This window comes from Siphateles boraxobius, unplaced genomic scaffold, assembly GCF_051911475.1.
Source record: "Siphateles boraxobius isolate OS27281-9 unplaced genomic scaffold, OSU_SipBor_1 43, whole genome shotgun sequence".
Lineage (NCBI taxonomy): Eukaryota > Metazoa > Chordata > Actinopteri > Cypriniformes > Leuciscidae > Siphateles > Siphateles boraxobius.
This window is the reverse complement of record NW_027509064.1, coordinates 4,199,687-4,271,775: the sequence shown is the minus strand read 5'-3', so window position 1 is coordinate 4,271,775 and position 72,089 is coordinate 4,199,687.

Here is a 72,089-nt window from a genome sequence, read left to right as displayed (position 1 = left end):
CCGTTTTGTTATTTCTCCCGTGACACTCCCGTAATTTGTATGGCCCAAACCTCGTTATATGCAGGGATGCAAAAGGCGCTCTTTATTTTAATGCAAATGTGGCGAGCGGGGGCTAAGGAGCAAGGAGAGACAGAGGTGCTAACTAAGATAAGCAACCTGGGAGTTAACATTAATAAAACTCTAATAAGATTTACAATGTAGCCAACTACGCCACCTCCGGATTTTCACCATAGACTTTAAAAAAATATGGACGTAGTGTCCGTGACGTCACCCGTAGGTTTCTGAAGAGTGCTTTTGAAGCCTAAAGTAGGCGGGGCCAACCGTCGCCATCTTGGCATCGCGTCAGCTCTCGTCACTCCCGGATAAAAGAAAATGGGCAAAGAGGCGGAGCGTGGGTGGAGCTGAGGTACTAATGCTATGCTACTGGCCTCGTGCTAAAGTGACAGCTGAATGTAGAAGTAAAGCCAATAGTTAAAGTTCATGTTTTTGCCCTTCAAAATACTATAATAATTAAAAGACGTAACTAAAAGTGAGACTATGTGTATCGGGATGCATTATTATTCTGCTAGTTAAAAATGTATTATCATGCAGTAACTTACAATATTGCTCTGAGCTTGTGCGTGTGACAGTGATTCATGCGCATACATGTCAGTCAGTGCGGCATCGCACGTCAAGTTCATCAAGAGCTTTATTCAGTTCAGTTGATTTTAAAATCTGATTTTGGCCGCTTCTCAATTTCTCAAATGGGTTAAACCAAAAATATTACCTCAGAAGTTCAAGTAAATGCACTAGAAATCCGCGCTCATTCAAGGGTGTGTATCTATTGCATGGACGGAGAGAAAGCACTGACACCTGCAGGATTTTCTCACGGTACTTTTTATTTAACACTTAAAAGTTTGAGAGCAACGGTACCGCATAACAAGTGTAGCCTGTACAGTATACTCCAAAAAGCAACGAAATTGTCAGACATCCATTAGTGCATGCGAGGAAAACAACTGGAAATACAACGCTGGTTGTTCTCTCCATACTCGACACCGACGGAATCCAACGGCGTGGGCAAAGGTATAATGCGTGTATTAAATTGTATGAAATAATCCCGAAAAAAGCACAAACACTGCAGAGATGGCAAGTACAGCAGCTGAGGGTGACGTTAACAGAGACAAACGTCGGCTAGCAGTTATAGCAGCCTCAATCCACCAGTCACGCAAGTGGCCACGCCCTTAATTATGCAGAACTTTAAGGCTTAATATAATTTAAACGGATGAGGTGTAAAAAAATTCACCCCCCTCACAGTTGTCATGAAGGGCAAAATTAGCTATATAGACCAAAACCACTTTTTGCTCCAGGCTGTAAACATATTTTTTTCTGCTGTAAAGTTGGGGATTTTAACATGGGAGAGATACAGATTTGACTCACTTTTGCAGCCTGCCTCAAGCGGTCAGTCGATGAATTGCAGTTTAATTCACTTCCGTGTTGGTTTCAAGAGAGAGACGGGGAGGTTGCCGCTTGATTTTCACCCAAGGATATTTAATACTCAAACACAGGTTCGTTCTTCCCAAGGAGGACTGAGATAGTTCTGACAATTAAAAGAAATTTATTACATAAAATCTTTTCACATTGAGAAACACCACAGTCACTAATAAATACCTTTCAGACATTTACCTATTAATTACCCACAGATGTAATACAGAAAAGGTATTTTAAATAAATAAAACAAAGAAAAAAAAAACAAGAAAATAAATACTGGGGCTTAATCAAAGACACGAACAGGAAAAGGAATCCCTGACCCACCCTGTAAGTAACCACTTATTAGTCTGCAACCACACGCTGGTGACACTCACTACAAATGCAATGAAGCAAATCCACACTCAAGTGTGTTGAACACCACATCCCAAATAAATTGGGTGGGCCAAATAGCCTTTCACCAATGTCTCAGAGAACCCACAGTACTTAAATTACAGGTTCCCTAATAGAATAGTCACGACACACAGCATATTTATACAGAAGACAAAAGCAGCAATACATTTACAATGAAGACAAAACAGCAGCGTAGTCTGGGTCCGTGCGTCCTGCTGATTACACAGCTCCGAGCTGGAAGCATGGCGTTAGACACGACCCCCAACCTACACACACTTACCGCAGTCAGATTTAAGCAACTTTCAGAGCACAAGAAAATTCCCGAAAAGAGATCATACTCACTGCATTAGAACAACGTATATAAAACCACTGCTTGCTGCCACATGCTTGCTGCATTGCAACAACTGTAAATAAGGGCTTTAGGTTACACACCAATATTACACCTTCACGTACTGTTTTCGCCTACTATATAGTAGGAAAGTAGGCACATTCGAACGCACTTAAGTCCAAATCTCGCGATAATTGGTACGTCACCCAGGTAATTCTCGCCTACTCTTTTGGATTAATACATACTTTTTCGCTCGCCTACTCTTTTCCCATACTAAATAGTAGGGAAGTATGCGGTTTGGAACGCAGAACTAGACATGGCTAAATACAAGTTCAGCTTCTTCTTCTTCTTCTTTCAGAGTTTTATGGCGGTTGGCAAACCAGCTAAATGGTGCATTTACTGCCATCAACTGGACAGGAGTGTGAAGCTTTAACCAAAGTGAAGCAAATTATCTTAAAAAAAAATCATATTAATCTATATTCTGTTAACCAATCCTGTTTCCCTTAGATACCTCATTAAAGCACTATAAACCATTTTCTCTTTCTGTGCGTTTTGAAATATGTTTTTTACTGACAATATATTAATACCTACGTAGCTTAATGATTCTGTAAAATCGATTCTTTCTCTGTTGTATTCTGTGCAATGAATCAACACGTGTTCAACTGTTTCTGACAAGCCACATTTATCACAATTCACAGATTCTCTTTTCCCTATGATAAAAAGTGAGTAATTAAGGCATGTATGCCCTATTCGAAGCCTAGATATTATGGTCTCTTTCTGCTTCCGTATTTATTTCTCTCAACCATAACTTTATTTTGAATTTTATACAAATGTCTACATTTTGTCTCCTTGTCCCATTTTTGTTGCCACATCTTGTTTAGAGCCGATTTTATTATTGCTTTAACTTCAGTTTTACTCAGTGATACATTAATGTCTATTACATTGCGTTTTAAAGATCTCTTTGCCAACTGATCAACCTCCTCATTACCCTCTACCCCCACATGTGCTGGAACCCATAAAATGAAATGTTTACTCCTATTCTGTATATTCTGTACAGATTTTGTAGTACTTCATATAAGATATCCTGCCTGGACGCTGACTTTCCACTATTTATACTCATTAAAGCTGAAAAGGAGTCTGAACAAATCACTACATCCATAGGACGAACATCTTCCAACCATTGAAGTGCCATTAAAATTCCAATCATTTCTGCTGTATATACTGAAACATGATCCGTAATTCTCTTTTCAATTCTATATTTAAAATGGGGAATGAAAACTGCTGCTGCTATACGTCCAGTGTCTGGATTCTTAGATCCATCTGTAAATATTTGAATACTGCTGTTATATTCTTGACTTAGGTGCTGCTTCACAACTATATCCTTTGTTATGATCATTTCCTTTGTTTCCATCTTGTCTTGCAATGTTAGATCTACATCAGGTTTAGGGAAAAGCCATGGAGGTATTGATGGTATTACCACTGTAGGACTAATATTTATATTATTTATTTCTATGTTCGGGACTTCTTTTTCTACATTCCATCCAAAACTATTTATTTCTCCTTTTCCATACTCCCAGCACTTTTCTAGGATCCTTTTCACTGGGTGATTCTCATTGTGTCCCTTTAGTGTACTCCAATATGACATTTTTAATTGTAACCTCCTAACATCCAGAGGCATTTCTGCCATTTCTACCTGAATTGCTGGAATAGGGGATATTCTGAATGCCCCACAACTTATCCGTAATGCTTGCGACTGAATAACATTTATTTTCTTTAACTTAGATGCTGATGCTGAGCTATATACTATGCATCTGTAATCTATTACAGGTCTGATCATTGCACAATATATTCTTTTTAATGATTGCCAACTTGCACCCCAATCTACCCCTGCCAGACATCTTAAAACATTTATTCCTTTTTTACATTTATCTATTATTTTCTTTATATGACTGTCAAATTTAAGTTTTGAATCCATCCACAACCCCAAATATCGAATTTCCGATACTTGTTCTAAGGTTTGTTCATATAGTTTTAATTTTATTTGTGGGCTACTCTTCTTTTTTGAGAAACAGATAACGTCTCGGTTACATATGTAACCCTCGTTCCCTGAGTACAGGGAACGGAGACGTGTCGTCGGGGGAGTTCCCTGACGAATTGGGATCACGCTAGGGAGACCAATTGCCTTCGAGTGAATTAAAACGAGCCAATGAAAATTGGCATGCAAGATTTGCATTCCGCGACCTGCCTACCAGCGCGGGTATAAAAGGCGGAAGTAAACATTGCGCAATGCTTTTCGCTGAGGAGCCGAACGGTGTCCAGTCCTCCGCGAAGGTACAGCAACATGGCGAAGGGACGACACGTCTCCGTTCCCTGTACTCAGGAAACGAGGGTTACATACGTAACCGAGACGTTCCCTTTCGTCCTGGGAACTCCGACGTGTCGTCGGGGGAGTTCCCTGACGAATTGGGATCCCTAATAAAACGCCATGGTGCTGGCCCCTTCCAGTGCCTGGCAAAGCTACCCTGCAGCATTTTCTTGAAATAAGTTGTGGGAGCTAGCACGGGAAACACACTGCTGTTCCGCAAGACCCGCACAGTGGATATTTTGAATAACACTGGGAAACTGCGGAAGCCCCAGCCTGACTTAGGAAGGCCAGGAATACACATATGTTCTAGCCCGAAGGAATAGTGAAACATATGGCAGTCCCTGAGGTAGTCCCAATCCAAGGGAAGTGGGAGCGTACTTAACAGGGACGACGAACGAGTCCGTCAAGGGGAAGACACGGCTGAACTGCACGTGGCATCATGGGTCACAATAGAAACCACTGGAGCACCCAGTCTACTAGCAACTCCTTACTAGAGGTAGCAGACCTGGTGCCGGGCGGTCCGCCACGCCCATCACCGGAGGGGTGAAGGAGGAACTCACGAGGCTCACCAACGTAGGGCGCCATACGGAGCAAAGAACGCACGTATCCGCTGTTTGAGGCGGAGTGGCGCAGCAAGCCGACACAACCTATTCCCTCGACCCACTGGCCGTAGCCAGAACTCGGGAGGAAACAGGTTCCACACGAAGGCTATAGAACCTAGCGAACGTGTTAGGTGTCGCCCAGCCCGCAGCTCTACAGATGTCTGTCAGCGAGGCGCCTTGAGCCAAAGCCCAGGAAGCGGCAACACCTCTAGTGGAGTGAGCGCGCAACCTGGGAGGACAAGGCTCACCCAGAGACTCATATGCTCGGGTTATAGCATCCACTAACCAGTGGGCTAACCTCTGCTTGGAGACGGCCTTCCCCTTCTGCTGGCCTCCGTAACAGACAAAGAGCTGATCTGAGGTTCTGAAGCTTTGCGTTCTGTCAATATAAACCCGCAGGGCACGGACGGGACAGAGAAAAGCCAGGGCTGGGTCTGCCTCCTCCTGGGGCAGCGCTTGCAGGTTCACTACCTGGTCCACGAAGGGAGGGGTAGGAACCTTGGGCACATATCCGAGCCGGGGTCTCAACACAATGCGAGAAAGGCCCGGCCCAAACTCTAGGCACGATTCGTCGACCGAAAAAGCCTGCAGATCCCCGACCCTCTTGAAAGAGGCCAATGCCAACAGGAGCACTGTCTTAATGGACAGGATATTATCTCTACCGTCAGCAAAGGCTCAAAGGGAGGACTTTGAAGAGCTCTAAGTACCAGAGCAAGGTCCCAAGAGGGTACAGAGTGCGAATCACGAGGTGGATTTAACCTCCTGGCACCCTTAAGAAATCTGATTACCAGGTCGTGCTTCCCTAGGGACTTACCTTCCACTGCATCATGATGCGCGGCTATTGCTGCGACATACACTTTGAGGGTGGAGGGGGACAGCCTCCGCTCCAACCCATCCTGCAGGAAAGAAAGCATGACACCGATCGGACAAGTCCGGGGGTCCTCCTGACGGGAGGAACACCAATCGACGAACAGGTTCCACTTCAACGCATAAAGGCGCCACGTAGAGGGGGCTCTAGTGGAAGTGATGGTGTCTACCACTGCCTGTGGCAGACCACCTAGAACCTCCGCGTCCCATCCAGGGACCAGACATGGAGTTTCCAGAGGTCTGGACGCGGGTGCCATAGAGTGCCCCGTCTCTGAGAAAGAAGGTCCTTCCTCAAAGGAATCGGACAGGGAGGGGCTGTCGCGAGGAGCATGAGTTCGGTGAACCAAGTCCTGGTGTGCCAATACGGCGCCACAAGAAGGACCTGCTCCTCGTCCTCCCAGACCTTGCACAGAGTCTGTGCAAGAAGGCTCACTGGGGGAAACGCATACTTGCGCAGGTCCCGGGCCAGCTGTGAGCCAGGGCGTCCGTGCCGAGGGTCCCCTCGGACAGGGAGTAAAACCACTGGCAATGGGTCGTGTCCGGAGAGGCAAACAGGTCTATCTGTGCGACTCCGAAGACACTCCAAATCAGCTGGACCGACTGGGGATGGAGTCGCCACTCTCCTGGCAGGGGAGGCAGCCGTGAGAGCTGGTCTGCCACATGGTTGAGCTCCCCTGGAATGTGAATGGCACGAAGCGACCTCAGATGCTTCTGACTCCATAGGAGGAGGTGGGAGGCGAGTCGGGACATACGACGGGAGCGTAGACCACCTTGATGGTTGATGTACGCGACGGTCGCAGTGCTGTCCGTACGGACCAGTACGTGCTTGTGTCTGAGAACCCCTTTTAGGCGACGCAAGGCTAAGCATACTGCTTGCAACTCTAGGCTGTTGATATGCCAATGCAGTTGAGGCCCCGTCCACATACCTGAAACTGCATGCCCGTTGTACGTGGCCCCCCACCCGGTGGCAGAGGCATCTGTGAAAACCACAGCATGCCTGGAAACCTGGACTAAGGGCACTCCAGCCCGTAGAAACACAGGATCCGACCACGGGGAGAAGGTTTGGCGGCAGTGCGGGGTCACTTTGACCCGGAACGTGCCGGTGTGCCACGCCCACCTCGGGACTCGATCGTGAAGCCAGCGCTGAAGCGGTCTCATATGTAACAGGCCGAGCGGCGTTACTGCGGCTGTCATATGCCCCAAGAGCCTCTGAAATTGTTTCAGTGGAACCGCTGTCCTGCCTTGAAAAGACCTGAGGCAGGTGAGCACTGACTGGATGCGTTCCTCTGTGAGATGCGCAGTCCGGGCGACCGAGTCCAGCTCCATAACAAAATAAGAGATCCTCTCCACGGGGCAAAGTTTGCTCTTGTCCCAGTTGACCTGAAGCCCCAACCGGCTGAGGTGCCGAAGCACCATGTCCCTGTGATCGCACAATACATCTCGCGAGTGAGCTCAAATGAGCCAGTCGTCGAGGTAGTTGAGGATGCGAACGCCTTGTTCTCTCATGGGAACAATGGCCGCCTCCGCGACTTTCGTGAAGACGCGGGGTGACAGGGCCAGCCCGAATGGTAGGACCTTGTACTGATACGCTCGACCGTCGAAAGCAAACCGAAGAAAAGGTCTGTGTCGAGGGAGAATCGAGACGTGAAAGTACGCGTTCTTCAGGTCGATCGCTGCAAACCAATCCTGGGACGGATGCACTCGAAAATGCGCTTCTGCGTAAGCTTTTTGAATGGGAGTTTGTGCAGGGCCCGATTCAAAATACGCAGGTCCAGGATTGGCCGTAACCCACCGCCTTTCTTGGGTACAATGAAGTAGGGGCTGTAAAACCCAGACCTCATCTCAGCAGGAGGGACCGACTCGATCGCGTCCTTCGCCAGCAGGACATCGATCTCTTTCCTCAAAACAGGGGCGTCCACCGACCGCACACGGGTGAAGTGGACGCCCCTGAACCTGGGAGGCTGGCGTGCAAACTGAATTGCATAGCCGAACCGGACGGTGCGGATGAGCCATCGGGACGGACCCGGAAGCGCTAGCCAGGCTTCCAGATAGCGTCCCAATGAACCACCGGCGTACCCGCGGAGGGGCAGTGAGGTGGAAGACAGGGACTGACACCAACCTGCTTCCACCGAGGGGCAGACGGCAGAGAAGGCTTGTGGGCGTTCTGCTGCGGACTGCCCGGTGGCGAGGGGAGGGGGAGAGACGAGGAACGAGGCCCTGACTCCTCGTATGCTAGTCTCTGTGCCTCTGGGCCCAGCTGCAGACCGGAGCGACGCACCCGAGGCTGCATCACTGCTATCTGCAAGCTGGGGAGAGGGGAACGGGAGTGGTGCAGCGCGGGGGCGGCACGCACTGCCATTCTGACCCTCTCGGACGGAGGAAACTGGTCTTATTATACTGCCAGTCTCGACCGTGAGGGGAACGAGGGACGAGGCCCGGGGTCATCGAGTCCTGTTTTCCCCTCACCCAGCGAGAGACGAGAGTGACAAGGCCGTAGCCCTCACTGCCATCTGAGCGCTGGGGCCCGTGAACGACTCAGAGGAAGTGGACTGCTCAAACTTTGGGTACCGCTGATACAGCGGCGGAACAGAAAAGAAAAATTCTCCACCCGGCCCTCCCCCGGGGGAAGGAGTGGTGATGACAACAGATCGTCACACACTCTGGGTCGCTCCTCTCAGGGTTGCTTCCCTTCGCTGGGGGAAACAAACTCTGAGCGGGCTGGTTTTGAGGCACTTCTGGACCACCAGTGTGGACATCGTCTAACCGAGGGCCAGCGCTGTGACTAATCACGGTCAGTCACTAAGCACAGCTCAACCCCGAGTTAGAACTACGCACGTGCAGTAGGTAGTGAGAGAGGAAAAACTTCTGCAGATTTAGGCATGTATGGCTTGCCATATTGGCACCAAAATGCTTGCATACTGCCAAAATTCTTCACACACATCCAGGGACTTTTAGAACAGCCCAGGAAAGTGTGGCTGTTAAGTCTGAATCTTCAGCATGAGAACACACCATTATAGTAGGAACTCAGCATCATTTCAGAGTATAACAGCCCTCTCTCCGATGTAGCGATCGACATCTGTCCTCCCTGGGGCCCCGAATGAAATGCTTGGTCCCTCATGAGAAGGACCAGAATCCCATCCGAAAGCCTCGACGGCACACGGCACGCTGAGCGGCTCAAACCTTTACGAGAAAGAGGAGACGAACAACGTGCCGACGTGGTCATGCACTCCTGAGAGAACATGAACCACCCACGAACGCCGTCTCAACACACTGATTAGGCATGTGAAACAGTGATCGTGGCCGTCAACCAGGTATGCAAGATAGTGAACGTGGCCATCGCTTCGATGACACACGGCACGCTGGGCGCTCAAGCCTTCAGGCAGGGCGAACAACGTGCCGACGTGGTCATGCTCTCATAAGAAAGCATAAACCACCCACGAACACAGTCTCAGCATGTTTGCGATGCGCTAGAGGAGTGAGTGGTTCGTGCTCACTGAAACCCTCAGATCACCAATGTTATTCACCAAAGTAGCCCTCCTCTGGTGCACCAGAAGAGAAACTAGATCGGGAAATAAGCAAAGGGACTTACCTCATAGAGGCACGCGAGTCTTGATCTTGACCGCGCATCTTGAGCGGCGAATGATGCGCGCTGGGTTGCCGTGACAACCCGGCTGTCAGCCGGCGCTCGACGGCACACGGCACGCTGAGCGGCTCAAACCTTTACGAGAAAGGGGAGACGAACAACGTGCCGACGTGGTCATGCACTCCAGAGAACATGAACCACCCATGAACGTAGTCTCACACACTGATTAGGCATGTGAAACAATGAACGTGGCCATCAAATAAGGACAGGAAACGATCGCATCCAGAAACACACGAGTGAAACGTCATCCTGAAAAGGACGTGATCTTCACTCGTGTTGCTCTTTCAGGAAGAAAGTACTCTCTCTATCGTGCTGAAGCACACAGGGACCCAACGCGGCAACACAGCGGGGAAACTGCAAGCCCGCTGTGCGCACTCAACCGTTTACCAGCTGTGAAAACAGCTTTTGAATTAACAGCATATAGACGCAGCCGGCAGACAGGAAACCGCGCGGTCGCTGAAACGCCATCTCACCAACACAGAGGGATCTCCTCCCGAAACAGCAGACTCGTAGCCGTAAGAAAGATACAATCTTAAAGCTCACTCACTCAGTGAGGACACAATCGGTCGGCTCCGAAGCTAAAAGCATTGCGCAATGTTTACTTCCGCCTTTTATACCCGCGCTGGTAGGCGGGTCGCGGAATGCAAATCTTGCATGCCAATTTTCATTGGCTCATTTTAATTCACTCGAAGGCAATTGGTCTCCCTAGCGTGATCCCAATTCGTCAGGGAACTCCCCCGACGACACGTCGGAGTTCCCAGGACGAAAGGGAACTTGCGTTTTTTCTACTGACAATTTTAAACCCCAGTTGTTTACCCATTTTTCCACTTCCTCTACTGCTCACTGCAAGCTTTTTTTCAACAAATTTAACATTCCATCCTCTTTTCCACATGGCCCCATCATCTGCATATAGGGATTTTCCTACTCCTTGTCCTACCTGAGAAAATATGTCATTGATCATTATAATAAACAAAATTGGGCTACAAACACTACCTTGAGGAGTACCGTTATCTATTGTGTATATTTTTGAATAGCTTGAACCGATCTTGACCTGTATCGTACGCTTGAAAAGGAAATCCATTATCCAATTATACAACCTTCCTTTAATACCTATTTTATCCAACTTAATTAATAGTCCCTCCTTCCACAACATATCGTATGCTTTTTTTCACGTCAAAAAACACTCCAACTAATACTTCTTTATTTATAAATGCTTTTCTGATTTCTGATTCTAGATATATGATAGAATCAATTGTGCTGCGACCCTTTCTAAATCCACTTTGATGTGGGCATAAAAGATTTTCCTTTTCTATTGTGTAATTTAGTCTAGCTATTACCATTCTTTCCATTATTTTACACAAGTTCGATGTTAGTGCAATTGGTCTATGGTTAGCTGCTCTGGAATGGTCTTTTCCAGGTTTAGCTATTGGAACAACTACCCCATGTTTCCAGGAAGAAGGTAGTTTTCCTGCCTCCCATACTTTATTGAACAGATGTAATATGATATTCAATGATATATCTGATAATCTCTTTATCATTTCATTACATATATCATCCTTTCCTGGAGATGTATTTCTTAAACCTATTAATACCTGTTTGAGTTCATACAAATTAAAATCTTCATCCAAAGTGCTTTCAGAGAGCCTTCTTTGAACCATAATATTAGGATTATCTCTTATTGCTTGCTCTCTTTGTCTTCTCATATCCTCTGATATGTTACAATTACTGTGAATCTTTACAAATGCTTTTGCTAATACCACTGCTTTTTCGCTTTCAATTATTATACATTTGTCCTCATCTGTTATTACAGGTATATTTCTATACAATTTATTCCCTCCCATTTTCCTAATCATGCCCCATAATTCACTTATACTGTATTTACTCTCTCACCAATTTCATTGCAGAATTGCCTCCAGTAGTTTCTTTTAGCAGATCTAATTACTTTTCTAACCACTGCCTGTGATCTTTTGTATATTATTACATCCTGAAAGGAATAGGTTTTCTCTACCTTTTTAAACGCTTTATTTCTAACTGAGATTACCTCACTGCATTTCTCTGTCCACCACGGTACACTTTTCCCTTTTCTTTCTCCTAAACTTTTCCCAATTACCTCCTCAGCGGCACTACAAATTATCTCATTAATGGTATTATTTAATTCCTCAGGTTCCTGTTTATCAATTACTATTCCTAACAATTTAGCCTCACTAACTTCCTTAAACTTTTTCCAATCTGCCGTTTTAAATTTCCACCTGGGGATTTTCTGTTTTATATTTTGTTCCACTTCTGTACCTACTACACATCTGATGGGGTAATGATCACTACCTATTGTATTTTGATCATGAACTTCCCACTTACATTGTCTTGCCAGACTTTGAGACACTATAGTTAAGTCTATTGCTGATTGATGACCTCTTGCAACATCTATCCTTGTAGTTCTTCCATCATTTAAACACACTAGATCACTATCATCTAATATACTTTCCACAATATTTCCATTATGATCATTAACTTCACTACCCCACATCGTACTATGTGCGTTAAAGTCCCCACACCACACTAATTTGAAACTTCCCTCACCACCAACTTTTTGTCTTAGATCTTCTTTGAGCCTATCACAAGGATTATAAAAGTTAATTATTCTTATTTTCTGATTTCTTGTACATACCTCTACCACTATAGATTCAACTTCCCCATTCACATCTATCTCTCGAAATTCTATTCCTTGTTTAATTAAAGTTACTACACCACCACCATTTTTTATTTTCCTATCATTACGTAATACTACATATTGAGGAACATCAAAGTTTAAATGAGGTTTTAGCCAAGATTCCTGTATGCAAGTAATATGCGGTTTTCCTTCATATTCATCAATATATTTTTTAAATTCTTGCCCATTTGCTATTATGCTTCTTGCATTCCACTGCAGTATTATCAGTACCATTATAAACCTCCACATGAAGCCTGCGAGTTTGTTATTTGCATCTTTAATTTCTCATTTACCTGTTCGACTGTTAATCAGTGTGCCGGCAAGTATTTTTCTGCTGCTATAATTATTATTATTATTCTTTCTGTTCGGCTTTTTGTTTGTGCTGAGCAATTTATTTCTTCCGCCATAAAGGTGGTAAACGCCAGTTTGTCTACATTGATTGTGGTATTAGTACTTATTGTCTCTCGGGTCTGCCTCAGCATTCTTTGTTCAGCTTGACTCTGCATTTCTCTGTTCTGTTCCTTTCACTCTTTTTATGACCTCAGCGTAACTTATTTCTTCCGTTATTTTTACATTTTGTATCTTGACAGCATTCTTTCTCACCTGACAACCTCCATATGCCACACTATGCTCCTCTCCACAGTTAAAGCACTTTGGTTTCACTCCTTCTTGACATTTTCCGTACTCATGGTTACCACTACATCTTGCGCACCGTTGCTTCCCTTTACACACCGATGCCACGTGTCCATATTTTTGACACTTGTAACATCTCAATGGAGGGGGGATATATATAGTCTTACTGAATAACTCATGAATCCAAGAAACACTCTTTCTGGCATTTTATCCTCGTCAAAATTCAGCATCACCGACAAGCTGTCCATTCTCTCCTTATTATTGGCGTACTTTAATCGTTTAGCTTCAATCACTGAGGCGCCTGTTATGTTTTTCTTGATTACCTCTTCGGACACATTAGTGGGGATTCCTGTGATCACCCCTCTCACCCATTTTTTCTCTCCCACTACGGAGCAAATTACTTTTTGTCCATCAAAGATTTTAGCCCTAGAGCTTTCTTTTGTTGATTGCTATCCTTACAGAACAGCAACAGTTTACTTTCCTGTTACATCCTAGCATTTTCTATATCTCCAATCGTTCTCCAATCTTAATGCTTTTGACAGTTTTAAAGGATTCAAAGAGCTTCTAACTTCTGTCATGAATTTTATTATCACCTTATATTCTTCTTTCCTCCTTCTAGTCAGATGGTTTTCTCTCTCACTATCCGTACCCGAAACTTGGCTAACACTCTTTTTCCTTTTCCGATTTTCTACTAAGTTCCAGTTATTTTGATTACAACCTACAATCCCACCGCCTGTATCTTCTTCCATCTCCGGATCACTTCCGGAACTACCGTTAGGGATGTGTCCTCCCGTATCGAGGCTTCGAAGCGTGTGTCGAGTAATCCGGGATGATTTCTGTGAAGCGCGTTTCGAGGCTTGTGTCAGTGACGTATGTGGTGACGTTTGAAACCTCGCGAGCCGCCTGTACCACGTGACTGCTTCAGGAAGTGGTTCGCGGTTGGTTTGGCGGTCTATTTGAAATATAAGGGCCAGCAAAATGCAATGGATTCCCCCTCACATTTTGTTGACTTGGGACTTTGCGAGTTTGTTAGCGATCTATTCAAGCTTCTTTTTTTGCGATGGAATATGCGATGTCATTATAATCACACTGCACCTTTTACATTTACTGTCCACTTGATGGCACAATAGAGCAAATGAAGCACCATGAAGCTTCAGCACATGAGTGAACCAATTGGATGGAACGCTTCAATGCTTTATGAAGCTTCATCTCGCCATCACTAACTACCGTCACTTCCTTCCATCAACGCTCCAGTCACTGCCCAGTGTTGCCAACCAACCGTGTCGAGTTGCTCCGCGCAGAAAAACAATATCCACAAGCTCAGCTACCTGTGCACCTTGCTTTTATTGTAAGTGCAATCATGATAATGATTAACCAGCCGGTATCTGACACAGCTGAATCCATGGGGAAATTGGTCCCATTCTCCACCAGGGGGAGTAATGGAGGAAAATCCCCAATCTGCTACACAAACATGTTGATAAATGCGTAGTTTATTCCAAACGAGCTGTATCTTTTTTATGGGCATGATGAGCGATGCTCAATTTACAAATGAATCACTCTTTTTTTTGTCGATTCTGTTCAAAGACTTCATCAAACATGTTGGCAGATCTGTCTAAATCGGTTCGCAAATCAGTTTGAATGATCTGTTCAGTTTCCTGCACGCACTGAATCACTGAAGCGCTTTCAATTCACACTCGACTCGGAGTCGTAACAGGAAGATTTAAGAACATCAAGAGCATTCGTTTGATAAAGTTGCCGTGAACCTACAGTACAGTCTAGTGAAAGCAAATCTGCAAATCTATCATACTGTTTGCCAGCGATGAAGATCTTTATTAGTTGAACATCTTCGTATGATGTCTGTGAATGACTGATTCCACAGGACGATACATTCGATTTTATTTCATTCAGGTAATACATTTTACAACCAAACCGATTATTACGCCACGATAGCACGATCCATCTGCTGTCAAGACGCTGATCTTGACCATGTATTGCAACCATGGTGTTGACAAAGAGGCAGGAATATGATGGCAGACATCGCAAACAATATTTCCATGTGCACTTTCTTAACGTTAGACGTCGTCTTTTTGTCTGGTAATAATAAAGTTCACTAGCTTAACACTAAGTTAGCTTTAGCTAGTTCATGCTTACAGCTGTTAGCTAACAATGACTGTACCTCACATTAATTGTTCGCTGGTTCGACCAGCTTACATGCATCTTTCACTGTATTTTACTGAACTCAGCCCAGAGCCAACAAACCCTGTGACGTCACAGGTAATAATACTGCACAATGGCGGCGCCCTTGCCATGAAAGATATAACGGTGTTTCTTTTTTCTTTTATATGTTAACATTTGTCATGTTTCTTATATAATTTTTGATTATAGTGGAAATCCATCTTGTAAATCATGTAAACTTGACTGACTGCTTAATTTCCCCTTTAAAGGGATAGTTCACCCAAAAATGAAAATTCTCTCAGTATTTACTCACCCTCATGTTGTTCCAACCCCGTAAGACCTTAGTTCATCTTCGGAACACGAATTAAGATATTTTTGCTGAAATCTGAGACCTGGATCACTCCTCCATACTCCTCCATAGGCTTCTTCAGGGATTGAAACTTGCCAGCCCCGAAAAGTCATTAAAGACATCATTAAAATAGTCCAAGTGACTACAGTGGCTCAATATTAAGTTTATCAAGCGACGAGAATACTTTTTGTGCGCAAAAACAAATATAGAGCTACGTCACACGTAGGCTCACTATTGGCCGACGCTGGTCATGTGGGTGATGCGTGTGACATACAACAACAGAAGCTTACTCTGTTACACTAGTGAACTGACTCAAGGCCCAGAGAGAAGGAAATGAATAGTTGAAATAAAGTCGTTATTTTTGTTTTGTTTTTGCGAACAAAAAGTATTCTCGTCGTTTGATAAACTTAAGATTGAGCCACTTGGACTATTTTAACAATGTCTTTAATGGCTTTTCGGGGCTGGCAAGTTTCAATCCCTGAAGAAGCCTAAGGAGGAGTGATCCAGCTCTCAGATTTCATCAAAATATCTTAATTCGTGTTCCGAAGATGAACAAAAGTCTTACGGGGTTGGAACAACATGAGGGTCAGTAAATACTGACAGAATTTTCATTTTTGGGTGAAGTAACCTTTAATATCTGCTAACACTTTATTTTGATGGTACCCCAACAGACATTCTACTAAGTAACTTTGCAGCAACACATCAACGCATTCTACAAACCCAAACACTTACACCTAACCCTAACAGTCCACTACAGTCTACTAATACTCTAATAAGAGTTAATAGACCTAGACATGCAAAGTTACTTATAGTTAGTTGAATGTCTTAAGTACACCATCTAAATATAGTGTAACCCAAAAATATTCTAATACTGACCATCATCCACCAGGGATACATAGGTCAGGCAGTTTGGAAAATAGATGGATGGATGGAAAATGTGTTAATGCTAAAATGTCAAATATAGCATTAGAGCATTCTGAGAAATGTTCTTCCTTCATGGTCAATAACATAAATTAATTTGATAAATATAATGAAATATTTTGCTAGCCATTAGTGGCAGTTAGGAATGAGGTTAAAGAATCAGCTGGTAGTACCATGTTAAGGTCTATTGGAATTTCTGAACTTCCTGGGTTTTCTTTGGAAATGCACATTGTGAGGTATATTTAAGTTAACTGGACTGAACACACAGGAATGAGTAGAACACTTTGAAAATTCCTGGCTTATCTTAAAACCAGTCTGGAAGGCAACAGTAACATACCTTGGCAGGCAAGTAGTACCGATTGATGGTGCCGAGTGCTCCTGGACATTTTTCTGTGTTAGATAAATTCAAAACAACTCTAGCCTTATTATGTTGTGTTCTTTTGTTAATTAATTTCATTGTAATTTACTTCAGCAACCTGGACTATGTCATATGTTCCCCTATTCCAGCTGAATGAATAATCTTTTCATGTTGCAATGCTTTTACCTTTTGAATTGTAATTTTTAAGAGGACTACCTGAGAGTTTCTGATATGTTAAATATATCACGGTTTTATAAAATTCCTCTAAATCCCAAGTGAAAGAATGTTTTCTAGGCTCAGTCTTGGATGCTGTGTGATAGTATAGACGTTACAGTATAGTTCCCTTTCAAGGGAACTCGACGCTGCGTTTGAGACGCGGTGGGAACGCTCTGCGTGATTACGTCGTGAAGCACGTGTAAAATCAGTCCAATGGAAGCCCGCTACGACATAGGTGACGTCATAGACCAGGAAACTATAAAGCAACCCTGAAATCAGACCGCGACAGCTTCTGCACCTTCAGCAAGCGCTCTCTGTATATCTGTCCTTGTCTATTTATTGTTGTCTGTCAAGCCCAATATATCTATCATTATTATGGCGAGCAAGCAAGATTATAGACGGTGTGTTGTTCCCTGCCCTCGTTATATACGGGTGGGGACACACACATCAGCTTTGTGTTGCTTGTTTGGGAGTGGAGCATGCTCAGTCAGTCCTCGAGGGGGCTGATTGTGAGCATTGTATGAGTCTATCTATGAAGACGCTCCGCTCTCGCCGATCGTTCTTTGAGGAGGACGGTACGGTTTGCGCTCCCCGCGCGGGTCCCGCTGTTGCCTAGACACGGCGGCGACTCGCATTTTGGGGTTCGAAATCGGATCTGACAGCGTGGGTTGGGACGGGCCCCGCCCTATCTCAGCTTTCACCTGCAGATCCAGTGTGCTGCGATTTCCAGTTCTGAGGAATTGGTATCGTTAGTGTTTTGTTAAGAAAAAGTGAACAAAACAAATAAAAATATTAAGAAAAAGGCAGATGTTTGATTTTTCAATAAATAGGCAGCTCATAACTCTGTTGAATAAAGAGGAGCTTTTAAAAGGAGGCTTTTCTAATGCTGTTGCTAGTTAAATATTTACTGGACAGCTGAACATTATGAGAGTGAAAATAAAAAGAGTTTATTAGATGAAATATATCTAAAAAAACAGGAAAACTCTGTATCTCAGCCTCCTCGTCGGGGACTACTGGTTTTTCCCTATCTCCACACTGAGGTGTCGAGATCGTGGAATAAACCGGTTTCTATTTTATGTGTTTAATACCCAAAAGTCTAACTAGAGTAATGTTATGGGTATTAAGTATCATGGTATGACAGTGCCTTGGATTATAGAGACGCTTGCGAGCTTTCTCTCTCCCGAGTCGGCGTCATCATTTTTAACCCCGACGTTACCCACCAGCCATCTTTAATAATAAATCAATTTTATTAGGCAGTACTGGTGGGTAAAGTATTTAAGGATATAGATGAATGTGAGGATGTCAGCATTGACTCTATTCGAGAATATATATATATATATATATATATATATATATATATATGTTTATATGTATACGTTTTTCTGATATAAAAATAAAGAAAAAGAAAGATAAAAATGTCTGTTCTTCTGGACGCTCCGCTTTCAAGAAAACTAAACCTTTCAGCGTCGCTCCAGAGGTTTCTTCCTCACCAATCTATGTTCCTGAAACTGGCATAGAGTACAAAGAAGAAGACCTGATGCCGAGGCTATCAGGCTTCTAAGGGTGGTCCCCTCCGGGGCAGGGACGGTTTTGAGAAATCGTTTCTCCTAACGGCGCCCTCTGGGGTGCGACTCTCTGAGGAGGGTCGCAGCGCTGCCAGTTCGGTTGTTCCCTGCCGGTTCGTCGCTTCAGGGCGCCGGGGTGTCAGCGTCCCCGTGCAATCCTCTGAGGAGGGTTGTAGAATGGTCAGTTCGGTTGTTCAATCAAATCCAGAGGCCAGTCTCGAGAGACTGGTTCCCTTATCGGAATTTCTGGCAGCGTGGAAACTTCTGCCAAATATTTATCTATGGGTCCTGCACATAATAGAAAAGGGTTACAGAATTCAGCTCGGTTCTCGTCCGCCCAGATTTCAAGGAGTCCTCCCCACGGTGGTGGACTCACAGCAGGCTCTGGTAATGGAGCAAGAAGTACTGACACTTCTTCGAAAGGGAGCTATAGAAAGGGTTTCTCCTCCCAGCAGAGAGTCAGGGTTTTACAGCCGTTACTTCATTGTTCCAAAGAAGGATGGAGGGCTGCGTCCTATTCTAGACCTGCGCCAGTTAAACAGCAGGGTTCAGAAACTCAAGTTCAGAATGCTTACACTCAAACAGATTGTATCACAGATTCAGTCCGAGGACTGGTTTGTCACAATAGACTTGAAGGACGCGTACTTCCATGTATCTATCCATCCTCATCACAGGAGGTTCCTGAGGTTCGCTTTGGCCGCTCGGCGCAAGGTCTGTGGCAGGACCATCAATGTTCCTGGCACATAAATCTTTTAGAGTTGATGGCGGTATTTCTAGCACTCAAATATTTCCTGCCAGACCTGAGAGGCCATCACGTGTTGGTCCGCACAGACAACACTTCGGTGGTCTCCTATATCAACCATCAGAGGGGTCTGAGGTCACGTCACCTTTGCAAATTGGCCCATCAGATCCTCCTATGGGCCCAGGGGAAGTTACTGTCGCTCAAGGCGGTATATATTCCGGGGCGTCAGAATGTGGGAGCAGATATTCTGTCGAGACAGGGGCTGAGGCCCGGGGAGTGGAGACTTCACCCAGAAGTGGTGGAGTTCCTGTGGGAAAAGTTCGGTCGTGCTCAGGTAGACCTTTTCGCATCATCAGATTCAACGCATTGTCCCATGTGGTTCTCTCTAACGCACCCAGCTCCTCTCGGTCTGGATGCTATGGTGCAGGTGTGGCCGAGGCTGCACCTGTACGCCTTTCCCCCGATATCTTTGCTTCCGGGGGTTCTGGAGAGGGTTCGCCGGGAAGGGGCTCGTCTGCTTCTAGTAGCCCCTTATTGGTCGACCTGAGTTTGGTTCTCGGACTTGGTGTCTCTTCTGGATGGCTCCCCCTTGGAGATCCCAATCAGGGTGGACCTCCTGTCTCAGGCCGGGGGCACGATATTTCACCCTCGGCCGGAGTTGTGGAAACTGTGGGCCTGGCCTCTGAGGGGGCCAGGCTCAGGGAGACCGGTCTTTAGAATCCATTCTTCAATCCAGAGCTCCTTCCACGAGAAGGTTGTATGCGCTAAAATGTAAACTTTTCACCACGTGGTGTGTTGAACGTCAGTTAGATCCTGTTAACTGCCTTGTTGGTTCAGTTCTTGATTTTCTGCAAGACCGTTTCTCGGCCAGGTTATCTCCTTCCACCCTAAAGGTTTACGTGGCGGCTATATCTGCCTACCACACCCCTCTGGGGGGGTACTTCTATTGGGTGAAACCCTCTAATTACTCGCTTTCTCCGTGGTACATTGAGGTTGAGACCTGCACTGCACGCTAGAGCACCGGCTTGGGACTTGGCCATTGTACTCGAGGGTCTGGCTTTAGCTCCCTTCGAGCCCATCGAGGAGGTTTCTGAAAAGTTCCTCAGTCTAAAGACTTTATTTTTCCTTGCTATCTCATCTATCAAGAGAATTGGTGATTTACATGCTTTGTCGGTTGCTCCTTCATGTCTGGAATTTGCACCTGGTATGGTGAAGGCATTTCTCTACCCCAGGCCGGGTTATATTCCTAAGGTCCCACTGAATGTTGGGGTCCCAATAGTGCTGCAGGCCTTCTATCCTCCACCCTTTAATACCCCTGTAAGGGGTGTACAGTTAAAGACCCAGAACCAGATATGAAGAATGAAGACCCAGAGTCAGAATTATAAAAAAATTAAAGAAAATATTTACTGAAGATAGTTTGCAGTTTCATCAGCAGAAGTCAGCTTCAATACTCGCACAGGAGTTCGTAGGCCGCCCCGCTTACAGTTACAAAGATCACAGCAGTTATACGATTTCCAAGGTCTAAGCTACGTCATTGCTTACAGGATGAATGATTCTCATTGGCTATGAAATAGATAAACACAGTAATTTTCCACACATATACAGATAGACTGAAGCATATCTCCATCGATTATGCAGCTGAAGTTAGGCACGTCATGACCTTCCAGGTCGCAGATTTGGGTTGCTGGGCGCCAGCATGTCCAGAACAACAACTCAGTCAATCTCCAATAATGCCAGTGGTTCCTTAACCTGTAACCAAGAAGACTAACACACACACCGACACACAGCTTTTCCAAGGTTGGATTTGGCCAGGGCTCTCACTATAAACAGGAGAGTCCTCTCAAAACATCAAGATAATGCGTTCTTTCTCTCAAAGATAGCTAAACTTTAGTCTAACTGGAAAGAAAGGCTTTAACAAAGAAATGGTCCCTTAAACTATTGGCTTCAATGACCCCTATATGTTGAAACACATTGAAGACCTTTCTCAAACACAAAACAAGTCCCAATTTCATTTCTGGAAGCTGTGTTAAATAAGCAAGCACTGGATTCAGATATCAAATACAGACATTAAAGAATACATGAAAAGAACATTTCAGTAATCACACTGGTAACTTATATAAATAAAGTAAAATCTCCAGAGAAGTCATTCAATTCATTTGATATTTAGAAGGAAAAATATTGATTAATACCTTAATTATAATCAATCATTACATATACATTGAAGCAGCAGTGGATTCCAATCCACCCCCTTCACCCCTGACCAGGAACAGCTTAACCTGTTATGTCCAGTCCGGGCTTTAGATGCCTACGTTCACAGAGCTGCCCTGTGGCGTAAATCTGAGTAACTATTTGTTTGTTTTGGGTCACTCAAGAGAGGATGCCCTGCATCTAAGCAGGTTATGAGTAAATGGATGGTCGAGGCTATTTCATTGGCTTATGAAGTGGCCGGACAGCCTTCACCTATGGCTGTACGGGCCCATTCTACTCGGAGTATGGCGGCCTCTATGGCCTTAATTTCGGGAGTTTCCCTTCTTGACGTGTAATGCGGCAGGTTGGTCCTCTCCGCATACATTTGTCAGGTTTTATGACCTTGACCTCTCCACTCCTGGGGCGAGGTTGCTTGCTTCTTAGTGTGCGCAGGACCTCACACAGAACGGGCATTTGTCACTATGGCGTAGTGGGTATAGGGTTCCCACCGCGTCTCAAACGCAGCTCGAGTTCCCTTGAAAGGGAACGTCTCAGGTTACGTATGTAACCCTGGTTCCCTGATAGGGAACGAGACGCTGCGTTTGCCTGCCATACTTCCTGCATGCCCTGATCAACTTGCTTCAGGTTTTTCAGAAGCTATCGCGGTCTGATTTCAGGGTTGCTTTATAGTTTCCTGGTCTATGACGTCACCTATGTCGTAGCGGGCTTCCATTGGACTGATTTTAAACGTGCTTCACGACGTAATCACGCAGAGCGTTCCCACCGCGTCTCAAACGCAGCGTCTCGTTCCCTATCAGGGAACCAGGGTTACATACGTAACCTGAGACGTTTCCATCCATGATAAAGTTTAATGGTTTGTCTGTGTCATATCCGTGTGATTGATACTCCTTATGTGCTCATGACGAGACTGACAATCTCCACTTTGCAGACTATTTGACTTTAATGGTGCATTAATTTGTGTGCCTGTGAGTATGCAGTGACTTTACAGTTTGTACCTCAACATAGCCCATAGTGACAGCCCTTCTGTGTACTCCTGAACACTGTCACTACAGTCTCTAATGGTTTCTGAAGGCTGGCTGATACCTACATCAACGTCTTTGAAACTAGTTAAAGGAAATCACATCCATTCCCTCCCTGCCTCTGCCATTTTTTAAAAGAAGGTAAATATTTTCCGGTTTTCCTGTCGTTTCTCTTTCCCATCCTTGTAAATATTCAGTGGCCGGCTCCCAGATTGCATGTGAATGGAAACAGTGATGGTAAGCCTGGCCAGCACGTTTAGCCGTAACTTCTCATAACTGCAAACTCGAGAAAGAGAGGCAGGAAAAGCGATTAAACTTTTCCTTTGGGCTCTCATGCACACCCTGTGATTTTCGTACCTCTGGCTTTGAGGACTTCTGTTGTGATGGAATTCCAGCAGATGCTTGTGGTTATGTGTGATGGGGCTGACAAAAATCATCCAGTGGAATCCTCACATTTCTGCTTCTCATTTTCATTTGCTACTACCTTACTGTCTTGCTGAATACCTTTTTCTCTTTCTGCCTTTAATCTATTTTTCTTTTAATGATAAAAAAGTACCTTAAAGCATATTGCACACAAAATTGAGAAGCACTGGCAGAAATAGTAAATTCAAATCTGACACAGTTTCTCAGGAAACAGGTTATTATCAGTCTGCTAGGGGAAACAAGAACAGTTTTGTACAAGGAGTGTTCTGAGGAATAACTACCATATTTTCCAGATGTGTTTTATATATATATAAGTCACTTTTCAAAGTGACTTATATAATGCAATCTTCATTGCCTGTGAGTAAGAGAGATATGTGAGCCCAGCGCATTTGCCAAATTAATTAATTTGTTTAGGCTTGGCGTTTATTATACATTTTGTTTATAATGAATTCTGCTGTAATTTATGTTTGTTTTATACTTTATTTTATTCCTTTTATGTTTTGAATAATGTTAAATTTAACCCTTAAATGCATGAATGTTTCTCCAATTATTCTTACATGTTCGGGTCTTTAGTGACCATGATCTATATCTAACACGGATAGATCTCTACCTGTAGCGATACTATAGAACTCTCCCGATATTAGAGTAACAATTGCTGAAGAATAAAATAAAGCATATTTTGTTACCTTTTGGAGGTAAGTGTAAGAATAAATTCTTTTTGGAAGGATCAGTTTGAGCAGATGTTTTATAACATCATATTGTCCTCATCAGAGCTCATTTCCCAGTACATTTAGCATCTGGCTCATATTCACCATCTCAAACATATTCTCAAAACTATCATTTTCAACATCTTCAAAATCATATTATACTTATATTAAACTATAATATTTGATTGCGTTAAGTACTTGCTCTGCAGTAAATCTCTGAGCCATTTCAAGTTTTGCTGATGATACTTCCTATTCTTTTGTTTTCTGCCTGTTGTAACTATGAGTGAAACGTCACTTCATCATTGTGTATCGGACATTTCCAGCTTGTAGAATAAAGGTGTATTGCACTTATTCGCTCATCAAAGATTCAATTTGTAAAGGATTTTTGGAGTGAGGCGAAATAAAATACATGTTTAAAGTGATTATAATGTTTGTAAACATTTTATTTTATTTACCGGTATCTTAGCTACATTATTTAATAAATACCCCGTTTTTAACTTGTCTGTTTTTTCTCTCTCAATGCAATATTTAGCTTGTTCAATGTATTTTATGAAAAATACTAATCATTAATTTTGACAAGAAAGGAAAAATGTACAGTCTGCTGGTCATTATCACGATAATGATAAACCAATAAACCTTGACAGGCTTATCAGGACCCTTACATAGAGCATTTTTACTAGTTGCGAGCGAGGCACACAAAAAGAGGTTTCAGTTCCCCGATTGAAGTATTGCAGGGAGCTGTGTAATGCCATCATGGCATCTCTCTTCATAATTTTTTTTAAAGAATTTAGTTGGAAGTTAACACACACACATATGTGAACCGTAGTACCACAGACGCACCCTAGTTCGGAAAACAATGTTCACATCATCCATAAGAACCGAACTCTGACATCTATCGAACCCAGGTGTGCACCAAAAGTGCTAGTGTGAAAGCAGCATCTGCGAGCATCGGGCTTGTGTGGAACCTTCCGCCATGTAACGGGCGCTCAACGCCTGATGATTAGTTTTTGGGGGGCGGTGCCCCCAATTCCTTTCTTCCCGGAAGTGCATGAAGAGGTCATGAGATTGTTGAAGTCTCCTTTGACTATTCGCAACTGCTCAGCGGGCTCTTCCGCCTTCTCTGCCCTCGCTGAGGCCTTAGTGCCTCCTCAGCGCCCACAGCGCCTCTACCAGGCATGGCGACCCTAAGCACCCCTCCAAAGCCTGTAGGTTTTTGTCTACTCTGTTTGCAGAGGCCTATAGAGCTGCAGGGCAGGCTGCCACCTCACGGCATGCTATGGCCATTCATCAGGTCTACCATGCCACGGTGCTCATTGACATGCACGAGGGTAGGGCTGATCCAGGGCTCGTTCAAGAGCTGCGTGCCACCACCGACCTCGTTCTACGGGCGAAGAAGGTGACCGCACGCTCCCTTGGGTTAGGGTTAGGCTTAGGGTCAGGTTATGTCCACATGTGTGATCCAGGAAAGACACCTCTGGCTTAACCTGGTTGATATGCACGAGGCTGAGCGAACCTGCTTCCTCAACTTCCCCATATCCCAGGCTGTCCTCTTCGGCAGAGCGGTCGAGGATCTCCATCAGTTCTCGGCCGCTCAGAAGCAGACTGAGGCGATCAAACATGTTCTGACCCCGCGGCCGGCTGCTGCCACCCAGCCGCCGGCTCAGATTCCTCAGTCCGCTCGCCACCGAGGGCGCGGCTGGAGTGAAGGCTGCTGCTGGGGACGGGCGGGAGGGGTGGAAGTCGCAGGAGGGCGCCCTCGGTGGCAAGCGGACTGAGGCATCTGAGCCGGCGGCTGGGTGGCAGAAGGCCAGCCGATGCGGCGCTCCCTTTACAGGCAGCTCAAAGATGGATTGCAGTTCTTTTCAGGGAGTGGTTGCAGGGCCACTCCTTCCCCCGGTGGAGGGCCAGGGGAGAACCGCTTCTTCCAAAGAACTGACATTCCCATCTCTGAGCCCCCAGAGGGCCGGACAGCAGTGTGTGCCGCTTATGAGCCTCGCCACTCTCGTCCTCCTCTGTCGCCAGACCCCTGACAGAGCAGGCCCCCATGGAATGCTGGTCCTTCCCTGGTCTCCTCTGTCAGGTCGTGGCTAATGACCGTGCCCCCACACCGGGAGGCTCCGCCTTCCACGTCCGGGCCGGTCATTCCACCTCGCTGCCCCATTGTGGGTACTTATGTGGTTCACATAACCCTGCTGGTTCAGTTTTTAGAGTTCTCCAATCTGTCCCGCTGGTTCACGAGAACCATCAGGCTCGGCTATGCGATTCAGTTTGCACGGTCTTCTCCCTGCTTCCGGGGAATCCACTATAACGTGGTGGGTGGCAATGCCCCTGTCATGAGTGCGGAGGTCGCCACCCTACTGGCGAAGGGTACGATCGAGACCGCCCCTCCAGCCGAAATAAAGTCAGGCTTCTTAAGCCCCTACTTCATTGTACCCAAGAAGAGTAGTGGGAAACGGCCAATCTTGGTCCTGCGTGTCTTGCACCAAACCCTACATAGGCTTCCGTTCAGGATGTTGACAGCCTGACGCATTTTCGAATGTGTTCGTCCGTTGGACTGGTTTGCAGCGATCGACTTGAAGGACGTGAACTCTGATGTCTCCATTCTTCCTCGACACAGACCGTTTCTTGGCGCAGGCATACCAGTACACGGTTCTCCCATTCGGGTTCGGCCTGTTCCCTCGCGTCTTCACGAAAGTCGTCGAGGCAGCCCTTGTGCCACTCCGGCAACACGGGGTTCGCATCCTGAACAACCTTGACGACTGGCTGTTCCTAGCTCACTCTCGAGACCAGGTTTGCGAACACAGGGATCAGGGAAAAGAGCAAACTCTCCCCCGTGCAGAGGATCTCTTTTCTCTGTATGGTCGACTCAGTCGCCATGTGTGTGCCTGAGTCAATTCCAGAGCAAGAGTGAGGTTCCACTGAAGTTTTTCAGAGGCTCCTGGGGCATATGACGCCGGCTCGACTGTTTCATATGAGACCACTTCAGCACTGGCTTCGCGATCGAGTCCCAAAATGGGCATGGCAACCTGGCACTCTCCGGGTACCAGTTACTCGGGCCTGCCGTCAGACCTTCACCCCGTGGTCGAACCTCAGCTTTCTACGGGCCGCAGTGCCCTTAGAACGAGCTTCCAGGCATGTTGTTGTATCAACAGATGCCTCTTCCACGGTCTGGGGTGCCATGTGCAATGGACATGCTGCCGTGGGCTCCTGGACAGGACCCCAGTGCTTCCTGCATGTCAATTCCCTCGAGTTGCTGGCAGTACAGGTCACTCTGCACCGCTTCTGGGTGTTGCTCAAGAGTCAAAACGTACTCAATGGCCAATTTCTCTGAGGAAGGACCTCCTTTCTCAGAGACAGGGCACCCTCTAGGACCCTCGTTCCGATCTATAGAACCTACATGTGTGGCTTCTTGATGGGACGAGGCAGGTTTGAGTACCCTACCACCTCAGGTGGTGGCTACCATCACTTCCGCTAGGGCCCTGTCTACTCGACATGCCTATGCCTTGAAGCGGAACCTCTTCGTCACCTGGTGTTCTTCTCGCCGAGAAGACCCCAGAAAATTCCCGATCAGTGTCGTGCTTTCCTTCCTGCAAGATGGGTTGGAGCGAAGGCTGTCTCCCTCGACCTGTCTCCTTCAAAGTGTATGTTGCCACTATCGCCACACATCACGATGCAGTTGAAGTTAAGTCCTTAGTGAAGCATGAAATGGTCATCAGGTTCCTTAGAGGAGCGAGGAGACTAAATCCTCCTCGCTCTCCTCTTGTACCCTCTTGGGACCTCACAGTGGTGCTATCTGCCCTGAGAGCTCCCTTTGAGCCTTTGCGGTCAGTGGAGCTTAAGATCCTGTCTGTGAAGACAGCCCTCCTACTCGCTTTGGCCTCCATCAAGATGGTAGGGGAGCCAGACCTAGACCCCGGCCTGGATACGTGCCCAAGGTTCCCACCACTCCTTTCAGGGATCAGGTGGTGAACCTGCAAGCGCTGCCCTCGGTGGAGGTAGACCCAACCTTGGCACTGCTCTGTCCAGTACGCGCTCTCCGAGCTTACGTAGACAAACGCAGTGTTTCAGGACCTCAGACCAGCTCTTTGTCTGTAATGGTGGGAAGCTGAAGGGAAAGGCTTTCTCCAAGCAAAGGTTGTCTCACTGGATAGTGGACACCATTGTTTTGGCAAACCAGTAGCAAGGTCGACCATGTCCCCTTGGTGTGAGGGCACACTCCACCCGGAGTGTGGCCTCCTCTTGGGCCCTAGTGCATGGCACCTCGCTAACAGACATCTACAGAGCTGCAGGCTGGGCGACACCGAACATATTTCGCGAGATTCTATAATCTCAGAGTGGAGCCATTGTCATCTCATGTACACGCCCCCAGTGGCCGGTCATAGGACCTGCTCGGTGTCATCACTTGCTCGCCATTCCACTCCTCAGACTGGATACGTGCGATATTCGCCTCAGCTGAGTTTCCCCAAGAAGCCCTGAGTTCCTCCAGCACGGTTGACGTCAACACCAGAGGCTTTTGCGTTGGCTAGGTGCCTCCATGTGCATGGTCCCCCCCTTGGGTGACCCCCACGTGTGTATTTCCACTGTAAGCCTCTCCGAGTGTGTTTTTCCCTTGGCAAGCCACCTTGGACCCCAATACAATTACGCAAGTTACGCTATGCAATGGCTTGGGATTTCCTTGCTATTGGTTCATTTTGTAAGAACTCGAAGGCTTTCTAAGCAAAACTCCATTCGTCATTCACTGACGTAACGTCTCCGTTCCCTCCTCAGGGAACGAGGGTTACATACTTAACTGATACGTTCTGCCAGGTCCCTCCTCCATCCCCAGCTCCTCCTCTCGTCAGTCAGGATTTGGCATTCTGATTCCCTCTGAATCAGACTAAAATTCTCTAAGTATGTTAAATTAATGAATGATATCTGCAATACATTCATGTTGGTTCTGTTCTGTTTACCCTAAGGGGGGTTATTGTCAAGTCAAGTTAAGTCAAGTCACCTTCATTTATAAAGCGCTTTTAACAGTATGGATTGTTTCAAAGCAGCTTTACAGTGATAATAAAAATTACCGTAACAGATCGTTTAGGCTTTAGCACAGCTCTAGGATAAAGTTATTGTCCAGCTAAAGTTAATTTTGATTCACTTCCGTTGCGAAGATCACTAATTATTAACTTAGGGTCCGCTAACACGACACCGTTCTAACAGAAAAACCCTTAACGCACTCCGGCCGCCCATCCGCATAAAATAGTGCCTGGTATTTAGAGAACGCACTCCCTGAAATAGGTTAGAAGGTGCAAACGATTATCCATTATCTCTGCACAATCCTCAAAAACACAAACCCGCGAAAACACAGATGACAAATCAACCCTCAACAAACTACTTGTCTGGCCTTAAAAATTTATAATACACAATTTTTTGTCACGTCTGCGTAGCCGTGCGAACCGGAATTATCCCGACAACGTTTTATCTGTACAGAGGTAAAGGGAGGGAGGCTTTCACAGGGGAGAGGCTAGTTAACGCTTCAGGACTGCGTTGTCGTCGTGTCCAGGGGCTGGTCCTTCATCAGATCTAGATACGGCCTGGATCCAGTGGACTGCGGTAAACCTCGGGATAAACAGAGAGACTAATATTAGCATAGACGCCATCCTTTTTATGATGTACCAAGTACATGAGGATTTAAGCGAAGTGTTCCCGGTTCCAAACTATGCAGCCTAATATTGAATTATAGAAGTCTATAGTGTGTTATGTGTATGCTAGGCCACAAAGATGTGTTTTTATTCTAGATTTGTATTGACAGAGTGTGTCTGCTTCCCAGACAATGTTAGGAAGATTGTTCCAAAGTTTTGGTGCTAGAGAGGAAAAGGATCTACCGCCAGCAGTCGATTTTGATATTCTAGGTATATCAACTGGCCGGAATTTTGAGATCGCAATAGACATGAAGGACTATAATGCGTTAAGAGATTGCCCAAGTACTGGGGAGCTAAACCATTTAGTGCTTTGTAAGTAATCAGCAATATTTAAAAATGTATACGGTGTTTAATAGGGAGCCAATGCAGTGTTGACAGAACCGGGCTAATATGGTCATACGTCCTGGTTCTGGAAGGTTATTTTTGTGAGCTGCTGCGTTTTGGACCAGCTGTAGTTTGTTTATTAAACGTGCAGGGCAACCACCCATAATATCATTACAACAATATAGCATTGATGTCATGAACGCATGAACTAATTGTTCTGCATTTTTCATTGAGAACATATGACGTAATTTAGATAAAAAAATTTGCTTCTACAGATACTAGACACGTGACTTTCAAATGAAAGATTGGTATCAAAGAGCAGACCCAGGTTCCTAACCAATGACGACGACTTGACAGAAAAGCCATTAAGTGTTAAACAGTATTCTAGGTTGTTAGGTGAGGAAGTTTTTTGTCCAATGATTAGAATCTCAATTTTTTCAGAATTAAGTAGAAGGAAATTGCTCTTCATCCAGTTTTTTTATATCTGCTATGCATTCCGTTAATTTTAGTTTCATCAGGGCTTGAAGAAATATAGAGCTGAGTATCATCAGCATAACAGTGAAAACTAATGCCATGCTTCCTAATGATATCTCCTAAGTGTAGCATGTACAGAGTGAACAGCAACGGTGCTAGTACTGAGCCTTGTGGTATACCATAATGAACTTTTGATTGATAAGACATCTCTTTATTTACTGCTACAAACTGATAACGGTCAGATAAGTATGATTTAAACCATGCTAGTGCAATTCCAAAAATGCCAACCTCATTTTCGAGTCTATTTAAAAGAATGTTGTGGTCGACAATGTTAAATGCAGCACTAAGATCGAGTGACACTAATAGAGAGATACAACCACGATCGGAAGATAAGAGCAAATAATTTGTGACTCTAATGAGAGCTGTCTCAGTACTATGGTACGGTCTAAATCCTGATTGAAAATCCTTGCAGATATCATTTCTTTCTAAAAAAGGAACATAGTTGTTAAGATATTGCCTTTTCTAGTATCTTTGACAGAAAAGGTCGATTTGAGGTTGGCCTGTAATTGACTAATTCTGTAGGATCAATTTGCATTTTTTTAACAAGCGGTTTAATCATAGCCAGCTTAAAAGTTTTTGGTACATGTCCTAATGACAAAGATGAATTAATGATATTAAGAAGAGGATCTATGACCTCTGGAAGCATCTCTTTCAGTAGCTTAGTCAGTATAGGGTCTAACATACATGTTGTCTATTTAGATGATTTAACGAATTTAGAAAATTATTTCTCTCCTATATCAATGAATTAATAGAATTTTTCGTTAGGGAGACTACAATGCACTGCCTGATGCAATACTGTAGTAGACGGTTGCATAGTTATAATTTTCTCCTTTATATTATAAATCTTGTAAGTAAAGAAGTTCATAAAGTCATTACTGCTGTGCTGCTTGGAAACGTCTGGGCTAGAAGCTTTATTTTTCGTTAGTTTAGCCACTGTTTCAAATAAATACCTCGAGTTTTGTTTATTTTCTTCTAATGGGGTTGAAAAATAAGCAGATCTAGCAGCTTTTAAGGCCTTAAGTGCAAAGGAGTAACTATGTCTAAAGTGCTGGAAAAGAGAGAGTTAAAAGTTTCTGTCACAATTACGAGTTCTTCTAAGCTATCTGGGATGCTGAGATGATTAAACTGATCAGGAAGATTTTTAATAAAGTAATCTTTAGTGGCAGAAGTGATAAGTCTAACATATTTGTAACACGGAGTCGGCTTTGCAGCCTTAGCTAAATGAAGTTTACACGAGACTAGGTCCTGACACGTGTTGTTTAACTCCAATTGATTTAAGAATGTCTTTAAATGAGAATCCCAATGCATATTTTTCGTTATCTAAATATATATTAACCTGTTAACCTTCAAGGACACTTTTGAAAAATCCCCAGAAATGGCATACCCAAACTTAAACAGATACAGTTCATGAACCCTTTGCACTAAAAGCACAAGTATGATCTCATTTGAAAGCTGACACCTGGTAGTTTATTGTAAATGTAGAAATAATTATTGTCATAATGAAAAAAAAAATGTTTAAATAGCTTCAAAGTTTTGTAAAGTTATTAGAAATTTATTTTTATGAAACATCTTCATAAAAATAAAATTGAAGTTGGCCCTGGAGCAATCTAGAAATGCACTGCAGCTAAAGCCATATGTGTGACCATTTTATATTTAAAATCTGAAAATGATAAGTCTAAAACTCTGTATTTAGTTAAATGTTTTTCAAGAACATGTCAAATTACTTTATTTTGATTAGACTCTAAAATGCAAACTGATGTTTAGTCATCTTCTGAGTCATCTATTCAGTCTATTGTCTCTATTATTTTGTGGTGCAAACGAGCCCCATTCAGTGTGAGTCTCTCCCTGCACACATTTACACCTCTCCAGACTGGTTATGGCTCTAAATATGCATCTCTTTTGTCTGCATTATAGCTACTAACGACTGGCTATTCACAGGCTATTCATAGGGTTTCAAACCCTAATTTCTTTTTATCAAAGTTCTCACTAAATATTTGAAACTGGTATCAAATGCACTGAAACATTTCAGTAAGCATTCCTATTTAGAAAAAAATCATAAATCAATAACTGCTGGTGGCAGGTGCACCTGGGCTAGCTAGCATGTTAGCTTAGCACACCATCAATACACGACCATTTATGAGATTAAAACCATGTTTGTGCTCCAAACTTACTTTATAACGCAAGTCGAGTGTTTTAAATAATCTTCTGTGATCTAATTTGGCTTCAGATTAAAAAAAAATCCGACAGAAAATTTATTATTTATAGTGTTCTGCACGATGATGAAATCTATATCGATTAGCATTACATTATAAATATAATCTAGTATTATGAAATACCTGGCACGGCTTGAAGAACACAGGTACCTCAAATATCATTGCAATCATGTTTATTGTCTTCAAAACATCTTTATCTGCATGTTACAGCGATCTCTGTCAGCTACTTTCTGTATCAGTGACGTCCTGGAATGTCACATGACTATGGGTCTTCTTCGTGATCCATATATGGACTGTTATTGTGCATATAGCGCCCTCAGGCTATTGGTATGAATTGAAAACACAGCACATCTCAGTAAGAAGCGATCATAATCATTACATCGACCCATTTGGGTATAAATTCAATAAATATTATTCCTGTCTATATAAATATGATGTGAATCTATGAGAATATATCAATATTTCTCCAAGTCTCCACATTTTTGTGCTAAAGCCCTGAGGGACGTTGTTTTGTGAATCACTGTCATGACGACAGCACGGAGTGTTTTTTATGAATGGACCAGCTGACGCTCATAATTCATATTAAAGGTATCGACTCATTTTTTCATTTAATAACTCCTGACACAAATTAAGACATAACTGTCACTATAAGTTTCTCAGAATACAATAGTGGTCAAATACTGAATCTTGAGTATTATATCTTTTTAATGATGTATAGTTTGTCAAGGTATAACATTAAATCTGATAGTAAATTTGAACTAAATAAAAAAAAAACCGCTTCAGTGAGCCGACGCTCTGGCAACGGTTAACAGGTTAAAATCACCAACATATAGGGCTTCATCTGCAGCCAGTACTAACTCTGATAGACAGTCAGCAAATTATTTGATAAAGTCTGTATGGTGCCCTGGTGGCCTGTATACAGTAGCCAGCACAAATCTTAAATTTGATCTATCATTCACTGTGAAACAACGGGTCATCGCAGTCCCGCCGTCCGGAGAAAATGGATTCGCAAAAAAAAAAAAAGATGATGATGGCAATCCAACTCAGAAGAAAACTGCAACTTTATCACTGAATGGGCAACCAACTCTTCTGACTTCCTCACTCCTTGGTTGCCTACGTGGCCTGTCCAGCCCAGGGCCGGCAGGTCACAATCTGCATGTGCTCAGACATGTGCTCGTGGAGAGAGAGAAAACCTTCATCCAGAACAGAGTCGAACTACCAATGCAACGAAGAAAACGATTGCAACTTCAATGTTTGACACTTTTCCAAGATCTTCAAGAAATGTGTCCGCTGCAAATGCCATGCAAGTATATACATTTAATGAGGTACTCTGAAAAAGGATAAGCTGATGGTTCTTTTCATAGTTAACCCTGTGGGTCTAAGGTATCACCGGCGATACCAGTTCACCTTTTTTCTTATCAGTGCAAAAGAGACTCAAAATACTCTGTTGATTTTGATCTTACATGTAAGTGTTATACATCATTCATATCATATGTTATACACTCACTAACTCGAGGTCGAGGTTTACATCTCTTTTCCTATATTAATTTAAGTGTGGCCTACCATGTTACCGAATCACTTGTATATGACCGCCAGTCGTTACTCAATATCAGAACAACTATGGAGTTCGGCTGTAACAAAGCCGTGTCGGCCGAGTGCTCCAGCTTTCCGCCGCACCTTTCCTCTGAACTCTGCCTCTGTGCTTGCGCCATGTGCCGCCTGTACTTCCCTGGAGGAAGCGTCGCAGGAGGAGAGGGAAGCGGGGTGGTGCGGCCGTTAGACTGAAATTGGAATTAGCGTCTGGATTGATTGGTCGGCCCTATCGGAATGCTAGTGTCCTTGAGAGGGATCATGGATTTTATATTGCGAGGCGCTCGCGGGAGACGCCCTATCAATGGATATGTCATCTGGCTGGGGACTCGTCAGTGCAGCCACGGCGGCAACGTGCCCCTTTTTTGCGGCGTGGTGGAGTGGATCAGCGGCACCTTCGCTCCTTGGAACAGGTACCTCATCAAGCAGCACAGCCGGTCAATGACTCTGTATCCATTAGGATGGTTTTAGCAAATTCCAGATCGTTGGGAAATAAGACATTTATTTTTAATGACATTATAACCGCCGGCAACATTGACTTTTTACTTGTGACGGAGACCTGGCTTCCTGTTGGTGATATTAGCTCTTTCTCAGAACTCACTCCTCCTAACTACAATTTTTTTAATACTCCCCGTCGTTCTGGCCGAGGTGGAGGACTGGCAACTGTCTATAAATACAGTTTCTGTTGTAGGTTACTAGAATCTGATTTTTATTCGTCTTTTGAGGTATAACTCATTAGATCAGGCAAACTCATTGGTAATTGCTGTAGTCTACCATCCCCCGAAAACAAACAAAGATTTTTTAAATGAGTTCTCAGATTTTTTAGGTGGTATTACTCTGAAATATGATAGACTTTTAATTGTTGGTGACTTTAATGTTCACGTATGCTCTAACGCCTCAGTACTTGCAAAGGATTTTTTAAGTCTTATTGAAGCATGTGATTTTGTACAATGGGTAAATCAGCCAACCCACATACATGGCCATACGGTCGATTTAGTTTTATCCCACGGTTTCTCCATTTCAGATCTTCAAATTGGTGACTTTAGCTGATCATAGGCCTGTTATTTTCAATATTGATCTTTCCTGTTACACCACTGTATCTGTTAGATTTTGTAAATGGTCACGTATAGACCTGTCTTGTCCATCATCTGCCGATGTTTTTTCTGCAGTTTTTTCTGATGCTGAGCAGGTGTTCTCTATTTAACATCTAAATACTGTAGATATTGAGGAGCAATTAAGTTTATTTAATTTTCTCTGCACCAACACTCTTGACACTGTTGCACCCCTGAGACCCAAATGTCAGAAAAATAAACCTGAACCTTGGCTGAATAGCAACACTCGCCAATTAAGACAACTTTGCAGAAGAGCGGAGCGTAGATGGAAAAAGGACAGGCTGCAGGTGTCCTATGAAATCTTGCGGGATTCCTTAAAGGTATACCAAAAAGCTGTTAAAACATCTAAGTCTCTATATTTTTCAAATATATTAACTAAAAATTCAAATAATCCAAAGATTTTGTTTAAGGTCCTAAACTCTCTTTTTAATCCTGTAAGTAACAACCTTCCTACTCTAACTGCTTCTACATGTGAGAATTTTCGCAATTTCTTTATTGAGAAATTGGCAACAATTAGACAGTCGATAATTTTATCGACTACTGACCCTGTAGACACTCCCTCTGCCATTAGGTTTTTAAACTCTTTTGACCCAATTACCATGGCTGGTCAAACAGATATAGTCACTAAGTTGAGGCCTACTGTTTCATCTCTGGATGTTGTTCCTACATGGTTTTTCAAACAGATTTTTTATAATGTGGGGCATTGGATTTTGTCTATTGTAAACAGATGCCTTCTCTCAGGTTTTGTCCCTGCTCTTTGCAAATGTGCCTTGGTGAAACCCATAGTAAAAAAGCCAAACGCTGACATTACTGATGTAACAAATTTTAGACCTATCTCAAATTTATCTTTTAGATCCTTGAGAAAACAGTGCTATTGCAATTACAGAGTTTCCTTGATGAGAATAGTATCATAGAGAAATTTCAGTCTGGTTTTAGGACTAATCACAGTACGGAATCTGCTTTATTGAGAGTTTTAAATGATATTTTGTTGTCTCTTGATTCTGGGGACTCCGTCATTTTAATTCTTTTGGATCTGAGGGCAGCATTTGACACTATTGACCACAGAATTTTACTATCACGCCTTGAAAAGTCTGTGGGCATCCGAGGAAATGCTCTTAGATGGTTTAAGTCCTACCTTACAAACAGAACCTTCTCAGTGGGTATTGGAGATTCTGTTCGTCCATAGCTCCTCTTACCTATGGCGTTCCACAAGGCTCCATTCTGGCTCCTACTTTGTTTTCATTGTATATGCTGCCGTTGGGATAAATTTTTTGGAAACACGGGGTGTCTTTCCACTTATACGCAAATGACACTCAAATCTATCTGCCTTTTAAGCGTACTGACACAAAGGGCCTTGAAACCCTATCTGCGTGCCTAAATGACATTAAATCTTGGATGTCCTTAAATTTTTTACATTTAAACGCAAGTAAAACAGAGGCTATTATGTTTGGCCCTTCTTCAGGAGAAAAAAAAAACGTCTCAGGTTACGACTTTAACCTAGGTTCCCTGAGAACAGGGAACGAGACAATACGTCATCGACCCTATGGGGAACGCCTCAGGCGTGACAGGTGTCTGAAATCAAGTATCAACTCACAGCAATCATGTTGACCGGCGACAGCCCGTGCTTCATCAGAGCACGCAACCTGGATGTATAAAAAGGGCGCCTTGAGACCGTGACAACATCCTATCGTCTGAAGGGACTGTTGCAGGCAGGCCCCGAGGTATGGCAGGGAGACGTATTGTCTCGTTCCCTGTTCTCAGGGAACCTAGGTTACAGTCGTAACCTGAGACGTTCCCTTTCGAAGGGAACTCAACAATACGTCATCGACGCTATGGGGAACAAAATACCCAAGCCGCCATACTGAGGGGAGTGCATGCCCAATGGCAGTTACAACTGTCAGAACCAGTAATACAAAGGACACTAAAACCACTCACCATAGGTCATGTTGGGCTGTCAGTGACAGCACTCCCTACCGGTCATAGCCCAAGCTAATGAACCGAGAAAACTGCCAGAACATAGTTCATGGGAGGTATATCTGGGCCAGCTCAAAGGCTTAGGACCACAACTTCCTAATAGAAGGGGTCCCTTCTAGGGAGTGTGGCTAGGGGACTCAAGGGACTCCCAGCCAGTCACTATTCAGGAGAGCATGCCTCCTGACATGCCACCGGGCTGGCCTGGTGATCTATACTAAGACGCACAGTCTGGCCATTGCCTGTCTGTCCAAGATAGAGCCTCTGGAAACTGCCTTGGAAAAGGCATCCAAAACTGAAGGCCTGCAAAGCTGGCAGAAACCATTCAGTTCCGGATCACAGAGACAGGCCACCTGGAGAGTGTAACTCAACCTCAAGCAATGACGGAAGTCGTCCACTCAATCCATGGGTCTACCCAGTGCTCGTTCTGAACACTGAGGGAGTAAGAGAGGGATCAAAACCAGGAAGGTCTGCTGAGGCCAAGACCTGATTACCCCCTATGTGGGGAGCTCCAGTTCATGAGAGCTCATATCAGGAAGGCCGGTGAGGCCTGAAACCTGACGACCACAGCATGTGGGAGCTCATATCAGGAAGGCCGGAAAAACCTGTAACCTGATACCCAGAATATGGGAGCTCATAACCAGGAAGGCCTGATAAGGCATGTAACCTGACAACCACACCACGTGGGGCTACATTAGAAAGTACATGAAACAAAAGTGCATGTACTTAGCCATTCTGAGTCCAGAAAAGGCCTGGATCAGAATTATGGAAGTTAGCTAGAAAGGCGTCTGTCGTAGCATACTTTGACGACAAGACGCATCTGGAGTGGGACCCGAGGTGAAAGACTTGGGTCTGGGCCACATAGAAAGGGACCGAAGCGTACAGCGCATGACCCTTACCATAAAAATGGATTTTAGAAAGTACACAAGATGTTCCATCATGTGACTTACCATAAGTATGGTTTGACATGACAAGGAAGGCCAGATGAGGCCTGTAACCTGATAGTCAAAATGTGTGGGAGCTCACATTCAGGAAGGCCGGGTGAGGCCTGTAACCTGGCGACCACAGTATGTGGGAGGCACATTCAGGAAGGCCGGGTGAGGCCTGTAACCTGGCGACCACAGTATGTGGGAGCTCATATTCAGGAAGGCCGTGTGAGGCCTGTAACCTGGCGACCACAGCAGTAGGTGGGAGCTCATACTCAGGAAGGCCGGTGAGGCCCGAAACCTGGCAACCACAACCTGTGGGAGCTTACTTTCAGGAAGGCTTGTAACCTGACAACCACACCATGTGGGGCTACTTCCAGAAAGGCCATAAATATGGATTTTAGAAAGTACCTGAAACGGAAGTGCATGAACTTAGCCATTCTGAGTCCAGGAAGGCCTGGATCAAAAAGTGGAAGTTAGGTAGAGAAAGGCGTCTGTCGTAGCATACTTCGACGACAGGACGCATCTAGAGTGGGACCCAAGGTGAAAGACCGGGGCTAGCCACATTGGAAGGGACTGAAGTGTACAGCGCAAGACCCTTACCATAAAAAATTGATTTTAGAAAGTACACAAGACGTTTCGTCGTGTGACTTACCATAAGTATAGGTTTAAGAAGGTACGGAGCGTACAAAGAAAATAGGTGAAGTAAATGTCCATGTACTTCATCACTCTAAATTCAGGAGGCCGGTTTTGAGGCTTGTATTTTGCCCATGATCAGGAAGGCCAGATGAGGCCTCTCACTTGATAGTCATAGGCCCAATATGTGGGAGCCCATAACCAGGAAGGCCGGGTGAGGCCTGTAACCTGCAACCACAGTATGTGGGAGATCATATTCAGGAAGGCCGGGTGAGGCCTGTAACCTGGCGACCACGGTGTGTGGGAGCTCCCATTCAGGAAGGCCGGGTGAGGCCTGTAACCTGGCGACCACGGTGTGTGGGAGTTCACATTCAGGAAGGCCTGGTGAGGCCTGTAACCTGGCGACCACAATATGTGGGAGCTCATAACCAGGCAGGTCGGGTGAGGCCTGTAACCTGGCGACCACATTATGTGGGAGCTCACACCCAGGAAGGCCTAAGAGGCCTAAAACCTGGTGACCACAGTGTGTGGGAACCCACATTCAGGAAGGCCGGATGAGGCCTGTAACCTGTCCTGTGGAAGCTCATGGGGGCTCATAACCAGGAAGGCCGGCTAGGGCCTGTCACCTGGCGACCACAGTGTGTGGGAGCTCATAACCAAGAAAGCCGGATGAGGCCTGTAACCTGGCGACCACAGTGTTTGGGAGCTCATAACCAGGAAGGCCGGATGAGGCCTGTAACCTGGCGACCACAGCATGTGGGAGCTCACACTCAGGGAGGCCGGGTGAGGCCTACATCCTGACAACCACAGTGTGTGGGAGCTCACGTTCAGGCAGGCCGGGTGAGGCCTGCGACCTGACACCACAGTATGTGGGAGCTCACATTCAGGGAGGCCGGGAGAGGCCTGCAACCTGACATGTAGAAGCCCATCACCAGGAAGGTCGGTGGGACCTGTAACCTGGCGACCACAATATGGGGGAGCTTATAACCAGGAAGGCCAGCTGGGGCCTGTCACCTGGCGACCACAGTGTGTGGGAGCTCATAACCAGGAAGGCCGGATGAGGCCTGTAACCTGGCGACCACAGTGTTTGGGAGCTCATAACCAGGAAGGCCGGATGAGGCCTGTAACCTGGCGACCACAGTGTGTGGGAGCTCACGTTCAGGGAGGCCGGGTGAGGCCTACAACCTGACAACCACAGTATGTGGGAGCTCACATTCAGGAAGGCCGGGTAAGGCCTGTAACCTGACATGTGGAAGCTCATAGCCCGGAAGGCCTGGCGAGGCCTGTAACCTGGCGACCACAACCTTGCTTACCAAATATGTCCCCGGCTCTGTACAGGAGGCGAGTTCTGAAAAAGAAGAGAAAAATGTTATTTGCGCAAAAGAACATTTTCACTCGCATAAAAACCTGCAGCATGCGGAATGAGGCACACCGGGAGTCAGAAACTCAGTAACCCCCCTCTTTCTTTTCTTTCTTTTTTTTTTTTTACTGTTTCACAAGTAAAGGTAAGGCGCTCCTATCAACCAAGCTGAAGCGGGCCATCTGAGAATTCATGAGCTCATCATGGGCCCCGCCCCAGGCCTGATGTAGGAGGAGCCTTGGAGCGATGGTGGATAGGAGACAAGATCCAGGGAGATTAACGTTTGGTCTGAGAATGTTTCCTCGGGATCACCTCCCTGAGATTGTGCCTCCCGTGGGAGTTACACCTCCTGCGCGCCCTGCTCCCTCTGCTAGGAGGAGGGGGCGCGCGGGAAGCGACACTGGCCTTCTGGGTCTGTCTGTGATCCTCAGACCACGACGGACCAGGCCCTCTCGCCTGCCTGGGCTGGGCCGAGGACCTCCGCAGTATGCAGCTCTTAAACGCCGCAGAGCGCGCCCTCGCCTCCCTGAACTTATCGACCACCGTGTCGACGGAAGGTCCGTAAAGCTCGAAACCGGCGAATCAAGGAGAAAGGTTTTTTCTTTCTCCCCGATGTCAACCTGGTTGAGCCACATATGCCTCTCGGTGGCCACCATTGCCGCCATCGAACGACCGATGGAGGCAGCAGAGTGTTTGGTGGCCCGGAGAGACAAATCCGTGGTGCGGCGCAGCTCTGCGAGCTCTCAGACGTAGTCGACGGTCGACTGAATTGGGATAACCTTTGAAAAGGCCACTAACGCTGCCACCTTCCAGTGCCTAAACCAAAACCTCCTGATGCCTCCGCAAATTTAAGGCGGGGAAGGACAGGGCTTAGGCCAGGGAAGTCACTGCTGTTCCTACAGGACCAATGGGAAAGCGTTCCCCGTAGATTGGAAGGAAGGGATGCTGCGGAAGCCACATCCAACCCAGAGGGAGTTAACGTGGAGAATACACATATGAACTGGGCGGAAACCGGGCAGTCTAACATATGGAATGTCACTGGGGTGGCTCCAGCCTAAGACGGGGGGAGACACACCGGACAGTGACGGCAGAGAGACTCTGCCGAGGGAAGACACGGGCTCTACTCAACTGGAGTAGAAAGGCGCACGTATCCAGTCAATAGGAGGGGAATGGCGCAGCAAGCCGACACTTGAACCGGGCTCACGGTGAAACTGGCTTCATGAGAAGGGAGCCCACGGGAAGCAGCGGTTCAACTAGGTGTCGTCCAGCCCCCAACTCTAGAATCTGTTTAGCAAAGCATATTGTCAACGCCCAGGCGGAGCACTTTACACTCATCATAGAGGACCTCAACACCTAAGTGGACATGTTGCATCTCGGATTTTTACCGAACTGAAGGCAAGCACTAAGTTCAACTTTGCATGGAAACAGCCTTCCCTCTCTGCTGAGTTCCAACAGATATTTGTAGAGCTGGTCTGAGGTCTATGGCTTGCATTCTGTACACGTCCAAGCGAACGGACAGAGAAGCCAGGGCTGGATCTGCCTCCTCCAGGGCAGCGCTTGCAGGCTCACCACCTGCTCCTATTACGGGAGAGGTAGGAACCTTGGGCACAATCCGAGCCGGGGTCTCAGCTTGTGAGAGTTAGCCGGCCCAGACTCCAGGCACAATACGTTGACCGAAAGCGAGCAAGTCCCTACCCTCTAGTAGAGACCACGCGAGCAGGAGAACTGATATAACAGAATTTAATAGATATTAACAGAAACACTGCCTGCAGTGACTCAGGGGCGGTCTCTGCAGTGCAGTCGCACCAGGGAAAAGGCCCAAGAGGATAAAGAGGGACGCAAGGATTTACAAGACCTTGCTCCTCAGGAACCTGACGATCAGAATGTGCTTCTGCACACTTCTGCAACACGATGAGCGTCGTTTAAACACCGAGGCAACATCATTTTGAGGGTGAAGGAAAACAGCCTACTCCAACCCATTTTGCAGGAAAGAGAGCACTGAAGTGATCGAAAGCTTTCAGGATCTCCTCTGGAGAGAAGACGCACTCAACGACTAGGTTCCACTTCTAAAGGCGTAAGCACGCTACCCATTGCTAGGGGGTGCTCGCAGAAGTGATGGTAGCTATCACATGTCCCTGTGATAGCCACCTGAACCTCCGCGTTCAGATGTAAGACCGCCCGGAATCTCCGGGGGAAGAACGCGGGTGCCATCGTGCCCCGTCCCTGAAAGAGTTTTCAGGGGAAGTCAGGAAGGCTGTCGATGGGAACCAGGTCTAGTTGGGCCAATAAGGGGCAACTATGAAGACCTGTTCCTCTCCTGACTTGGCACGTAGGTGCATGCGACGGGCGCAAAAAGACAGGAGCATTGCTCAACACAACATGTGAAGATCACTGGGCTTCAGGAGGATTTTCTGCTCAGCACTTGAGTGTGATAAGTTCACTGAGCTTCAGGAGCATTCCTGCTCAACACCTGAGTGTGATAAACTCACTGAGCTTCAGGAGCATTTCTGCTCAACACTTGAGTGCGAAGAACTTCACTGAGCACCAGGAGCATTTCTGCTCAGCACTGCGTGTGATGAATTCACTGAGCTACAGGAGCATTTCTGCTCAACACCTGAGTGTGATGAACTCACTGAGCTACAGGAGCATTGCTGCTCAACACCTGAGTGCGATGAACTTCACTGAGTTTCAGGAGCATTTCTGCTCAACATGAAGTGTGATGAATTCACTGACTTGAGCAGGCGCAAGGCGACCATGAATCGCAGTCGCTTTTAGAAGGCTCACTGGGGTTAAACGCATTTCTGCGGGCCCCTGGGGCAGCTGAGAGCCAGTTTTTGTCCAAGGGTAGTCCGCTCGGTTTGTACAAACACTGGCTGGAAGACAAAACGGGAGGGGCAACTGAGCGGCCCCGGAATGGTCATGACCGAGCTGGACCCAGGGGATGGAGTCTCCACTTGCCCTGGCTATAACTGTAGTGAGGCTCGATGGCGGCACGATTGAGTAAAGCGGGAAGAGTGGAACAAAGCGTCCTCAGAAGCTTCTGACTCCAAGGAGGAGGTGACGGGTGAGTTGTGACATGCAAGGGAAGTTTGCGCAACGGTCGCAATGTCTAACAACTCGAGGCACGAATGCCCGTGTAGTCGAGGGTCTCCCAGGCCCCCGTTAAAACACACCCTTTGTACATGGCCCCTCTGTTGAAGTGGGTTTGGCAGCAGACCGGGATGAACAGTCACACAGGGTGAGCTGCTCTGCCACGGTCACCCCGGGACTCGATCATGAAGCTAGCGCTGAAGCGGTCACATATGGAGGAAGCCAATGGCTGCAACTACCATATTCCCCAGGAGCCTCTGAAAGTTCTTTCAGTGGGACCCTTTCTCACTTCAAACACCAGCTGAACACATTCTCATTGGAGAGACGTGTTAGACCGAGTCCATCTCCAAAACTGAAAAAGAGATACTAAGCCCGTGGGCGAGATTACTGTCTTCCAGTTGACCTGAAGACCCAACGGGCTCTGGAGCACTCGAAGGGAAGGACACTGTACTGATACTCCACCCTTACACGCAACCTACAGGATGGCCTGCGGTGCGGAAGGTAGAGATCTGTTTTTAAGCACATGTCTTTCAGGTCGGAGCTGCAGACCAATCTTGGGCCAAGATGGTCACGACCCGCCACCTAGTAGCACGAAGAACGAGTTTACAACTGGCCTTCGTACCGCCTGGAAGAGCGGCTATATCAAATCCTTCGCCAGCAGGATAAGATAAGCACGCACAAGTCAGGAGCACTGCTCAACACTCGGTGTGATGAATATCACTGAATTTTCAGGAGCACGTCTACTCAACACCTAATGTGATGACTATCACTGACTTGAGCGGGGTAGGCGAGCCTGAGGTGGGGCAGCAAAGTAGAGAGAGTGGTGTTAGTGTGCTGTGCAACACTTACCTGTCTCCACAAGCGGCAGGGGGCGCGTGAGAAGGTGGATGACCGGGTCCTCGAATGCACCAAGCTGCCTGCTGGCGACCAAGGGGGAGCTGAGGGGTGTAAGGCTATACAGGGTCACACCCGCCAGACTGGCCCTCTTGGGACCCAGGAACAGATGAAATTGCTCTCTCTTTGAAGTGTGGGTACCGCTTGCTCCGCTTTTTTTTTTTTTTTTTTAGGGAGCCAGCGGCGGAACAGACACACACACAAACAAAGGCTCCACCCGGCCCTCACCCAGGGGGAGGGAGTGATCGTGCCACTCCAAGAGCATCTCATCCATTCCTGGGCGGCCCGCTCCGGAATGCTTTCGCTGTCGCTTGCCACCTGGCTTGGCAGTGCCTGGAGCGGGCTGGGCGTCTCTACTGCGGCCGGCTCCATGCTGAGGCCTGGGTGGAGGCTGCTGCGGAGGGCCAGCAGGAGCGGCAGCCGGGGAACGCCCACGGCGACGAGCAGGCGGAGGAGCTGCCACCGGCGGCGGGTGGAGGCAGCAGCTGGCCACCGGGGCAGGATGTGCCGGATGACCTCCGTCTGCGCTTGAGCGGCAGAGAACTGTTGGATGCAGTTCTCCACCGCGTCGCCAACCAGCCCAACTTGGGAAATTGGGGAGGTCAGGAACCGAACCTTGTCCGCATCCGCCATACCAACCAGGCTGAGCCAACGAAGGCGCTACTGGACCACCAAGGTGGACATCGCCAGACCGATCACGCACGCTACGACACTCATGCCCCAGAGGTCGGATGCAGTGCGGTGCTCACCTATGAGCGCACGGTCTGGATTACCCTCGTGCATGCCATGGGGGCCCTAGCCTGCAGCAACGCCATGGCACGCAAGAGGAAGCGGCTTGCCCACAGGCTTTGTAAGCTCTGCCCGTCGGAACGGACGAAAACTCACAGGCCTTAGGGGGGAGACGAGGATCCCCCCAAAAGGCAGCGGCCGCCGGACACAGGTGCACCTGTGTCGACAGACCGCTCCAATGGATGGACACCTTGCAACCCTTCACCGTTCCTCCATCAAGGGTAATGAGGGGGAAAAGCTATTCAGGCAGTTTCTGGCAGAGAAAGATGCTGTTCACCACCTGATAAGCTATCCATGCATTTCCGGAAAGAAAGGCCCTGGGGCGGCGAGCTGAGAACCAGCGCGGCCCGCCCCAAGATACAAAACTCCAGATTCCAACTGAGACTGAACGGGACACGGTGGAGGTTCGCCTCGGCGGCCCGTTTCAGCATAGCAGATAATTCTGGATCCGGCTCGGGCAACATTGAACTCCCGGAGGGAGACAATGCAGCCGAGTCATCATCTCTAGAAGTCAGCTCACCCTCCGATGCTGCAATCGGCGTCCTGTCCTCCAGGGGAGCCCTGAGTGAAACCGCTGGCCCACCCATTACAGATGGACCAGCAGACAACACAGGAGGCTCCAGTGGTTGCAGTGGAAGGGAGGAGTGAGGAGCCCACAGGGAATGGTTACCGGGCGGGACATCCAACACTATCCTCCGGTCACCCATCCCACACAGCACCCGAGGGTGGGGCATGGTAATGGGGACTTGCTCTCCGCGAACGAAGGCGAGTCTCGCCCTCAACACTGCGACAGTCATGTTCCCACAGTGAAAACATGAGCTGTCCACAAAAGCTGTCTCAGCGTGCTGTGAGCCCAAACACGTGACACAACACTTGTGACCATCAGAGAGAGACAGGGAACGACCGCACCCAGAAACGCACGGGCGGAATGACATCTTGAAAAAGACGCAAACGCACCCGTGTTGCTCTTTCAGAAAATAGGACCGTCACCAGTGCCGGAGCACACAGGGGAATGACCGCGGCAACACTGAACAGAGAACTGAAACAGTGAAGCACTCACTTTTCCGCCCTCTACCCAGCCATCAACACACACAAACATTTAGAAATTTGTTGCTGTTAAAAGGTGGGTTAAATTAATGATTGATCGTTCAGGTCATGTCTTATAAGTGCATATAGAAACTTGGGATTTCACTATCTCACTCTTGAACTCATTTTTCTTTCCTCACTCTCTTTCTTTCTGCAACTCGTATGAATGTGTGTGTGTGCGTGGGTTTGTGTTAGATATTAGTTTTATGTTTTAGAATAATCAAAGTCTTGTTTATATTTTAAAGATAATTGTCTTGTGTTATGTGCTTACAGATGTAATGTCTTAAACTGCTGATCTAAGTTACCTTGCTAATAAATAGTGTTTCACTATAGTTTGAAATTTATATCCGCTGATAGTTACGGCCCGTTCAAATGAACGCTGGACGAGTCATTTGCGAGCTGTTTATCCCTATAAATTAATTAATAATTCATTTTGAGCTAAATTTACCTGTCTAACCCAGACACTTACTTAGTTCCTTACAATTCACTGCATGTATAACCTTAGCCTATTTATAACAAAACGAAATATAAAACCCTGGATCTTTTTGTTTAAATTTTAATAATATTAAACATATTCCAGGCAATATGTGCATTTGTACAAATGTTGCAATAACAACATTGCAGTTATAATCTTGTAATAAAATAAAAAATGACAAAACTCAACCCTATCTCTTTTTGTTAAATCTCAGTTTTATCAATGATAGCCATTATAAAAGTATAAGTAAAAGGTACAAGAATCAGAATCAGAATCAGAATCAATTTTATTGCCAAGTAGTGTTGTGCACATACAAGGAATTTGCTTTGGTAATAAGGTGTTACCGAGGCTGCTATATTCAGCGCCAACTTGAGAAAAAATACAGCATGACATGAGGAGAGGTGAGGAGAAAAAAGGCAACCCCCAGACTATGCTCCTGTAAGGAGTACAGTCTGGGAACAGGAAAAAACACCTCAGCAACATTAGCACATAAACAGTACACTCTACAAACAAGACATTGCAACACGGTTGGGAGTGGGGGATGGAGGTAGTCTAGCCCAGGCAAGCAGCATCCGGTCCTGCAGCCAATTATGGTGCTGGTCACAGACCCGCCTGTCAGACTGGGGGTACGAAGCGGCGAAGGCGTGGGATGGGGTGTGGGGCAGGTGCATATCTGTGTATGTGTAAGTTCATGTTTGTGTAGGCCTGGAGAGAGTCTCAGAGGGTTAGAGTAAGTGGCTTTCTGTCAGATCAGCGCACCTCCTCCACAGGCTCTCCTCAGGGCTGTGTCCTGTCCCCTCTACTGTATATTCTCTACACCAATGACTGTGGAAGCCAGCACGTGGACAGGTACATCCTGAAATTTGCTGATGATACAGTTATCATCAGCTTGCTTAACAATACTGAATCCGAGCACGGGCCGATGGTAGATGAGTTTGTTGAATGGTGTGATGAATCTTTCCTCCAATTAAATACTACAAAGACCAAGGATATGATCATAGATTTTAGAAGGAAATCATCCAAATCACCGTCTCAGACCTTCATTAAAGGAACCGGTATTGAATTTGTAGAACAGTATAAATATCTGGGAACAATAATTGATAGTGACTTAAAATTTGATGCTAATTCTGATGCAATTTGTAAGAAGGGTCAGCAACGTCTGTATTTCCTCAGGAAGTTAAATGTGTTTAATGTTGACAAGACAATGATGTGTTTGTTTTACAAGTATTTTATTGAATCTGTTTTTACTTTTTCTATGATTGCATGGTATGGAAACCTGAACATTAGAGACAAAAATCACCTAAATAACATTGTGAAGGTGGCTGGTAAGGTTATAGGGATCGCACAGACTCCCCTGACTGCTATCTTTGAACATCATGTTCTTCGTAAGTCCAGGTCTATACTAGACAACAAAACCCTTCCTCTATATCCTAAGTTTGAAATTCTTCCTTCAGGTCGCAGATTTAGAGTTCCACGATTCAAGTGCAATAGGAGCAAATATTAATTTGTTCCCTGTGCAATAAGCCTGCTAAATAGTCTCAGGTAACCTCATATTTAGACATTTTTATTTTTATGTTATTTATTTTTTTATTTTTAATGGTAGGCTTACTTATACTGTACTGTATGTAGGGGTACATTTTATTTTATTTTCGGGCGGGTATCTCTTGTGTATGTGTGTTGTTATTGTTATTTTGATCCCTTTATGTATGTATGTTTTTTATCTTGTACCCTGACTGCAAATCAAGTTTCCCACCTGGGATAATAATAATAAATGGAAATGGAAATAGCTCCACCCTTTAGTACCATACCACTGTGCTAGGTACCCCAATGAAAGGGTACCCAAAAAGTGGTATGGTACGGTTCGGCATTTTGGTACCATTCACAACTTTTGACAGTGGAAATGCAAATAATTGTGTACCGTACTGTACTGTAGCCTATGGTACCGTACCGCTCAGTGGAAACGAGCCATAAGTGCCCGAGGTTGATATGCTCCCTAGGGAACCTCACCTGTCGGCTCTTCAGGCTCCAAAGGCTTGCTGGGTCACTGCTTTCTTACAGAGCCCCTGGGAAATTATTTCATTTGATCCTCTGCCTATACTCTTACTTGATAACATCCATTGAAGCAATACAGATTGTTCTGTTTTGTTGTGTTGCACTGACGAGTGGAAACTAAAGTTTCAGTCGTTGTGAAGGGTGGCACCTTTTACCGCCTGCTTTTGTTTAGTTGTTTTTTTTGTTTGTTTGTTTGTTTGTTTGTTTGTTTTGTAACCTACAACCACTGCAAGGCAATCAAAATGGGGTTGATGTGCTGAAACTTATGTGAGCCAGTCATAAGCCTGACCGCTGCATTTCAGTCTAAGTGGGAAGTGATAAATGCATGGATTACTTTTTCAAAGTTTTTTAAACATAACAACGATTTGACTGTAGATAGGCAATGAAGATGGAAAAAACACGACATAACTACCACATCTATCAGCTTATTAAACTTAAAGGGATAGTTCACCCAAAAATTTAAATTAGCCTATGATTTACTCACCCTGAAGCCATCCTAGGTGTTCTTTCAGACGAATACAATCAGAGGTGTATTAGAAAATGTCCTGGCTCTTCAAAGCTATATAATCGGAGTGAATGGGTATATTTTTTTGGAAGTCCATCAAAGCGCATCCATCCATGATAAAAGTGCTCCACACGGCTCTGGCGGGTTAATAAAGGCCTTCTGAAGTAAACTGCCGGAAGCTAGTTATTTTAGTTGATAAAGTTTTAAATATGGATATTTTTCTTACACTAACGCATCACTTCACTTCAGAAGGCCTTTTTTAACCCCCCAGAGCTGTGCGTACATGCAAACAGAGCTCCCGTTGCATGTTATCATTAGGTTGTAAAGGGAGATACAACTGAGCATCATCGGCATATAAGTGAAAAGAAATCCCATATTTATGAAAGATCGGACCCAGGGGCAGTAAATATATCATGAGTAGAGTCGGAGCAATAATGGAACCCTGAGGGAACCCACAAGTCAGAGGAGCAGTGGACGATGAATATTGTAAGAAGGGCTGGAACCATTCAAGAGTGATACCTCTAAGGCCAATTAAATTTTTTAAAAGAGAGATGAGTATGTTATGATCAACCATATCAAAAGCAGAGCTTAGATCTGGTAAGATCAAAGCAACAGCATTTCCAGCATCTGAGAGTTTTAATAGAGTAGTTTAAGTACTGTGTAATTTGCTGAAACCAGATTGAAAATATTATTAAATATGGTTTGTACTAAGAAAGGCCTGTAATTGAAATAACACAAATTTCTCTAAAATTTTGGACATAAAATAGGATAATAGGATCAAAGGAGGACCAAGCAGCAGAGCTCCATGGTGTCTCATGGATGTCAAAATCAGAATTGAAATTTTGGGGTCTCAGTTTAACCACTTTCTCCAAAAAGAATATATATATATATAAGCATAGCTCCATGGTGTCTCATCACATGTAGTTTTGGATTTAGAACAGAATCAACAGTAGAAAACAGTGTTCTGGGACAATGGTACTTATTATTGATAATATCTGACATATATTTAGATTTTAAATGTCTTAACCACTCTAAGGCACAGAAAGGTAGTTGTCACAGTCCTCGTCTGCACCTGTCTGTCCTTGTCTGCACTACACTTCCCAGAATCCTCCTTGTCTCCACACCTGAACTCACTCCCTCACTTACCAGCCTGTTCCTCGTTATCATCATCTGTGTCACCTGTCTTCACATCATTATGGTTCATTTGTCTCTGTATTTAGTTTCTTCTGTTCAGTCTGTCTTTGTCGGTTCTCGTCTATGTTAACTGGTGTTTGCATCCGCTCTGTCTGCCTGTACCTGTTTGTTGTTTTGATTTATAGTAAAGTTTATTGTTTATTTGAATTCCTCGTCTCCTCGTGCTTCCTGCCATACACCACCCGTGACAGTAGTAATGACTTTGCTGTCTATAGAGGGGTTAGAAAGCTCTCGGAATTCATGAATAATTTGTGTTCTGAAAATGAATAAAGGTCGTACGGGTTTGGAACGACATGAGGGTGAGTAATTAATGACAGATTTTTCATTTTTGGGTGAACTAATACTTTAACAAGTTTCAAATCATATGAATGTGCATACAATAGTTTATTTACATCTTGTGTCTTATGAAGTGGTCAGTGCTTTTTTGAAGGTTGACAACTAGTCAACGTCTGCTTTCATTGTTTGGATAAGAGCAGTGTGCTGTGAACATTCTTCAAAACTGTTTTTTGCATTACTTTCAGAAGGAAAACATGAATACAGGTTTAGAATAACAGGAGATTGAGTAACTGGTGACAGTCTTCATTTTTGGGTGAACTTTTCCTTTAAGCTTACGGTCAGGGTTGTTCTACATTTGTGGAGAAAGTGGGTTCATTACAGACTGAAAAGTGAGCTGTCAGCAGACTGTGGTCTCCAGCAGTGGAAGGTTTTACACTCAAATGACTCACCATGAGACATATAAAGCTCCTACTCTCCCACAAGCTTTAGAGAAGGTCCCCATGCCCTGAGGGAAGCCCGGAGAGAGGGGGTCTCCAGCAAATCTGCATGGAAAACCTCTGAATCAGCTTTGCGAGCAAGGTCGTTATCCGTGGCAAGTTATGGCGGTGGGAAGAATGTGGTTTACCACTGGGGGAAAACATCACTTTTTATCATCAGGAAACTGTTAGTAATTGTTTCCAGAGTCTGATCACGCAATAGCATATTTCTAAAAAAAACACTTTGTTTGGAGGAAATGTGACAATGTGCTATATTTTCTGTCTCAATATATTTCTTGTTTGCTGATCAATACAATAAATACATGTACTTGTATTTTCTAATAACATATAGTATTCAATTAAATATTGCACAATTGAGCTTCATTGTGTGTAATTGTGTAAACATTAACCAAGTCAGTGTCAGCCCTTTGAGTTTTAATTTTCAGTTTTATGTGCTCATTCCAAAACATAAACTGCGAACTGCAGCGAATAGCCTCACTTTATAGTGTTCAGTACACACTGTGACATGCCCGGTTCACAAAAAAATCAGTTCTATTAGTCATGTAAATAATGCAAGCTAAAGGTGTTGTGAGTAATTGTTTTAAATAAGGTATCTTGATCTGCAAATCAGCATCTTTCCATTATCAATCCTGTCATTGAGAATATAATTATTTTTGTATAATGACCTCTGAACCGGATATTTCACTGCTGTTCATACTGACGGTACTTTCAAGTCTCTTGAATCACTCTGTAATCTCTTTTCGTGTCAGTGATAACTGGTATCTTGCATCTCAAAACAGCTACCACAGATTGAAAGTGGATAGTAATTTATAAAATCAAGGTCTTAATAAATAAATAAAGAAAAAGATCATAATAAAGTATTATAATAAATATAACAGATATAAAATATTATATGTAAATGCATAATAGAAATAGTCATGGTCTGACATTATGAAAACAGTATACATGTATAAAGCTTTATTTACAGCGGGTATATTACTATAGAGACACACATCTTCTCACATAATAATTTATGGGAACAGACGTCAAGTTATGTAACAAACAATCTGTATTGTTCAATTCATCACACAGCCCAACACATGTACTGTATGCAACATTAACTAAGTCAATGTGGCATTGCTTTGATAGATCAAAGTAATAACCTCCAAAGCTCTGGTATGATTGTGGATTAAAAGCATGTTGTTACCATCTTTGTGCCATTTTGATGTGTGTTGGCAGGTAGAAATGGTGAATGAGAAACTCAAAGCGTGTGGCAAAGATTACAGGCTGTTTAATATGAAAGTGTCCCCCTGCAGAGGCAAGACCACCCTTGATAAACCACAGTCTCCATTTAAATTTCAGCACATTAATGAGATTTATGCCCATAGTTATATTGTAATTACAAAACTTGTTGCCAAAAGGGATTAGACTGTCTAACCAAAAATTGTATCCTGTATTTTATGTTATTTAAGTTATAAACTCATCATCTGTTGTTGAAAAATAAAAACTTAATAAACTAAATAAATGTAGATATATTCAGTATCCTTTAACGGTCTAAATGTTTGTATGCAACTAGATTTACATTTTCTGCATTGCATACAAGTTGTTCTTAGTAGATTTTAGCATGTTGCTAATCAGTTGTTCTCGGTTGTTGCTAAGCCCTTGTGAAAATGAAGCATACTTTAGCATACTTTTAAGAAGAGTTCTTGTAACAAAAATGTTAATCTTTAAAACGAACGTCTTTCATACACATAATTACAAATTAATTGCAATTAACTGAAAATGTATTATACAGTAGTCAACATTTGAAGTGGATCAAAACCTTTCATCAAAGTTATACATGAATTTTGAACAATACCTGTTCTTGTCTTAGGACAACATTTATAAAAGCTACTAATGCCCTAATTGAACTAAGGCCCTGTCTGTGAAACTAGGCCTTAAAATCTAACTTAGAATGTTAAATAACACTGTAATAACTGTAATATTGAATAACACACTATGGTTGAAATTTTAATCAAGTAATTTTAATGTGCTTTAGTATGTTTAATATGTTATTTTCAACAAAATAAGTGTACATCTTTAAAGCACGACAAAAATGATTAAAACATAATGACTGGAAAAGTTACCTTTTATTTAATTAATATTATATTATCTGCATGTATATATATATATATATATATATATATCTTTTTTTAACCAAATGTACTTTTAAGATTTGAAACGCACTACAAGTGCACTTATTTTTCACAAGGGGGTGATTTTTAGGTTTATACTTATGTCTGGAGTTTAAATTTAGGGTGTACTGAAATCCTTAAAGTCCCCCTGTAATCAATCATTTTATCCCTTAAAACAACACTCGGTTACTAACGTAACCTCATTTCTCTCTAGATGAGGGAACGAGTGTTGCGTAAGCTAGCTTACTCTACAAGAAAACCCCTTTTCTCGAGAATACTGAAGCCAAAAATTATCCTTAATTTTGCATTAATTTAAAACGCATTGCTGCACAGAGCAGACCTAGGCAATGCAGCTTGGGCGCCTATTGGTTGCTCTGTGGCAACTGCTGCAGCCTATCGGTGGACTATTCGTGACGTAAGCACCAATGAGGGTGCGTCACGTCCCGCCAGAATGGGCGTGGCTTATGTCTATATAAGCCGAGTCCAGATATGATGTTCTTCGGCTTTTCACACTGAAGCGAAACCAGAACGTAGCACAAGCACGGCAGGGTTACGCAACACTCGTTCCCTCATCTAGAGAGAACCGAGGTTACGTTAGTAACCGAGTGTCGTTCTCTTACGAGAGTACTCGTTACGCTACGGGAGACCCAATGTAACGCTACGGGAACCCAATGTAAAACGCTGTGCGTGCTGAAGAGCCCACACATGGCCCCAAGGGTGTGCACCCGGGGAACCATACTAGTGAGTGATATTCAGAACTTCCAGGTTGTAAAACCTTTTAAATGTAAACGGAGAGGCCTGCTGCCAAACAAATATCCTGGAGTGAAACCCCACTAGACCAGGCCCATGAAGAGGCCATGCCTCTGGTCGAATGGGCCCTGATGCTTAAGGGGCATTGAAGGCCCCTAGACCTATAAGCCAGCGTGATTGCATCAACTATCCACCTGGAAAGACTCTGCTTCGAACTGGCTAGCCCTTTGGTACGGCCACCGAACGAAACAAAGAGCTGTTCTGACTGCCTGAACGCAGCAGAACGCTCAACGTATATCCTCTTTGGGGACATAGCCGTGTCTTGGTTTGAGGACGACTCACGAGGCACGAGTCGTTAGGCCCAAACTCAATGCACGCTGCATCACAGAGAGCGTGTGCAGGTCACCCACCCGCTTGACTGAAGCGAGAGCCATGAGGAAAGTGGTTTTAAAAGATAGAAACCGCAGGTCCACTGACTGCAGCGGTTCGAAGGGACCGCCCCTCATAGCATCCAGGACCGTGGAGAGGTCCCAGACCGGAACCAGAGAGGGACCTAGCGACTCTAAGGAAACGGATGATAAGATCATTCCTTCCCAGTGACTGGCCATGCAAGGGTTTCAAAAATGCTGCGATGGCTGCAACATACACTTTGAGCGTGGTGGGGGACCTGCCCTCATCCAGAAGCTCTTGTAGGAAGGAGAGGATCTCAGTAACGCTGCAGCGTTGTGGGTCTAGGTTTTGAGCTGAGCACCAGCTGGAAAACACTGACCACTTTGAAGCATAGAACCATCTAGTAGAGGGCGGCCTAGCTTGACCGTTGAAAGCCGAAGTAGTCCTGGAGGAACGAAGCCGAGGTCTTCCATGGCCTTGGTGACGAGGCAAAGCAGTTCGGCGTTGATGCTGGCCCGCATGCCGCTCGACTCTTGCAGGGAAGGGGCGGGGTCAGGATTGGAGCCTGAACAACCTTCGCTTTGTGAAGCGGCAAGAGAGCAGCTGTCCTCTTCCGGATTGCCCCGTCCTACTCAAGATGCACAACGGCAGCAGACGGATAATGCGCGGCCGTGATCGAGGCGGGGGAACCAGGCGGCAATGCACACTGGGAGATGACCGGCGTGCATTAGCTCACAGGAATGGCCTCCGGAGCTCTCTGTGAACGGCGCTTTTTAAGGCGCGGCCCACACAGGAGAGGCGGAGGAGTGGGGTCCACGTCGAAAGTGGCTAGACAAGCCCGGAGGGTCGATATAGCCATGTCGTCGCATTCCGGGCAGCCGCCTTGGGAAAGCACGAGGGCGGCCTGGGTCCATCCCTGGCAGGAAACACACAGGATGTGGCGGCCCCCGTCGCTGAGAGGGGCTCTGCAAGAGCCGCATTTGGTGAGACGAGGCATTTGGAACAACCCCTCAGCTCTTTTAGAGAGGTGAGTTGGCGGCGCGAACAAACAATGCAATAAGGAAAAGGATATGAGCGCTGGATAGTGCAGCAGGAACGGCGGTGAAGCGGCGAGGATGGCCAACTCCTGATATGCAAGCAGATGGCTAGTCCCGTTGAAAAGGCTTTTTCGACGGCGCAGGCTTCTCCAGAGATTCCGCGATGTGGTGTCTTCGCTGAAGAGGTGAAAAATCAAAGAACATCCTATCTGGACCCATTCTGGCGGGACATGACGCGCGAGGGCGCCTGCGCCCGCGCCCTCATTGGTGCTCATGTCACGAATAGTCCATCGGTAGGCTGCAGCAGTTGCTGCAGAGCAACCAATAGGCTCGCGAGCTGCATTGCCTAGGTCTGATCTGTGCAGCATTGCATTTTAAATGCAAAATTAAGGATAATTTTTGGATTCAGTATCCTTGAGAAAAGGTGTTTTCCCGTAGCGTAAGCTAGCTTACGCATCACGAGAGTACTCTCGTAAGAGAACTTATCTTTGATTACCAAAATTACATATATTTAAAAGTTTTTTCCTATGGGAAAAAATATTCTGCATGCCTTAAAATAGCTTGAATGTAACTACACCCTTGCTTCATTTAGTATACACTGACTCATGAATATGCTAATTAGCCCCACCTCCACTCACTCACGCCAACTCAACTTACCGAGGTAAATGCTACACAAAGGTATTGCTCTTTACCACGTCGGACACATAACGGTAATTAATATGATTAGCCTTTTTCTTATGTTATCAAACAGCTAAAAATGTTCCCATTCGCCATCACTTTGAACAACTCAGAACGTCATTGGAGTAAGGCATATAGTTCATCATAACAGCGTAATATACATCATACACACGCTATACTGCTAAATCTACCCAATTTTTCATATCAACAGAAGAAATACCAGGATAACCTGGCTTCTCTTGAGATTTCCTTGTTAGTTTGCAGTTAATTATATGCTAAAGCCCGCCCACATGTAGATGTGATGTCAGAAACACCAACGATTTCAAACCACGTTTTTGAGACTGTCTTTAGATCACTGCAGTTTTAAATAGAAAATACTTAAAAACACCACATAGACATATATGGGACAGGGGCACTTTAACCCTAAAGGCCTCATTATGCTTCTGCGTCAATTCCACGGCGTAGCTACGCCGTCACTCCTACGGCGTCATGGCCGTTTTATGGTTCTGCGTCAGGTTGAGTTGCATCGCGGTGCATCTGACCAATCACAGCCCTTGTGGTCTGCGTCGACTCGATGCGTAGTTAAAATTTTTTGGAGGTGCACGTCGAGCTACGGCGGAGGGGTTCGCGGTGACGCAGAGGGGTCTGCGGGGGTACGCCTTCGATTCGACGCAGAAGCATAAAACAGGCTTAATTGTGAGCAATAGCAATAAAGATGCTTGCCTTAGAAAACCCCACTAACCAGCTCCCAACAGTAGTCTAAACTCAAATCAGTTCAGATCAGAGCCTTCACTCTTTGGAGAATCACAGACTCTTGCCAAATACAGTGCATAAATCAGGTTACTGATGTCATCAGATATGCTTTTAAAGATTTCAGGACCATCCCGGATTAACTTCAAAGTGCAGGCATGTGTCAGCAATATAACACACATACTTTATACCATTACTTCAAACACATGGGTCGTGATAAATTTATGAGGCCATAAAAGAGGATTTTGGGCTTCTCACAAACTGTTTGACATCTGGGCTCAATTTTTGGCATGGCATATACAAGAGTGCAGCAGGCCTTTGTTCTCTTGAGAGGTGTCAGGCAGGGAGTCCGTGCTGCGGCTGCATGCTGCAGGCCTGCGGTTAACAGTCCAAAAAATGAAAAGGGGCTGATCTGGTGGTGTAGCCTACAGCAACTTATCCTTTAAACTCTCAATACAGTTTAGCAGGATCTGCTTCTGTTTTGGACTTAAGAGGGGTTTTTTATATTCCTATAAAACATTTATAGTTTATATTCTGTATTTATACCATCTTAAATAAACACCATCTGCTTCATAACGCCTTGGTAATTGTGCTGGAGGCAGCATGCAGTTGTGTATTTGCTTAGGCATCTCTTCACAGATTTTTAATTTTCACTTAGAATTGCTAATACATTTCACAATTAATCACAAAGAAACAGCAACTAACACATAATTAAACATGAAATTTTGAAGTTACAGCTTTTTACTATTGCTCAAATGTACGATTAGTGGTTTGCAGCATTACATTTTTGTGCATATGTAATGACTATAGGGCAGTAAGAGATGTGCGTGTAAACCTCACTCTCCTGGCCTCAAGAGGCACGCTAGCAACTGACGCTAGTGACTGCAGTCTTTAGCGTCCTTGTTAGTAGTGATGGGGACGAGACCGCCTATGCCGAGTCCGAGTCAAGACCGAGTCTTTGAAGGGTCGAGTCTGAGTCGAGACCGAGTCCGTTGGTTTTCAAATACAGTCGAGTCCGAGTCAAGACCGAGTCTTTGAAGGGTCAATATGTTCCAGTGAAGATCATGGTAACTAACTAGCAATGACTAAAGTGTTACTACATCAATTTCTATGGGAATTACCATTTAAAACTTCACCAAAAACCTCAAAAGCTTAAAATAATTAGTAATTCCTTTAGATGTAGTAACACTTGAGTCATTACCAATTAGTTACCATGATCTTTACTTTAGAATACGGATCCAAATAATTAGTAATTCCTTTAAAAGTATGTAGTAACACTTGAGTCATTACTAGTTAGTTACCATGATTCTTACAGTAGTTCTCTGGGAAGCATTAAAAAAAATAGTAGTTATTGATTAATTAATAGTGATCTAGCACTTTCATCTGTGTGCTATTACTTACTAATTCGTTAATCAGAATTTCTTGTTAGTCAATAGTAGTTACTAGATTGTTAATATTGTGTTACTCATTTGTTCCTGTGTAGTAATTCATTAACAAAGGAACCGTATTCTTAAGTGTTACCGAAAGATCTAATAACATTTGTGTTGTAATGTTACACATTTTTGTGTTGTACATTTTACATAGGCTAAAAAACCTGTTTGTAGTCCTCAAAAAAGAAATGACTGAAACACTCTGTCTTTCCAGTGTTTGCCCAGCAATCTATTCATGCTGCTGTTTTTCTGGAGATTTGCAACAAAGGGAAAAAGTGGAAACAAATTCATAAAACGAATGAAAAGACACTCTATTCTCCATACATGAATGAGAATGCTTGCATGACAGGGAACCCAGCAAGTCATTTTGACAGTACAACCACCATTGCAACTTCCTCCTACACAATTTCCAGTTTTTGAAAAATTACACAGGTGGCTTTTGCTTTCAGTGAACCTTCATGAAAAGATCTAAGCTCCTTTGGAAATTTGGTCAGATCAAAAAAGGAGATTTGAATGCACATGCTTATGTCACAGTTCACCGTGTTTCCACTCTGCTCTGATACCATTAAAAGTATTTAACAATGTGTATTTGCATGCTTATGTAGCCTATACATTAGTGTATACAAATATACAGTTATAGTTTGTAAAATATACAGGCACCAATATGCCATCCATTATACCCAAAACATTGTCTCTGTAATGTAAGTTCATTGTTGTGATGAACCCAAATGCAGTTTACTGACAAAAAATAGACTTAACACATGAACTAGACCAGAACATGGTTTGGCAATAAACAAACATGAACTTGAACAAGACTAAAGCGCCTTTCAGACAGGACGTGGAATGCGCGGCACTGGCCGTTGGGTTCAGCGTTGCCCTTCACCTACGCCAGAGCAAAGTAGGTGGAGTTTTCAAAACTTTTAGCGGTATATGTCTAACGTTAGTTATTTTGATTGTTATTAAATCAAAATTTCCCTCGGCCTCGCCCTGCTCGCCACATACCACCATCGCCCCTCGCAGGCCGGGGGGTACTCGGACAGATCTCCACTGTCGTCGCTCCTCCTTTCATGCTTCTGCTCCTCCGTGAGAGATCATGCCGCATTCTCACGGCCCTCGTCCTACTCGCCACACTAGCGATAGCACTTGTCCTGGTAATGAGTTTTGCTGTTTTAATTGCTCAGCTCAAGAAATTTCGACACACACAGTACTAGCTGCCCAGTTTCTACTGGCCGCCCTGGTAATCGTCACAGACCGCAGCGGCAAAAGTTGACCACAGTGTACGCGCGAGCACGCCAATGGTGTGCACCGCTGCGCTTGCACTTTGGTCAACGCAGCAACAAAAAGTCCTTGCACATTCCGCGTCCTGTCTGAAAGGCGCTTAAGACTCACCAAACAACAGTTACACAGACAATAATCAACAAGAGACAACGGAAACATGAGGGCGATTTATACAAATAGAAAGCAATGAACCAATGAGAACATAGGACACATGACTAGAACAACCAATCAGAACATGACACATAGACAAGGGAATCACATAGCAAACAGGAAACGTAACTAAATTTCAAAATAAAAGAGATGAAAACCTAAGAATGAACCAAAACCCCAAACCAAACGTGACAGTCACCATCGTTAATGAATTCACTTTAATGAAATTTATTATTTTATTTAATGAAATTGTTCACACTTAACAAAGGTGCGACATTAATAAAAATACATAAATACAAAAAACAATTTTCATGGTGTGCCTCACAAAGTGATGAAATATAGCAAAACATTAAACTTTTATATTCACTCATTTGGACTTGATCCAATGCCATTCAGTAATACAGTAGATGTTTAAAGAAGGGCGATTTGCAAACCACCAAACACATGTCTCTGCCTCTCATATCTTCCCTATGTGTCTCTGGCTTTTCATTCTCTTTCCATACATTTAAGAGAGTTGTTTTCACCCGTGGAGCTAAATTTCAATTCCCAGCTTGGCAGACTGTATCCCAAACCTCTGGCTAATCTACCTATGCTACTGATATCCCAGTTTTACAGTAATAAAATAAACAACTATATTTTTCCATACCGTGCTGGTTGGCATGTCCATTTGTCATGTTGACGTGAGTAGGCGTGTACGGTATTGTGTAAGAGTTGTAGTGAATGTAAATAGCAGATCTGAGGGCTGGGAAGCAGCTCATTCCAGGAACAACAGTATATCAACCCTCTAGAGACCCACCTGAACGATTTAACAATATCTGACCGCTGCCATTAAGAGAGCTCGCTGACGGGAGGCTGTTACTGTAAACTAACTAACATTTGCAACCCAATCTCATGGGGAAATGAAACTATGTTATAAGGGGATAATTGTGTATATATTTGTATGATTTAAATTGAACTATATATATGATTTTTTAGAAACAAAGTAACAGAAAAGGTCTAGACCTAAACATAAATGGCACTGGGATGTAAGCACAGCAAATTGTACCAAAATGTACGAATGAGATTTTACAAATTCATATGAATTAGCCACCAATTCGACAAACACATAATAAATAGTCACGAATTGCCATTTTGTATCATGTGCACACCAGGCTCCACCGCTTCATCCATTCCATTAAACTCTCCAGTCTACTAATCATTCTCACCTGTCAGTCATTATCTCCCCAATTCACTCACAAATAAATAACTTGCCTTTCTGTCAGTGTCACTGTCTGGCCTTGTTTGGGAATACAGAATCACTAACCCATCTCAGGGTCCATATACACGACAATCCAGCAAACACAGAACGTTGGCACTATGTACCCAACCTTCTAACAACGTTTTAACTACATGGCCAAAAGGTTGCTATAACTACATTGTGTGATAAAGGTTGTTACAATGTTGTCACAATGTTGACATTGAACCACCGTTCAGGGCCGTTGCTTAAGGTTGTGGCTAGGGTGTCAGGACAACCACTGGACGACATATGTACTCTTCACTGCCCTGAAGAGCGAATTAATCAGCCTTTTAAAATTTCAACCGCCCGTTGGGCTCATTGTATTGTCTCATCGAGCAAGGATAATTGAGTATTGCGTTTAATTGACCTCAGATAAATAAGATACGTAATTATTCAAACACAACCTACAACTGATTGTCAAATGTGACATGTTAACGTTAGTTGATAATCCATGGAGTTTGTGATCTTCTGTAAATTACAGTACCAGTGTATGCCAATGTTAGCTATATTTCTTTTAGTATTCAGATATCCTTTAATTCTTATCATTAAGAAAAGTGTTGAACATATTCTGGTCAGGTATGACAAATATTTTAACTTTATGGCAAAAGTTATAAGCCATAATGAAGCCAAAATGACTTTAATGATGAGTAATTGACATTTCAGCACACCTTGAACAGACAGCGACTTTGTCACGGTTCATGAATTCACTACTCCTTCTCGTCTCGTGTGTTTGTTATTGTGTGTGTGGGCGTGGCCTCCTCATCGCCACTGATCAGCAGCACCAGCTGAATCTGTTCAGCAGTGCCAGCTGCTGCTGATCAGCAATGGCTATTTATGTTCACAGTTTCTGTCCTGTCTTTGTCAGATCGTTTGTTGGAGTTCCTGTTCATGTCTGGCGTCTTGGTCTTTGTGTCATGTCATGTTGGATTTGTTTCTCAGTTGTTTGTTCCCGTCTGGATTATCTCATCACCCTGCACTTCACGGACCTGGTTTTCACCCGCCAACATCTCACCTGGATCAGCCCATCAAAGTCCCTGTGTCACTGCACCGCCGCCGTGTTGTGTGTTTGTCCATTCTATTCTGACCCCAAATAAATTATTATTACTTGCTTTTGCATCCGTCTCTGAATTACAGAACGTTACAGAACGATCTGACCATGATATGGAAGCAGTAAATAAGATCAGTTTGGATGACTTTGTCACGCACAGCATTTCCAGGATGGATTCACAGGAGGAGAGCATCATACAGACGGGTCGGGCGGTGCAAGCTCTAGTGGCACAGGTGTCCGAGCTCACCCAGCAAATTCAACATCTAAGAGGTCCCGCTTGCGCTACCAACACCACCAGTTCAACCTACACCACCAGAGCCGACTCTCCAGCCAGAACCACGTGTACCTGTTCCTGCGGCTTACGCAGGTGAGCCAAACTACTGCAGAGCCTTCCTAACTCGTTGCTCAATGCATTTCTCTCTAAAGCCAAGGACTTTCTACAGCGAGAGAAGTAGAGTGGCGTTCGTACTCACCCTGCTGACGGGGAGAGTGGCGTTATGGGGAACGGCGGTGTGGGAGAACCAAGATCCATGCTGCACCTCATTCCAGGCACTCTCCGAGGAGATGAGGAGTGTTTTTGACCGGGCGGTGGCTGGGAGAGAGGCAGCCAGAATACTCTTTGACCTCCAGCAAGGAAACCGCTCGGTCTCGGACTATTCCATCGAGTTCCAGACCTTGGCGGCAGAGTGCCAATGGAACGAGGAGGCGCAGTGGGATGTATTCCTGCGTGGGCTGGCTTACCGTGTCCAAAAGGAGATCTACGCCCTGGACCTGCCAATATCCTTGAATGGGTTAATCCAGCTGGCTCTTAGGGTGGCCGGTCGGCTGTCCCGAATGGATCGATACACTCGTCCTAACAGGCCATCAGGAGGCGCAGAGAACCCACGAGCCAGTGGCGGGGACACGGTCAGCCCCGTTTTTGATCACGAGCCCATGCAGGTGGGTAGAGCTCAGCTTTCCCGGGAGGAGAAGGAGAGGCGGAGATCCCAGGGACTGTGTCTCTACTGTGGGGGAGCGGGCCATTTCCTTCATGCCTGCCCGATAAAAGGTCAAGCCTGATAGTAACAGTGAAGCTACTATCGGGTGGATCTCCGCCGAGAAGACCTCGTCATCATCCACCCTCCTTCCGGTAAGACTGAGATGGGCCACCCACACACACGACTGTCAAGCCCTACTAGATTCCGGAGCAGAAAGGAATTTCATGGACCTCACACTTGCTCACAGACTTCAGTTACCCATCACATCTCTCAAGCACAGAATATCCGTCAACGCACTCAATGGTCAAGAACTTCCTAACATTTCACTCACCACCGGACCCATTACTCTCATCACATCAGCCAACCATACTGAGACATTATCATTCCTCCTTAGGAATTCTCCCCTTGCACCCGTTGTCCTTGGTCACCCCTGGTTAACCCAACACAACCCCAGAATAGACTGGTGTCAGAATTCCATGATCACTTGGAGCAATCAATGTCATGAGTCCTGTCTTGTGTCTGCTTGTTCGTCTGTGTCTGGTTCTGTGTTTCAGGAGGAGGCAGTGGATTTATCAAACGTGCCCGTTGAGTACCGCAACCTGAAGGAGGTGTTCAGTAAGTCTCATGCTGCTTCTCTCCCTCCGGATCATCCCTATGACTCTGCCATAGATTGACTGCCAGGAAAATCTCCGCCTAAAGGCAAGTTATATTCACTTTCTGTACCAGAAAGAGAGGTCATGTAGAAATATATTTCTGATTCTCTAGCATCTAAGTTAGTTCGCCCTTCCTCTTCTCCAGTGGGGGCGGGGTTCTTTTTTGTAGGGAAGAAGGAAGGTTCTCTGCGACCTTGTATAGATTAGCGGGGGTTGAACAACATCACGGTAAAGAATGCCCATCCTTTGCCGTTGATGTCTTCAACTTTGTTACGTTCCTGTATTGCGTGTGTGTGTTCTCTTGTGTTTCTCTTCCCGCTCTCTCTCGGTTACTTTCGCTTTTGCAGGTACCCGTGATTGGCTAAGTGACCTGTCAATCATTGTTAGCGCTTACGTCACCTTTTCTCGCTGTCGCCAATGGGAACAGGCCACCTGGGGAATAAGAGTGCACGCCAGACGTTTCCACAGAAGCTCTCGGCTCGCTGAGACTCAGACCACGCAGCCTTCTGTCATGACTTTGTATACCCTGTTAAGGCTGTGGTTCTCGTTCACTCTGTGTGATGCTGAGTTTATGTATGAGTGAACTCTTCCTGTGTTTAATTCTCTGATTTTATGTAACTTGCTCTACAGCAGACCGCTGAAAGTTACTAGTGCGGAGAGAGAGATAGACAGGTAGCATGTCACGTGACATACACTGCAACACGCAGGGGTTTCACTTTTGTCTAAACACATTAGGTTAGGGGCGAGTGCCACTCCCTGTATTTCTGTTTTCTGTTAGTTAGTGGAGATTAGGTAGGGCGTCTTGGACGCTGAAGATTATTGTTTTCTTCTTTATTTTCTTAGTTAGGAGTAGAGGTTATTTAACAGCTAGACTTCGTTTGGTTTTGTTATTTTCTTTTCTTTGCCGCCGTCCACGTCTATCTTTTTCTCTTTTCATTAACTTAATCCATCTTACAGAAATTCTGTATCTCGTGTCCATTTATATATATATTAATCTATATTCGTATAGATTAATTCACTTTATTTTCGCCATTTACCTTGTTTGCTGAATAAAGGTTTTGGCTTTTTGCACAGTAAGCTTGATTGTTGGGTCTTTTGTACAAACCATGGCTTATATATGTCCCTCTTTAATGTCGCATTTAAATGTTGGACTCCCGAACCCCTAGGCTAATTCGGGGGTCGTAACAAACTTTCAAGAGCTTGCAGGGAGCATCGGTCTTCACGAAATTGGACCTATGTAATGCTTATCATTTGGTCCACATAAGGGAGGGGGATGAATGGAAAACGTCTCAGGTTACGTATGTAACCCTGGTTCCCTGAGAGGGAACGAGACGCTGCGTTGAGACGCGGTGGGAACGCTCTGCGTGATTGCGTTGTGAAGCACGTGTATAATCAGTCCAATGGAAGAACAAGACGTCACCGGCGGTGACGTCATAGACCAGGAAGCTATAAAGCACACCAGAAATCAGACCGCGACAGCTTCTGAAAAGGCCTGAAGCAAGTCGATCAGGGCATGCAGGAAGTATGGCAGGAGAACGCAGCGTCTCGTTCCCTCTCAGGGAACCAGGGTTACATACGTAACCTGAGACGTTCCCTTTCAAGGGAACTCGAGCTGCGTTGAGACGCGGTGGGGACCCCATGTCCACTATGCCATAATGAGAAATGCCCGTTCTGTGTGGAGTCCTTGCGCACACTAAGAAACAAGCAGCCTAGCCCCGGGAGTGGAGAGGTCTAGGTCGTAGAATCTGACAAATGTATGCGGTGAGGACCAGCCTGCCGCATTACAAACGTCCTGCAGGGAAACCCCTGAAATTAAAGCCTTAGAGGCAGCCATACTCCTAGTAGAATGGGCGCGGACAGCCATAGGTGAGAGCTGTCCGGCCGCTTCATAAGCAAGTGAGATAGCCTCAACTACCCACTTGCACATTACCTGTCTAGATGCAGGGCAACCTTTCTTGGTTGAACCGAAGCAGACAAATAACTGCTCTGATCTACGCCACAGGGCAGCTCTGTGAACGTAGGCATCCAAAGCCCTAACGGGACATAACAGATTGAGACCTTCCTGATCTGGGGTAACGAAAGGTGGAGGGCAAAAAGCCTGCAGCACAATAGGGCCCGCCACATTAGTGGGGACCTTAGGAATGTAACCCGGCCTAGGGTGTAAAAATGCTTTCACCATACCAGGTGCAAATTCCAAACATGAAGGAGCCACCGACAGGGCTTGCAGATCTCCAATTCTCTTGATAGAAGAAATAAACCTCTTCAATAGGCTCGAAGGGAGCCAGGGCCAGACCCTCAAGTATAATGGCCAAATCCCAAGCCGGTGCTCTAGAGTGCAATGCAGGCCTAAGCCTCAGTGTACCACGGAGAAAACGAGTAATAAGAGGATCTCTCCCAAGAGAAGAAGCCCCCAAAGGGGAGCGATAAGCAGATATAGCCGCTACGTACACCTTTAAGGTGGAGGGAGATAATCCAGCAGAGAAACGGTCTTGAAGGAAATCGAGAACTGTACCAACCGGGCAGTTAGCAGGATTTAAAAAACGTTCTCCACACCATGTAGAGAACAATTTCCATTTCAATGAATATAGTTTTCTCGTGGAAGGAGCTCTGGATTGAAGGATGGTCTCAACGACCTCAGTCGAGAGACCGGATTCTAAGAGCTGGGCCCCCTCAGAGGCCAAGCCCACAGTTTCCACAACTCCGGGCGAGGGTGAAATATCGTGCCCCCTGCTTGAGATAACAAGTCCCCCCTGACAGGAATCTCCATGGGAGAGCCGTGCAGAAGGGACACTAGGTCCGAGAACCACACTCGGGTCGGCCAGTGCGGGGCTACTAATAATAGATGAGCCCCCTCCCGGCGAACCCTCTCCAGAACTCCCGGAAGCAATGATATCGGGGGGAATGCGTACAGGTGCAGCCTCGGCCACTCCTGTACCATAGCGTCCAGTCCGAGAGGAGCTGGATATGTGAGGGAGAACCAAAGCGGACAATGGGTTGTATCGTAAGATGCGAAAAGATCTATCTGAGCTTGACCATAGTTCTCCCATAGGAGCTCCACCACCTCGGGGTGAAGTCTCCACTCCCCGGGCCTCAGCCCCTGTCTTGACAGGATATCTGCTCCCACATTCAAATACCCTGGAATATAAACTGCCCTGAGTGACAGTAATTTTCCCGTGGCCCATAGGAGGATCTGATGAGCCAGTTTGCATAATAATAGGGACCTCAGACCCCCCTGATGGTTGATGTAAGAGACCACCGATGTGTTGTCTGTGCGGACGAGCACATGATGGCCTCTCAGGTCTGGCAGGAAGTATTTGAGAGCCTGAAATACCGCCATCATCTCTAGTCGGTTTATATGCCACGAAAGCTGATGGTCCTGCCAGACACCTGTCGCCGAGCGGCCACTCATGACCGCCCCCCAGCCTGTGAGGGAAGCATCCGTCGATAGCGTTACGTGTCGACAAGAAGCCCCCAATACTGGGCCTTGGGCGAGGAACCAAGGTTTCTTCCACATGACCAAGGCACGTAGGCATAGCCGCGTGACCTTGATCGTGCGAAACGGATTTCCCCTCGGAGAAAACCCCTTGGTCCTGAGCCACCACTGCAGGGGTCTCATGTGCAGAAGGCCAAAAGTAACTACGTTGGACGCAGCTGCCATGAGACCCACCAGTCTCTGGAACTGTTTCACAGTGAGTGACTGGCCTAGTTTTACCATATTTACGGCTGTGAGAATCGCAGAAATACGAGCTGGAGACAATCGTGCTTGCATAGTTGTCGAATCCCACATCACCCCTAAAAAAGTGGTCCTCTGGGCTGGGAGGAGCACACTCTTCTTGGTGTTTAGCCGCAACCCCAACCTTTTTAAGTGAGACAGAACGACATCTCGATGCCGAACTGCCAACTGCTCGGAACGAGCCAGGATCAACCAGTCGTCGATATAGTTTAATACGCGAATGCCCTGGAGTCTCAGAGGAGCCAGCGCTGCATCCACGCATTTCGTAAAGGTGCGGGGTGATAAACCTAGGCCGAATGGAAGGACCCGATATTGGTATGCTTCGCCCCCGAAAGCAAACCTCAGGAACTTCCTGTGATGAGGATGAATGGATACATGAAAGTAAGCGTCCTTCAAGTCTATTGTGACAAACCAGTCCTCGGACTGAATCTGTGATACAATCTGTTTGAGTGTAAGCATCTTGAACTTGAGTTTCTGAACTCTGCTGTTTAACTGACGCAGATCTAGAATAGGACGCAACCCCCCATCCTTCTTGGGAACGATGAAGTAACGGCTGTAAAACCATGACTCTCTGCTGGGAGGAGAAACCCTTTCTATAGCCCCTTTTTGCAGAAGCATCAGTACTTCTAGTTCCATGACCCGAGCCTGCCTTGGGTCCACCACTGTGGGAAGGACCCCTTGAAATCTGGGCGGACGAGAACCGAACTGAATTCTGTAACCCTTTTCTATTATATGCAGGACCCACTGAGAAATATTTGGCAGTAGTTTCCACGCTGCCAGAAATTCTACTAAGGGGACCAGTCTCTCGAGACTGGCCTCGGGATTCGGTTGTACGGACATTTCGGTGCCCTGAAGCGGCGAACCGGCAGGGAACAACCGAACTGACCGTTCTACGATCCTCCTCGGAGAATCGTATGGGGACGCTGACACCTCGGTGCCCTGAAGCGGCGAACCGGCAGGGAACAACCGATGTGGCAGCGCTGCGACTCTCCTCAGAGAATCGCCCCCCAGAGGGTGCCGAGGATGAACGATTTCTCGAAATCGTCCCTCCTCGGAGGGGACCACCCTCAGAAACCTGACGCCTTGGGCGTCAGGACTTCTTCTTAGCCCAAGCCTTCTTAGAGATGACAGTCCTCAGATCTTGCCTACCCCTAGCTGGCCTGGACTGCAACCGCCACCCAGATTCCCCAGATTGTGGAGGAGCCCGAGTGGCGACGCTCTGTTTTTGCTTTTTTCGTTTCTTGAAACCTATCGACGACACAGTTGATAGCGTCGCCGAACAAACTTTTTCTAGTAACACTCAAAGAATCATCGGCTGGCCATTCAATATTTAATCTAGCTACAGCACGAGATAAAACCTCCATAAGCTCCTCATCATTATCGGAGGCATGAGCTGGCGAAAACTCAACATCCCCCATATCAACACTGACGACATCCAGATCCTCAGAACTGGATAGCCGCAACAATGGTGCCCCAACCTGGGAAGGAGAAGCCGCAGCGCGGGCTCCTTCCTGGGCAGAGGCACCGGATCCAGCAGGTAAGGGTTGAGAAAGGGCTGGGCCCGTCTCAAGCCCCGCTACTAGATCCATATGCGAACCCCAAGATGAAAGCCTTCGCTGTGCCTCGGCAGCAGCGGGACCCGCACCCCGGGGAGCGCGAACCGAACCCTCCTCCTCAAAGAACGCCCGGCGAGAGCGGAGCGTCCTCACGGACAGCTTCTCGCAATGCTCACAATCAGCTCCCTCGAGAACTGATTGGGCATGCTCCACTCCCAAACAAGCAACACAAAGCTGATGTGTGTCCCCACCCTTGATGAAACGAGGGCAAGGGACAACACAACGCTTGAATTCTTGTTTCGCCATAATATATATATATATATAGATAGATAATGTGCTTGTGACAGACAACAATAAATAGACAAGGACAGTATACAGAGAGCGCTTGCTGAAGGCAACAGAAGCTGTCGCGGTCTGATTTCTGGTGTGCTTTATAGCTTCCTGGTCTATGACGTCACCGCCGGTGACGTCTCGTTCTTCCATTGGACTGATTATACACATGCTTCACGACGCAATCACGCAGAGCGTTCCCACCGCGTCTCAACGCAGCTCGAGTTCCCTTGAAAGGGAACTGCGTTTAACACCCCAAGGGGGCACTTTGAATATTTGGTTATGCCGTTCAGGCTGTCCAACTCCCCAGTGGTTTTCCAGCCACTAGTCAATGACGTGCTGCGAGATATGGTTGATCAGTTCATATATGTTTACCTGGATGACATATTGATTTTTTCATCTTCCCTCCAGGGACATGTGCAGCACGTCCGACGAGTGCTCCAAAGATTGTTAGAGAATGTGCTTTTTGTCAAGGCGGACATGGATCCTGAGAAGGTTAACCCCCTGGGGTCGGCAAATTGCGTCAGAGCGATGGTCTTGCTTTTTTTCTTATCGGTGCAAAAGAGACTCAAATAACTCTGTCGATTTTTGTCATACAGGCAAGTGTTATACACCATTAAAAACTGTTAAATGTCTTCTTTTATTTGTGTACACTAATAATAAAAAAAGTTGTGTTTTTCGTAAAATAAAGAAAAAAAACATGATGCGCGTTCTGTCTTCTCTCTCAATTTGAAGTTCATTCTGAAACGCGACAGAAAATGATCTGTAACTCAGCCAATACTTGCCACCCACACGTGAAAGATATGTCTTTACAAAGCTTGAAGTCTCCTTTTTTAAATGAAGTAAATCATATCAAAAACAAATATTCTCGGTTTAAGAAATCCGTATGAAACAACGATATGTACAGTTTCTCCAGCCCGAGCTGTTCTCATTCAAATGATCCACGTGAAGGAACGCAGAGCTGTTAACGCCCTCATCAGCTCGAAACAAAGAATCAGCGACTCCAGTATTTCTCTGCTTTTCATCAGTTTGGAAGACTGTTTGTGCTGTGGATTTACCTTGGATTTACCTCAGAAGGACACGTTTTGATAATGAGAAAAAATGTTAAGGTAAGAGACATAATAGTAAGTGTTTTATTGTTGCATAAACTTTACATTGTAGCTACTAAACTGGTGGCAGCCTAAAATGTTAATGTAGAATAATGTTGTTTATTCTAATATGGTGAATATTTTAATGTTTAGACCTGTGTTTACTGTTAAATACTGTGTTTGTGGATATCTGCTCAAATGTAGATGTATAATGTAACAATAACAGGGTTCGTACAGACTCTGTGAAATGAAATTCCAGGACTTTCAAGGACTTTTCAAGCACTACTTTTTTGGATTTCAAGGACTTCAATCGGCACTTATCAAACAATATCTTTATTATGATTTTTATTTATTTCACTTTATTTTTTTACTCAAATTAAATAAATGGTAACTGATGTTTCACTACATAGAGTTCAATCCATTGACCAGCGCTGTCAGGCATGGAAAATCCCCTAAACCATTGAAAGGATATTGAAACTGATATTTTTCCCATTATATATTCCAATATATATGATTGACCTGAAGAATGAAAGTTCTATTATATACTTATTTAATATCATGCTTTATATATTAATATCATGAGAAATAGCTCTATATCTCAGACGGGCTGCAGCGTTGATTTAGCGTGAAAATTGTATTTTTTCAACAAAAAAACACCACAATATTTTGAATTAGGGATGCACCGATACCACTTTTTGCAGAACGAGATACCGATACCGTAACCGATCCCTGAATTTTCACTGCATTTGTAATTTTTAAATGTATTAGTAGATAAACCAAGAGAATATAAATCATATTAGTTGGCTTCATTTGTTCATCAAACATATATTTCTTTCAATTATTTTCATGCTTAATTAAGCCTGCTAAAATACATTGTATGAGCTTCTGTTACTGTACATTCTATTGCTCTATCATATTGTATCTTTCATTGAATGCACAGCACATATTTACACTAGAGCAGCTCCAGAAGGGTCAGTGCTGAGGATTGGGTCAGTGAAATATCAATTATTTAATTCAATTTTGATACTTCAACAAAAACTTCCTGCCTAATTAATGTGAATTTAAAACATTATTAAAAGGTAAGCAGTCAGCAACAATATAAGAACGAATAATCAACTTACAAATAAATACGATAGAACAAAGAAAGGCTACAAATGAAATAAACAGTCTTTTTAGAGTTTTTCGGGTAGATCTAACACAGAAATTTGAATAAAGTAATAAAATGTGAAAAAATTGCATATTCATTACTGGATAAACTAAATATAGATGGATCTTTTTGTAAAGTTGAACAGGGTAGCCTATTTTAGTCAAGAGCAGTAAGTAATTTAGTTGTCCATTGTTTAATTAACATTTAAACAGCAGTGGGTTTGTTAAACTGCCCCTTTAAGACCGAACGCACGGACCCCATTTGAACATGGCTACTTCATTTGAGATATAACTGACTTTGTTTACTAGTATACTCGCCAAGATGGGCTTTTTTACATAATTTTGTGTGAATTCGTCCGTACAAGCGCAAGACGTTCAGTATTCGCGCGCAGACACGCCGGTTTGCGGGGCGCGCGCTGATGTTTGCGTTCATGGAACTTCTTGACTGCAAACGTCCAGTAATAATGTAGAGAACCACTCGTTATACATAAATCAGGTAACAGTTCATGTTTTACTTTACATACATATATGATTTAGCTTTTATCCAAATAATACGTGCTAAGTGAACGATCAGCAATCAAGAGCAATCAAGAGCATTCAACAGAACTGCGCTCTCTCTCGTCAGTTAACGTTAATAATAAGCTACATGCCTCATTTTATTGTCTTACTACAAACCTTCCACTGATTTCCTTCAAAACTTCCTTCTGTTTAAAGGGATGCGCTCGACCAGATCGCGCGTCTGTGCCGCTGCACGCTCAATCCACTGCGCGGTTTCCTCT